A 52581-nucleotide genomic window follows, 5' to 3' on the forward strand; every position below is an offset into this window, starting at 1 on the left:
AATTTTTTCCAGCCAGGTGGGGGCCTTCGCAATTATGCGTGCACCGGGAATAGGGGTATCTCCCTTACCAATCCAGTCCAACAGGTCTCGGGCTGCTTCCCCACTGGCTCTCAGTCAAAAATGCCCATTATGCAGTGCCCCCTGTAGTTTAACTTTGCCCTTATGCATTGCCCCCTGGCTGAAGTAGTGCCCCCAGGCTGGCCCCTTATGCAGTGCCCCCAGGTTTAATAGTGTCCCTTATGCAGTGCCCCCAGGCTGGCCCCTTATGCAGTGCCCGCAGGTTTAATAGTGTCCCTTATGCAGTGCCCCCAGACTTAAATAGTGTCCCCAGACTGGCCCTGTCCCCAGCCCAGCACTTACCTTTACTTGCTGGCCGCTAACTCGCGCTGACTGACGTCACCCACGCAGTGCTCACTGGGAACGCTGGCCTCTGAAGCGATCGGATGCTTGTTTAGCCTCCGATCACTTCAGAGGCCAGCATTCGTCAGCGGGGAAAAGTGCTGGGCAGCAGGCTATTTCTGCCGGGCGATGCTCCCGCAGAAAACAGCCTGGGGAGAACACTGGAAATAGAGTACCGCCCCTTACCCTGCGCATGCGCGGTTGGCACCAACACAAGGCTTCAATTCTGAATGCACTGACTTCCAAAGGTCACTACAGTACAATTTATAGGTTCACATTCAAATAGTCCTTAGGGAATAAAATCATTGGGTACAAGCAGGGATCTATGTGTACTCGACGTTGGATAGGTCAGGATCCTCTCCTTTGTGTGTGCAGCCAGATCTTGAAAAAGCCTGAAGGCCCCGCCGATAACTATCCCATGATGGATTTTCTTTGTTTTACAGTATCATGGATGAGGGGAAATATTGAGTATCAGGGGCAGCACATTACATTGCTTAACTGCAAATAAATCGATCTAGAACATTACATCATTTATATTTATTTACAGCAGAGATGCAGTATTTATCTATAAAATAATACATATCAAATGCTGATTAAAATAAGACTAAACATCAATATAAAGTTCTACAAACTGAATAGAAAATAGGTAATTACACTTATAATGAAAATAATATTTATAATAACGTACAGAAAGTGTTGTATTTTATTGCACTTCATTCAGTTTCAATATTTTAGCTTTGACAACACTTAATAAAGGAAACTAGAATGATCTTTTATTAATTATATGAACTAAAGAACTTTTTTTTTCCAGTTCATTATAACACGCGGAGGAGGTTCTTCAGAAGCCCCCAGACAAATATATGATTTTTGGCTTGAATCCTCACCAATGAAATGCAGGACATGCAGCAAACTAGCAAATGCATTTCAAGTGTCTGGTATATGACGCTATGATACATGGGCTTCATGGCCAATTGGATGAGAACACTGGGCCTGATTCAGAGCCGGATGCAAGTGGCTGATCGCTCGTCCGCCGTACGAGCGGAAATATTTAAATCCAAGCGCTCGCTCGTATGTTCGCTCGTAGCTAACCTTCCGCCCCATATTCTCCCAACCACTCTAGCTAGCGAACGTACAAAATAGCGAGCGTCCGTCTCCTCTTTGGTTGCAGTGAGCGCTCGCACAAGTCAATTCCGGAAGTGGCCCTGTCAGTTTCGATTGCCTGCTATTTCATTCTGCAAACATACTTGAATCGATTACTGGCAATCACTATATTAATTACCTTAATTGTTTGTTTCACATGTTTGCAATCCTGTTTTTTTTTTCAATGTCAATAAACTTTATTCTTGTTAGTGTGTGTCATTTCTTCCGCAGAATACGTACGATTTTACCAAGGGGATGGTTTTTCTAATGTAAAAGTTTGTTTGAATGCTACTAATGTTTTGTTTTTTTTAAATGCAGATTTTCTTTTTTTGTTTTTTTAAATTAGCTTACGCATGTCACTGCATCAAGCCTATCATAACTCCCATTATATATGTGAGGGTGAAGGTCACATGACTCATACACTAACCGATAGAATTGTTCCTGTTAATTTACAAAGTACATTAGCCAATCAAAATTTTTCTAGGACCTTTATTAAAACTGGTTTGTGTAAAAATAATCATTGCCATAATGAGAGCCAACGCTTTCTGTAGGCGGGAGCTAATGGTGCTAGTTGAGGTCATGGACGAGCGCATTACTGACCATCCGCTCCCCATCACCAATCTTCAAAAGCGTAGGGCCTATGCGGAGGTGCGTTGCCGCCTGCGTTCCCTCAGCTATCGCCGTAATATCGGCCAGTTGGAACGCAGGTGGTCGGATCTGAGGCGCCGATCACCACGCCTGCTGGCCCTTTTGTGGCGCCGGATTGGCCAAAGTAAGTGTTTGTGTCTGCTTTTTTTTTTTTCTCATACCTGCGTGTGCTTGTTTACAGTATATCCCTGTTTTTATTATTTTATCCCAAAATTTTAAAAAAAATTTAATTAAAAATGTTTTTCTCCATCATTTAGGGGCAGAGCGGATAGTCAGACGGCGCCGACGTGTGGCTCGTCCCCTATCCCCCACTCCCACCCAAACATCCCCTGCCCACTCTTCCCCAAATTCCCCCTCCACCCCAGACCTTGCCATCCTTCAGTCCCCACCCTCTCCTCACCTGACCATCCCTCCAACTTCCCCCTCCCCTCAAAACCCACCTCACTTTTCCACACCCTCCACTCCCTCAGCCATAACCCCTCCTCCTTCACTTACCCACTGGCCCACCTCAGATGAGGAGGATTTCGTGGCTCCAGGCCTAGTCCGCAGTGTGGCTGGTATGTTTACATTGTAAACTATGGGTTTTTTTGTTTGTTTTTTTATTTATTGTGTAAATTAATTTGTTTGATGTTGTCCTTTTGCCTGTGCAGTTCAAAATAGTAAAGTAGTTCAAATGTTTTTTATATATATCTTTGTGAAACAATGTCAAGGATGTTTTCCCCTTACACATATGACACATGTCCAAACACTTCCACTTGTGTCTTTCTTGTTTAGGGTACCAACAAATGTCGTAGTTTTGTTTAGGTTTAAGACATATGTTTTTTTAGGTTATTTCTACTTTTTGGCCCCTTATTTTTTGAAAATCTTTTCGTTTGGCATTCCTTTTTTTTGGACATGTTTTTGTAACTGATGTTTTTTTTTGGTATAGCCTGAATTTTTTGTTGGTTTGAACATTCTAAATGAAGGTGTCATTTTAGTAACCCGCACATTTTTTTTCACCACAGAGGCGTAACGAGGCCATTGCAGGAGGATTGGTGGAACTCCGGGGCCATGTAATTGGCATGCTGGTGGCCTTGGACCACCTTTTGGCGATCCTGCGCCAATAATTTTTTGTATTTTGACAAAAAATAGCATTAAAAAAAAAGTTTATTTCTGTAAATCTTAGATTGTTGAACCTTACATAAATCTACTATTTGTCCCTGTGTTTTTAAGTAATGTCAATTTGTTTGTAGAAAGGTCAAGTAAGTATGTAAGCTTGCACATTAAACACATAACAATACCAATAGGTTTTTAGACTTAACGTCAAAAATAGATTAAATATTTTTGGTGGTAATGTAAAAATTAAAGCAACCTGCTTAGGCATAGAATTGTAAACATACTGATTCACCATAATTAGGGGTGAGCAGGTTCGGATTTCTGAAATCCGAACCCCCCCGATCCGAGTCCGATCCGAGTCAGGCTCGACTTTTCCCGCCTGACTCGGATTCTGAAATCGAGGCAAAACGTCATCATCCCGCCTTCCGAGTCTCGCGGGTTTTGGATCCTATATAAGGTACCCACGTCGGCGCCATTTTCTCACTCGGCTGTGGACAGTGAAGAGGGAGGGTGGGAGTTAGGGCTGGCTGGGCTGTGTAGTGTAGTGCAGAGTAGTGCTGCGCTGTGCTGCTGTTGTCCATAGGGGCTGTGTCCACTACTTCAAAGTCCATAGGGGCTGGCTGGACTGTGTTGTGCAGTCAGTTGTCCATAGGGGCTGTGTCCACTCCAAAGTCCTGTGCAGTGTCCCAGTCCTAAAGGGGTGCTGTAGTGTTGTCCAGGGGGTGCTCTGTCCATCAGGGGTGCTCCCCCCAAGTGCTAAAAAAAAATATTTTTTCTGTGTTTGTGAATTGTGTGCGCAGTAGCCACACGTGCATCAACAAAGTAGTGCCAAGCATGCGCCTGTGTCATAAGTAAAGGGCCGCCTGGCTTGACCGTTAAAGGGTGCTGTAACCCCCAAAGTACACTCCAAACCAAATAAAATTTTTTTTTCTGTGTTTGTGAATTGTGTGCGCAGTAGCCGCTCGTGCATCAACAAAGTAGTGCCAAGCGTGCGCCTGTGTCATAAGTAAAGGGCCGCCTGGCTTGACCATTAAAGGGTGCTGTAACCCCCAAAGTACACTCCAGTCCAAACCAAATAAAAAAATATTTTCTGTTTGTGAATTGTGTGCGCAGTAGCCGCACGTGCATCAACAAAGTAGTGCCAAGCGCGCGCCTGTGTCATAAGTAAAGGGCCGGCTGGCTTGACCATTAAAGGGTGCTGTAACCCCCAAAGTACACTCCAAACCAAATAAAAAAATATTTTTTGTGTTTGTGAATTGTGTGCACAGTATCCGCACGTGCATCAACAAAGTAGTGCCAAGCGTGCGCCTGTGTCATAAGTAAAGGGCCGGCTGGCTTGACCATTAAAGGGTGCTGTAACCCCCAAAGTACACTCCAAACCAAATAAAAAAAATGTTTCTGTGTTTGTGAATTGTGTGCGCAGTAGCCGCTCGTGCATCAACAAAGTAGTGCCAAGCGTGCGCCTGTGTCATAAGTAAAGGGCCGCCTGGCTTGACCATTAAAGGGTGCTGTAACCCCCAAAGTACACTCCAGTCCAAACCAAATAAAAAAATATTTTCTGTTTGTGAATTGTGTGCGCAGTAGCCGCACGTGCATCAACAAAGTAGTGCCAAGCGCGCGCCTGTGTCATAAGTAAAGGGCCGGCTGGCTTGACCATTAAAGGGTGCTGTAACCCCCAAAGTACACTCCAAACCAAATAAAAAAATATTTTCTGTGTTTGTGAATTGTGTGCACAGTATCCGCACGTGCATCAACAAAGTAGTGCCAAGCGTGCGCCTGTGTCCCATAAGTAAAGGGCCGGCTGGCTCATTTCTTAAAGGGTGGTGTAACCCACAAAGTGCACTAGTCTCCAACAAAAATAAAAAATTATTTTCTGTGTTTGTGTGCGCCTTAGCCGCACGTATATATCAATATAACATAAATGGAGGACCAAACTTTCTCCGATAAAAATAAAATAGGGAAAGATCAAGAACCACTTCCTCCTAGTGCTGAAGCTGCTGCCACTAGTCATGACATAGACGATAACATGCCATCAACGTCGTCTGCCAAGGCCGATGCCCAATGTCATAGTAGAGGGCACATACAATCCCAAATGACAAAGTTCAGGAAAATGACCTTGAAAAAAACATTTAAATCATCTGAAGAGAAACGTAAACTTGCCAATAAGCCATTTACGACACGGAGTGGCAAGGAACGGCTAAGGTCTTTCCCTATGTTCATGACTAGTGGTTCAGCTTCACATGACGATGGAAGCCCTCCTCCCGCTAAAAAAATCAAACGAGTTAAGCTGGCAAAAGCACAGCGAAGAACTGTGCGTTCTAAGAAGATATCACAAATCCCCAAGGAGAGTCCAAGTGTGGCGGTTGCGATGCCTGACCTTCCCAGCACTGGACGGGAGGAGGTGGCTCTTTCCACCATTTGCACGCCCCCTGCAAGTGCTGAAAGGAGCACCCACAGTCCACTTGCTGATATGCAAATTGAAGATGTCACTGTTGAAGTACAACAGGACGAGGATACTGGTGTAGCTGGCACTGAGGAGGAAGTTGGTGAGGAGGATTCTGATGGTGATGTGGTTTGTTTAAATCAGGCTCCGGGGGAGACAGTTGTTGTCCGTGGGATGAAAAAGCCCATCACGGTCATGCCTGGGCAGAAGACCAAACATTCCACCTCTTTGGTCTGGCAATATTTCTATCCAAATCCGGACAACAACTGTCTTGCCATATGTACCATAGGTAAAGGTGAAATAAGTAGGGGTAGGGACGTTAACCACCTAGGAACATCCTCCCTTATATGGCACCTGCAGCGCGTTCATAAAAAGTTACTGTCAAGTTCAGAAACTTTGGCTCAGACCGTAAGCAGTCCAGGGTCACCTAAATCCCTTTTTCCTGTTTTATCCAAGGAATCGGTGGATGAGGAGGATGAGGACGACATCTTGCCTCCGTAGAACCAGTTTGTGCAGGGACACATTAATTGCCAGCTTGTTTTGTGGTGGCCCAAACGAACCAATCATTTCAGCCACAGTCATGTGGCAGACCCTGGCGCTGAAATGATTGGTTTGTTAAGTGTGCATGTCCTATTTATACAACATAAGGGTGGGTGGGAGGGCCCAAGGACAATTCCATCTTGCACCTCTTTTTTTTCTTTGCAGTATGTACTGTTTGGGGCCTAGTTTTTCAAACTGCCATCCTGTCTGCCACTGCAGTGTCACTCCTAGATGGGCCACGTGTTTGTGCCGCCCACCCGTGTCGCTTAGCATAGTCATCCAGCTACCTCGGTGCAACCTTTTGGCCATAAAAACAATATTGTGAGGTGTTCAGAATAGACTGGAAATGAGTGGAAATGAAGGTTATTGAGGTTAATAATAGCATAGGAGCAGAAAAACCCACAAATTCTGTGATTTTAGCTGTTTTTATGCTTTTAAAAAAAAAAATACAGATACAAAACCCAAAACACGGAAGGGTGGTTTTGGCAAAACCAATCCAGATCCAAAACACGAAGAAAGATCCAAAACCAAAACACGAAAAGTGGCCGGTGCACACCCCTAACCATAATACCTTTGGTGTTTGTTTTTAGCCACAAAGCAGGGTACAAAAGTTTAGAAATTAAGAAATTACAGTATTAGGCATTAAGCATGTTTGCATTTTTTGGAGCAGGTTTCACTTGTTTGTAATTTACGAAGGAAATGGTTGTTTAATGAAAAAAATTAATTTATTGCACACAAATAATAAACACCAAGTGAATTGTCAAAACAAAATCATATAGCTAAAACACACACAAAAGACCAAAAAATTTCAAAATCCCCCCAAAAAATAAAACATCAAGAACTGTTTAAAGAAGTAGCATGCCAAAATGAATCCACAAATGAGAAGAAATCATTGTTCCCGAAGTTATATCCAATGTGTCCACATAAAGTCATTTGTGTTGATCAGGTAGTATGCATGGATTTTTATGGTCATTTTAGGGAATAAAACAAAAACAAAATTGAAAAAAAGTTAAGTGTACATTAAAATAATACATGTCTACATTGTGTCAATTAAATAACTGTGGAAATAATTACCTAAAAAATCTGGCAACAATTTGATCGCGTATGGCCCCCCACATACTGACCTCCAACCAACCTCAGGGGGGCCGTCCTCAGGCAAGGCATCCTCTGGCTGCATTGGGACACCACTCTTTATGGCAATGTTGTGAAATATCCCACACAGGACCACAATTTTGGAAACCATAGCCGGCAAATACATGAGGTCGCCACCAGAGCGGTGGAGGCATCTGAATCAGCCTTTTAAAAGGCCGATACAGCGCTCCACCACCTGCCTGGTGGCTGTAAGTGCGGAATTATACTGACTTTGTGGCCCTGGTGTGGGAACCAAATAAGGAGTGAGCAGCCAGGGCGTGCAAGGGTAACCACTGTCTCCTGTGAAAATATAAAAAACAACATCAGGACCATTGTGTACCAAGCTTTGCATTGGTTTCAACAGAAGGTGTCAACTTACCCAGAAGCCACGCATCACCAGCTTGTAGGTTGTTTAATTTGTGCCAAATCCCTGATTGCCGGATGACGAAGGAATCATGTGCACTGCCTGGGAATTTGGCATTCAGGGACAGGATCTGGAGGGAGGCATCACATACCACCATTACATTCATCGAATGAAAGTGTTTTCGGTTCCTAAATATTGCCTCCAGCATTGCCATCCACAACCCCTATGATGTGTGGGAAGCCAGCAATTTGGTAAAATTTATCCTGCACCACATTAAGGGAACCCATATCCAATGGCATTTTAATAAAATGATGGAGGTGTTTAAATAGTGCATCCATCACTGCCCTCAGAATCCTTGAAAAAGAGGATTGAGAGATTCCTGCGACTATTCCCACGGTGGTTTGAAAGGATCCTGAGGCACAAAAATGTAACACCGACATTAATTGCGTAAGTGGTGGTTTTGCTGTAGGACTGTCAATTTGCCGTTCAAGATCACTCTCTATTAATGAGAGAGTGTCTATGATGATTTTTGGAGGCAGACGGTAGCGCCTTAACACCTCATCATCTGGCATTCCAAAAAGGGTGACACGTGTTCTATATATCTGGGGCCTTGCACACCTACGAGGCCTTCACCTGGGACGAAGTTGAGGTTGGTCGGGTTCTGGAACCATGGCCAAGAGAATACGACCAACATCAATCTGAAATGTTAAGCAAGGTAGTTATTGTTTTAGATAAATGTGTTAAGAAAAATATACTTATCTTTTCAAAGAAAACCAAAGAATCTTACAGGCCTGGGTAGCGTCATGTGAAAATCCACCTACATTTCAAAAGGAGAAAATATTTTTAAGATTAATTTTATAAACTAGGAATTAAACCAAATATATTTTTCTAAAATTTAGAGAAGGGAGCACACATTAATTTGCAAAATAGTACGCTACATTTAGACTTAAGACATGATTTTACACAGAACAAGCACACATTAGTTCGCAAAATAGTACGCTACATTTAGACTTAAGACATGATTTTACACAGAACAAGCACACATTACTTAGCAAAACATATGCTAAGACCAACACATCTAATTTGTTAATTAATAAAACCAAAAACACTTACCAAAAACAGACAAATATCAAAAAGTTATAAAAGGTCACTTGGGTTCCAGCCAAAATAACTTTAAAAAAAACAATATAAAAATTTTGCCACAATTTATTAATAAATGTTTGTGGGAATTATTGAAATACTTACTCAAAAATATAAATAAAAATAGCAAAAAAAATACGCAAAAATGCTAACTTAAACAAAGAAAGTAATAAAAAAAAACGCTCCTTCAAAAAAAATATAAAAACTCCTTCATGTTCCTCCAACCAAACAACAAACCACTCTACACTGAAATACCTCCAACAATCAAAAAATGGCACCTCGAATGGAGTCACACCAAGCCATAAATAGTCTACATTTTCCCGTTCAAATTAAGGACGGACAATAGGAGCGCACAATGAATGATGCGGCCGAATAATGCTGACGCATGTATAAAAACGTCACTGAAGGCCCAAATTGGTCTGCTGCATTGAGAAAAAACACAATGAGTACAGAGCAGCAAAGTACTAGCCAAGAGGCGCCATGTAAGTATTTGGTTTTTTATGGGAAAATGCTTATGTTTAACATTACATTTTGAAACATTTTACATTAAAAAATTTTAAACCATTTAAAAAAAAGGTGTGGAGGATGCCATGGAAGAGGCTGCTGGGCCTAGTAGGCAAACTAGGGCCAAAAAAAAGAGGCAGCCACAATTCACAAGGATGGAGATGGAGGTTTTGGTGCAAATGTGCAATGACAACCTCGCACAGGCACCAAGGAATATGGGTGCAACCCAGAGATGGAAACTGTGGGACGACATAGCCAGTGCTGTCAATGGGGTGGGTGAGTTTGAACGTTCAACCCGGGAGGTCAAACGCCGATACGTAAAAACTACATTTGACTAAAAAGTGTTTACAGGTCCAAATACTGCAGTAATAATGCCAACTTTTTAACCAACAGATGGAGCGACTTCAAATATTGGCTTAAACAAAAACTGGCTGATAGGGCTAGGCATGCAGGGGGGACAGGTGGGGGTCCCACCCCTGTGTCACTTGAGCACGGATTTGGAGGAGCTGGCATAGGGGTGTGTGCAGGATGAGGAGGTGTTTGGCGTGTCGAACATGGATACCGACATGCCATACTTTGCGGCTTCTCATGTTGCCCCAGGTAAATGTTGTAATGTTAACAACTCAGAAATGTGTTTTGGAAAATATCTAGATTATAATTTTACTCTTTTTTCCTCACAGAGGCACAGGCAGATGAGTCTGCTCCAGAGGTGAGCTTTGGCCGCAGAATTTCTTCTGGCTCTGCAGGGGAGGAAGCAGTAGATCCGGCTGGGGACCCTGTGGCAAACAGTCCAGGGCATTCCCCCTCGCAGGCAGTGGCCCTCCTCACTGATCTCAATGTTAAAACGGATCAGCACACCGAGATTCTGCTGAGGATGGACGCCAATCTGCTACGGGTGGCGGACGCCCTGGAGGAAACTGCGGCCTACGTGAGAATTGCAAATGCCCTGGAGCAGCTCGTTTGCCAGCACATGTTGGAGCCGGCCTCCCTTCCTGCCAGAACATCAGGACCCTCCACCTCTGGCACAACAACAGCCATCCCTCCAAATGTGCCTAGCCCTATGCCTACCCAGAGGCCACAACATCTGCCTCTGGCCAGGCCAGCTGAAGGAGATCCCGGACCTGTTGAGGCTCCCTCCAACCCCCGGCCAAACGGCCTAAAAGGTGATGACAGCACTGGCTAATTTCCCCATAATCCATCTCTGTGTTTGCCCCATATTCCTTCATGCCAAAAACCTCTCTCTCATTTCTTGTGAATTGTTTTTATTTGTTTTTATTTTTTTAGTTCAAATGCCACTTATTTTGTTTGTGTGGGGCCAAAATCATTTGTAAATTTTTTTACCTTAAAATAAATGTTTATGAAAAAAAAAAAAAAATCCAAAAATGGACACAATCATTTAATAAAACTATGTTCAAAATCTGCAAAATTCTATTGTTGATTTATTCAAAAACTGGTTAAAAGGTAATCCCTCAAACAAACTTACAAACAATACAACAGAAATAGAAACATTAAATTTTTTTTAAAAAAAACAAGGGTTAAAAACAATTTATGAGTTTTAATTAACACTTAGCAAAAAACAAACATGCGTACAATATTGTTTCCCTAAAAAAGAAACATTTACAAATATTTTAAAAGCCCACAAAAAAAAAATCCATTTGTTAGCTAATTGATTGTATGACCCAGAAATTAGCAGCTGAGTAGTTCACCTGCGTTCGGTTTTTAGCTACTAAAAAAGGTCTATTTGCTAAACACCTTACAAGCAGTTTAGCAATTAAAAGATTATTGTTTTTGTGGCCTCAATTGATAAATCGTTACACCATCGATGAGCCCAGGGAAGTACAAAGAGACCATCGTCATTGCAGTAGACTATACCAGACCACAAGCTGAGCGAGCAGTCTTAATGAAAATTGGATCAGACAGTGACGTATTGTTCCGTTCACATTTGGCGCTTGCATAAGATAATTTATGTACGCCCAAAAAACGCATCGACGCGCCTGCGTTTTCCCATCTCCGCCCCAAAACGGACAGTTCTGTCAATCACATTTCACATGTCACTTCCTGCTCACTGTGAATCACCGCTGTGAAAAATCACCGCAATCAGACGTACGCACATGCGTACTGTTACACCGACGCATGCGTGGTTGGACAACATCGGCTGACTACAAACGAACGGCCACTTGCGAGCGCCTCTGAATCAGGACCACTGTCCTAATGTCAAATGCCAGCCAGCAGCCCACTCCACCGGCCTCCAGCATTTTCCCCATCCCACCCACCGTCGTATCCCGCAGTGCCAATTCCTCCACAACCACACCTATCCTGCGCCATGAAGCCCTATGCCACCACCTCTTAAATTGCATTCACAGTCCACACTCCATGGCGAGCCTCATTTTTATAATTTCATTTTTTTTACTTTCGGTTTTTAATGTGTTTCAAAAATTGGTCACAACTTTTTATAGGGCTCTTGCTCCAGGATGACCCAGAGTTGGTCAGAATACCATAACGATGGTTATTGGACTTCATTTGCCTCTCTTGCTGAATATTGTGACTCATTATGTTTCTTGTGCTCTTTCCTGAAGACAGTTTGAAAAATCTTGATCTTGTTCTTGGCCCTAGTGATGTCGGCATTACTATTTTGGTCTCTACTGTACATGACCAATTGTGGTAATGCCTGATTTAATTCACTTTGTTGGAGTAATCTTTGCTAGTATAAATCAATGTATCCAGTACAGAATTCTTTGTTCTTTGCTAATTTCTAGAGATAAAAGTGTTCTAAAAAAAAAAAACCTGTGTTGTGTTGTTACTTACACCGTGGGCAGTAACATATTACTGGACACCTATATGTGAAATAGGGTGGTATAAGGGGATAGGTATAGGGGGCACGTAAATGTAATGTCATTTTCATCATATAATGTAAATACATGTAAAGTGAACACAAACCACCAAGTATATGGCACATACGACTCCCGGGCTCCAATAATGCATGGCTCCCAGTCGTTTCATATACATTATATTATATTGACAAGATATAACTTTAAATTAATCAACTATTTTTTATTTTCTTTAAATAAAATGTAAAAAAAATGCACACAAAATTGGTAAATAGCGTGTGAAATGTGAAGGTTTATTCTTTTTTTAATGTGCAGTTTTTAAAAGAAAACATTTAGGGGTAAATTTACTAAGCTCGAATGAATTTGAATTCGGCTAAATCGCACGTTAATCAAAAATCAGTTGGGAAAACCTGAAACTCGGACGGTAACATATTTTTGAACAAATAGTCCATCGATCCAACTCACCAGCCTTTTGCCATATACATCAATAATAGGACCTGGGAATTTACTAAGGATTCTCATCGCAAATCGGCCGCAAAAGACGCTAAGACGAACCCATATAGAAATCTCAAATAGAACACCTTTTTCAATTCGAGTTTGACATCTGAATTCTGAACACACTTAACCATCACTGACAACTCAAATCTGTGGCCACTAAAAGGGGCTTAAGCATATGCATACACTCCTCTCCTGTTACACAGAGACACAAAGCATGGCAGAGTTTTCTGTGCTGGATGGAGATCTTGTGGGGGCTGTGAGATACCTGAGGCTCTGCCACCAGGCTGGAAGAAACCAAGGTCACGAAACTGAGCATGGTCTGCATTGGGCGATGGCGAAGTCATACATGCTATGACTCGGTAGCACCAATTGTCTTTTTGTGCAACTTTTTTACCTTCAAATGCATAATATGTAGAACAAGCAGCTTCTGCTGATTAAAATGATATGCATTATTATATCCTGTGAGCTACTGCAGGTGTATCTCCATGCGAATCGCTACATTACAGTGTTACAGCCGCTGACACTGTAACGTAGCATTTTGCATACAGATACCCCCACAGCAGCACACAGAATATAGGCATGCCGCATAGCATATCAATCAGCAGAAGCTGCTTGTGCGAATAAGACTCACCTGAAGGTAAAAAAAAGTCACACATAAAGACACTCGGAGCTACCGAGTCACACAGCCCTCACGCGATATGTGTAACGCGACTTGTAGCACACGGAGGATAGATATACAGTATGTGGACACATCTAAATGGCACTTTAAACCAATCACGCACGTTCTCTTTCGGAACTTGCGAAATTGGCCGAGATAGAGTGATTGCATACGCATTAGCACAATCCGAACGGATGCAAAAACCTACCCTGTTTGACCTAGATGATCAAAATGCGAATGAAAATGACGAATGGTTACGTATGAATACACCATCGATCGACACGAACGACAACAAATCAGCAGCTTAGAAAATTCGGCAACCCGTTAGGAAAAATGAAACACATGAATACGGATGATGTCATCCGAGATTGATCTCGGATGACATAGAATAGAAATCTGCACCTTAGTAAATGTACCCCTTAGTTTATGCATTCTTCCTTCCATGACACTGCCCGCTCTCCATTGAAATAGGCCCGGTACTCCTCCCTACCTGTTTAGCACGTCTAGAAGCCACTTCTGGAAACCGTGCTCTGGCCACAGAAGTCCTCTATTTTGGCCACACGACAGTTGATGGCTGTGTGGAATATCCTGAAGCGACTGCTGAGGACGACAAAGGCGTTTTCCACAGTATGCCATACCTCTCGGCCAACCCCCCTTGTGGAAACTGCTTCATAACGTTCTCATGGAATGCAATAGCCTCATCAGCAACATACACGAAATTCAGTTCATACTTGCATTTCATACATTGAGGCTTTTAGACATGAGCCTATCATAAAAGATAGTGTCCCAGAAGGACCCACCCACCGACGCATGGCCATTCTTTCCAACATCCACAAACAGGAATTCATATTTTGCGTTCATAATGGCCATCATGACTATGCTAAAGAATCCCTTATAATTAAAGTACGAAGTATCAAGGCATAGGCTGGGTTTGTAAAGCTGTGAGGACATCTTGTGGCAGAAAATAGGAACAGCAGGGGCTACTCCGTATAGTAGGCTCTTTTCTATCAGTAATAGAAGGGGAAGGCAGGCCTGCTCGGAGGGACAGGGCCTCAATGAGCAGGACAGTTTTGGGGGATAGGGGGTGGGGTTGTAAAAATATCCTCTGCCTGGGTCCTGCTGCGGAATATAAGGGTGAGTGAAAAGTCAACTCACATTATATAGACAGAGTAACCAAACCCACACCATGTCTCCTCCAGTCTCCAGCTTGCACATGATGCACGACATGTACAGATTATGAATAACGGCTAGTGGACCAGGTGACATTTAATTACAATCTAGCCAAGGTATTATTTACAGATTATAGAGGAGGGATTGTGGAGTAGATAATATTTCCTAATTGTGAAGGAATGCTCGTCGGCCATTTACCGACGGCTTGTGGCCAGGCACCAGTTGCTATTTTGCAGAAATTCTTGTGGGCCGGATAGTATGGCTGTATGGGGGTTATTATATTGCTGCTTTGAAAGCTCCTCTAGGTGTTAAGGGGGCCTAATAGATACTGGGACTGTTTGGCTTTTGAAGATCTTTATGCCACATTATGGGGGTTATTTAATTAGCTGCGAGAATAGCAAAAATTCTGCACCTGCGGGATTCAATTATGTGCCGGGTTTTTCATTTTTTGAGCGGCAGTTTTTTTTCGCAGCCTCAGAGCATGACCAATTTTTTCCTAAAATCCAGATTTTGTGGAAAAACAATCGGGAAATGCTCTGGGTCCCCCGGGGCCAAAACTTCCAATTGCTCAATTAGTTATTAGGAGGGGTGCCGCCGGAGTCCCAGAGCATTTCCCGACCATTTTTCCTAAAATTGTGGATTTTAGGAAAACTTGGTCGTGCTCTGGAGGTGCGCAAAAAATCCAAAACACTGGGCTCAAAAAATAAATAAAAGAATTAAAAACCCTGGTTCTAATTGAATAGCAAAAATCTCACACCTGCAGGAAAACCCCGCGGGTGCAGGATTTTTGCTATTCTCGCCCCCAATTGAATATGCCCCATAGTGTAGGATAGACATCAGGAAAGCCAATAAGAAAAGTTGCACTATTGAAGAACTAATTACACAGGCCTGGCCAACCTGTGGCTCTCCAGCTGTTATGAAGCTACAAGTCCCAGCATGCCCTGCCAGTTTTAGCATTGCCAATTAAAAAAACACTGTGGCAGGGCATGCTGGGACTTGTAGTTTCACAACAGCTGGCGAGCCACAGGTTGGCCAGGCCTGAACTAGTATTACAGACCCATCATTTGCTTGGTCGTACGCAGGTATGCCTGGCGTTGCCAGATTTTTTTACCCCATCACTCCTCCGGTTTCTTATCCTGTCCCTTCCTTCATCCTTTCCAGTCTCTTACCAGTCTTTTTGCGTAATTTTCCCAGCCATTCTCTCTCCCTCGCTTTCCTCCGTACTCCTCCTGGGACTGTAATGTGCATTAATCTTCCTAGGCAGTCATTTTGTCCCCTGCCGATTTAACAATCTACAGCGATTTGGTCCTCCTGAATGGACAGGGTACGGCACAGTACGTCAGCTCCTGCTTTTTCTCTCCGTGTACCAGAATGTTGCCCACTGGCTCTACCCATCATACCTATAGCCTGTCCATTCGCACAGACATCAGTCCCCCATTTGATCCATTCAAATGATGATCCCCATTCATATAACACTTCTATTTCCACCTGTGATGAGGTGGGTTCAGGGGATTTGTGGAGGTTAGATCTATAAGATGAAGCAGCTGAGTTGGTTATGAAGGGAGGGGAGATTGGTTTGCAGATAATATGCAGCAATAGTTATTTGTACCAGTGGGACCTGTAAGAGGGAATCAGGCAACGCCTCCCCCAGCTTTTATTGCACAGCTGCTATACTGAAAGTAGGGTTATATTTAACTTGGTTTGGCTTAATAGTTTATTTTATAGTGCAACTTATGCATGCACATAATCACAAGCATACAACTGTCTTGTATACATGTAGTTTGCTGAAACAATATCCATTAATACATTACCTCAGCATGTATCATAAAGGAGCTAAGGATTTATTGTGACAAGATGGTATCTGTCACCTTTCTGGCCTGGAATCCTACACAAGTCAGCCTGTGTAGGCCCCTATTATAGGGTAAAACAGATAGATTATAACATAGAACAAGGTAATTCACAAACGTTAAAAAATTCAAAACCAGAGCCTAATTTCCATTGTGTGTCCACCTATACTGCGGCCCGTTTATACGGCAAACACATTGGTTGTCAAAGTTATGGTGGCAAGGTTTTCTGGAGACAGCTGCCATGTCTAATTGCGTCTTTTGACGATCTGTGTGGATAGAGGTGACCCAGGAACAACGTGGGATAGGCGTACTCGTTCATTTACTAACTCACCAACATGCTAAGCTGCGTCTCATTACCACTACAGAGATGTGTACGGTATAGTAGGTGACCACAAAGGCTCATGTCCACAAGAAAAAGGGCAAAGTGTATTATAGTTTTCTCTATGCATTGTTGTATTCAATGACATGGCTTTACACCATCCAGGCTCATTTATACATGTATAAGAATATCCAAGTGATACATACTGTATATTAAAAGCCACAAATGTTCCACCACATAATAGCTCCAATGCCCCCCACCCCACTTGCATGATTTAAGACATAAAGGCGGCATTAATAGGCAGCATTGAAAGTAAAGGTACCAATAAATGAGAGCCCTATAAACTGGTATTAGGCAGAACGTTGACTCTGGTGAGTGAACCATGCCAGTTAAGGTGGGTACACACCCGACATATCTGCAGAGGTATGCACTCGGGAAGCCGGCAGACCTAATCCCGACAGCCGGCTTCCCGACTGTCATATCCCGGCGAGGGTTAAATGACAGGCTTCTAGACTAAGTAATGCCGGGCGTCAAGCACGGACACCCGCAGAGGGGGGGGGGGGGTTTGGGGTCCCGGGGGGGACTTAGGGTTAGGCACCCCCCCAGGAGGTTAGGGTTAGGCTAGGGGAAGAGAGGGTTAGGTACCCCCCCGGGGGTCTTGGGTTTAGGCAGCAGGGAAGGGGGGGTTAGGTTTAGGCACTGGGGGGAAGGTGTAGGGATTCCAACCACCGGACGCAAAGCATACCGATTCCTCTGCAGATGATGGTCGTTCATACACACTGAACGACCATCATCTGCTTGTGCCAGCGGGCATTTCGGGGGGCGTATCCCATCCCTCTCCTTGCGGCTGCCGGTGTACGAGCGGTCTGCAGACCGCCTGTACACACTTGCCGATGGACAGATATGTTTGCAGACATATCTGTCCATCGGCTGTTTAGCACAGCCAATGCGATATGTTGGTGAACACCGACGGTCACCAACATATCGCGGGAACACACTGTCTCCCATATCCAAAATACCGGTTTTTGGGTTTTTTTCAGCATGACTGAGATAGTGACACCTTTGCTTTTTGATGGTTCAATGTAAACAAACCCTGTTTAAGGCACAAAATTTAAAATATTAATAAAATTACCTTCAGGCACTGTGTATAAGGGGTATATTAAACAAATTAATTTTATGTACACACTTTGTTTGAGCGACAATATTATTGAAAATACTGTAGAAAATGACCTGCAGGCTGGGTATATAAGGTGTATATAAAACAAATGCAGTCTGTGTTTAGATTTGGGTCCCATTCCCAAGATATCATTATGGTATACAAAGTTTCCAAAATACAGAATATTCCAATATCCAAAATACCCCTGATCCCAAGCATTTTGGATATGGGAGACTCAACCTGTGCAAACTTCTGACCCATGTCTCCAGACTACAAATTACACTGTACAACAAATTAATACTTTTAATTTGTTTCCTTTCTAAAAATAATCATACATTACTAATTTGAGGTTAAGCTAGCTCTATTTATTTGAGCTACATGTACATTAGTAATATAGTCACAGTGAAAAGCTATTTTAAAATAATCTGATATTTTGTTGATTGAATTAAAACAACTTATTTATTTTCTATCACAAATAAGAACACAAAACAAAAACATACAGCATACGAAACAAACATACAGCATAGGAAAGTACTATATAATATAGTGGCCTATGCATGGGGGTGCTTTCTCTTTGCTTGTCGCTTGTCCTCCTCTTCTGGGGCCTCTCTTGTCACTGTCACCTACCCTGATATCTTTGTTCCATTGCTGAAATGTCTTGGTGGAATCGCTCACTATGCTCGTCACTCGTTATCTTGTGTGGGTAATCCCGTGAATCGCATATATTTGAATAGGGGAGGGGACAAATAACCGATTCATTTAATTGGTTCATTAGGCCCCGCCCCCTCTGCGCGGAACGCAGATTGCTGATAAGATTCTCTCCATTCTGCCCACGTCACTAGGAATACCCCTACATCGTCATAGATGGGCTATATCTCGGAACTCAGAGCTAACAGAGTTTTAAATGTCATATTCATTCTTTGCATGCTGAAATCAATTAGAAGTAACTATTTTCACATCGGAAACATTTTCATTGTCGTGCAGTGTTATCAATCGGACCTGAGCAAACTAGCTTCAAGCAAGAGGAAGGACAGGCGAGTTTCTAACATGTTTAGTGTCATCTATTACTTTTCTATGCGTTGTATACGCTGTAATCGTGGTGACACACAGGAAATTTTTATTTGACTTTGAAAGTATCCGAGGACATAAAAAAAATAAAAAGTCGCCTACCTCGTTTTTAGTGCCCACTGAAGGGCTGAACTGGAACTTGCTCATTGCCATTGTTGACTAAATGTATATTCTAGGGGTATATTTACTAAAGTGCGGGTTTATAGAAGTGGAGGCGTTGCCCATAGTACAATCAGATTTTGCTTATTTATCTAGCACCTTCTAGAATCTGATTGGTTGCTATGGGCAACAACTCTACTTCAAAAAACCTGCACTTTAGCAAATATAACCCCTGGTGTCCAAACCAATTCCTCAGAAAAAATACCCCCTCTGTGCCCTCCTCGGGACCACGGGGATTAACCCCCTCTGTGCCCTCCTCGGGACCACGGGGATATACCCCCTCTGTGCCCTCCTCGGGACCACGGGGATATACCCCCTCTGTGCCCTCCTCGGGACCACAGGGATATACCCCCTCTGTGCCCTCCTCGGGACCACAGGGATATACCCCCTCTGTGCCCTCCTCGGGACCACAGGGATATACCCCCTCTGTGCCCTCCTCGGGACCACAGGGATATACCCCCTCTGTGCCCTCCTCGGGACCACAGGGATATACCCCCTCTGTGCCCTCCTCGGGACCACAGGGATATACCCCCTCTGTGCCCTCCTCGGGACCACAGGGATATACCCCCTCTGTGCCCTCCTCGGGACCACAGGGATATACCCCCTCTGTGCCCTCCTCGGGACCACAGGGATATACCCCCTCTGTGCCCTCCTCGGGACCACAGGGATATACCCCCTCTGTGCCCTCCTCGGGACCACAGGGATATACCCCCTCTGTGCCCTCCTCGGGACCACAGGGATATACCCCCTCTGTGTCCTCCTCGGGACCACAGGGATATACCCCCTCTGTGCCCTCCCCGGGACCACAGGGATATACACCCTCTGTGCCCTCCCCGGGACCACAGGGATATAGCCCTTCTGTGCCCTCCCCAAATGTTTGGGTTTAAAGCAAATACCATTATTTTTTAATCTGTAGTACAAAAACTACAAGCACAATCTTATTGGCTGCTAGTGACACAGTATACTCCGGCTGAGCCACCTATTTACCACAAAACATTCAAACAAAATATAGCAACAACCAATCCTCAGCCGCACCAGGGGCTAGAAGATGAATGTTGTGCATTGTGGATGGACCTTACAACATGGAGACAGAAGGCGATATGAAACACATGAAATGGACTGTATATAGTACAGAGTGCCGAAGAGTGTAGTCACTCGTACATCATTTCACAGATTTACCAAAAAGAAATAAAGACAGTGTTTTATTATAATAAAGTTTATTAAAGGTTGCTGAACTGGAACAGTTAATGTTCTCGTGCCGCGTTCACCATGGTAATATCTAGGAATTGCAGCACCCCCTACGATAATAACCTATCTAAAGAAAAGCAATTTTATAACAGTTACAGTTGGAATTGTTCTTTAGTGTCAATGGGGTATATTTACTAAGGTGCGGGTTTTTAGAAGTGGTTTTGTTGCCCATAGCAACCAATCAGATTGTACTTAACATTTCTCTAGCACCTTCTAGAAGGTAATAGCTAGAATCTGATTGGTTGCTATGGGCAAACAAAACCACTTCTAAAAACCCGCTACTTAGTAAATATACCCCAATGTCTCAATGGTGTAAGGGTGGGGTGACAGTGGGTGTCACAAAAAAAAAAAAAGTAAATTTATGCAAAGTAAAATACTTGATTTTCAATCATCCAACTTCTAACTATCTATTTTTGATGGGATATAAGAGCAATAGCAAATGGAATTCACGCCATGTCAGATCCTTGACCTTCGGGCTCCGTAAGAACGTTCCAGACTACGTTTCTCCAACAGTAGCTCTGGAAGTGTAGTAATGAAAAGTTGGTTGTCTATTAACAGCAATAATTTACTCAGGAAAGCCTCCGACTTGGAGGCTATTTGTTCATCCAGATGGCGGTTTGGCTATGCCCAGCAGACAATAGAAGCAATCACTTGTTCATGTTGGTATCTCATCTCCCCAGTGATCCTCCAATGGTATTGCTTCCTTCAGGTCTGAGTCCAGGCAAATTAAAGTTTTGGAACTGCACAAATGCCATATTTACAGTGGTAGGCCCAGATAAGCAGCTGTTCCTATTACGGGAGTACTTTATCATACCATACGAACATTCATGTTTACCTGCTACAAGAGACGTCCCTCGAGCCTCGGTCTAATTTTTCCTTACCCAGCGCATGGATTAAATGTGGCAGGGCTAGTTCCCGGGGCATGGATTAAACATGGCGGGGCGAGTTCTATACAGTCATGCAGGAAGCTGCCCAGGCCACCTCTCCATTGCCATGTCATTTCTCATCATCTGCTGCCATATCTGACCAGATTGTTACCAAATTAGAGAAGACATTTAAAACATTTCTGTACTAGAAAATGTTAAACCAAGGGGTCTATGTACTAAGCCTTGGAGAGAGATAAAGTGGATGGAGACAGCCTGAAACATGACAATTAGGAGCTGATTGGTTGGTACTTTAAGTCTCTACAAGACTTAGTACATAAACCCATCGGTAACATACTTAAGACAAATCTACATTGTGCCTCGTTGTGGTTACTGGTTAGTACTAAACTGATAGGCCTCGTTTGAATGAAAATTGTGTTGAGCCCATGAGATAACCACCCTCCGTTATGCATAGAGAACAGGCTCAATATAAAAGAGTAACGTTCTAGTAGATCTTTAACACGATAAAAGACACAAAGATCTGTAGTTTCAGGCACTTTAAAGATCATAGTTTATTTACTGTATAATAAAAAGCTAGTATACAGAGGAAATCTGATAATTGCAACAATCTACGACCTCTTATTTTTTGCTCTCCGTTAATGCTTAATCATCTAAAAAGACCCCGGTGCCAATGCCCTCTTCCTAGGACTACATGTACAGGTCCCACTGGCAGCGGAGGGATGATTGATCATTAATGCATCACAAGGTGAAAAGTATGGAGGAGGAAATGTGACAGGCAACACCGATCTCAAACATTAGTGTTCAAAGCTGCAAAATTATATATATATATATATATATATATATATATATATATATATACACACATACATATACACACACACATATATATATATATATATATATATATATATTTTGCCAGGTTACAGAGAAGTCTGCGGTTGCGAAAAATGCGCATGCAACAGTTTATAGGAATAACTATTTGAGTGTGTTTAAGCCTATACAGAGGACAACTCTAAGAAAAGCACAATGACCTATATGAAATGCACGATAAGAAAAAAAAAAAAAAACACCCAAAAATTGCAATGGCCTCAAAATTTAAAGGGAAAAAAAAATTAGGGCAATGGCGCTTACTGTACACATGAACACGTAAAAATGACATGTGTAGTTCACAGATCACTGTATGTTTTCACTTGTAGCTCTGCATATCAGAGCCTGAAATGTGCTATAGACCGAGCTTAACATTGGGGTGTACGACCAAAAATACTTAGGACTTTTGTTTTCATTTTTCTCTATACAACAGCAACTATTTACACTATTCAATGGAATGTTTCCCCAGCCCAAAATGGCTTTAAAAAAAAAAAACCCATGAGCCCTTTTGCGTATACTACACAAAGGCTTAAAAGGCTTAAAATGTTTGCACTAAATGTACAAAAAAAAAAACCAAAAAAAAACAATGACTGGGTCAGCCGAGCAGCTTGAAGAAATAAAAAAATAATTAAAAAAAAACAAACAAAAAAAAGCTGTTAAAATGTTTTTTTTTAGCATAAAGTAACAAGTGTACAAAGTTAAGAAATGGGACAGAGCTAAACTTTGGTGACGGAAAGGCCTTTCTGTGACAACTCTGCAAAACTGTAAACCACCATGCAGAAATTAGAGGCAAAGCAAATTCCGGTGTGCATCCAGGTGTCCGGCTACAAACTAACTGAAAATAAGCCTACGTCTAACCACGTTCCTGAGATGCACAAGTTTAAAGGAGTAGTTGAATGCCAATATGGCAATAAGATCGTCACTCACTCAACAGGAAACGTGTCACGTACCAAGCCGCTCCTGCATAGACACAAATCGACGTCTTTCTGGAGGCGAGTCAAAATAAGTAAAAGGTACAAATTACTGAGAATGTTGAGTGGAAACAACTGGTTTTCGGTAGAGTGAACGCTCCCACGTTCTCTGTATTTACTTTGTAAAGGTGGCCACCACGGCCCATAGAATTTCATTAGCATTCGCCTTGGTGGCCTCAACTTCTGGGTCTAGATCGAGGAGCTGTCGGACTCTCTTCATGGCCAAGTCATACTGGTCATCAAGGAGTGGGGCGAATGCGTTCTCGATGACATCAGAAGAATGAGCTAGATAGATGAGGGCCAGCGAACGTTTGTCCATGCGATGAGGATCCTTTACCCATTTGTCAAGAACCGCTTCCTGCACCTTCTTGATGAGGCGCTGCTTGATGTTATTGTTGGTCAGTGGGTGCGTGGTCATGTCAAACAGGAGGAAGTTTTGCTTTTCGGTTGTCAGGACGCCTTTCTCGACAAGGTTCTTGGCTAAGCGTTCTCGAACATTTCGTAATTGGAAGTGGAGTTTCAGCGGGTTCCAGGTCTCACCTGAAATCAGGAATAAATATTTTTAATGCTGACATGCAACGAGAAGGTCTAGACATGTTTTACCATTTTTCATATTTTGGCCTCTATTCACCACCACAATGGCTTTGAAATGAAACAAACAAGATGTGCTTTAACTGCAGACTTTCAGATTTAATTTGAGGGTAATTACATCCAAATCAGGTGAACAGTGTAGGAATTACACCGGTTTATATATGTGCCTCCCACTTTTTAAGGGGCCAAAAGTAATGGGACAAACTAAACAATCCTAAATCTGACATTCACTTTTTAATACTTTGCTGCAAATCCTTTGCAGGCAATTACAGCCTGAAGTCTGGAACACATAGACATCACCAGACGCTGGGTTTCATCCCTGGTGATGCTCTGCCAGGCCTCTACTGCAAATGTCTTTAGTTCCTGCTTGTTCTTGAGGCATTTTCCCTTCAGTTTTGTCTTCATCAAGTGAAATGCATGCTCAATCGGATTCAGGTCAGAGGATTGACTTGGCCATTGCATAACATTCCACTTTTTAGCCTTAAAAAACTCTTTGGTTGCTTTTGCAGTATGCTTCGGGTCATTGTCCATCTGCACTGTGAAGTGCCGTCCAATAAGTTCTGAAGCATTTGAATGAATATGAGCATATAATATTGCCCAAAACACTTCAGAATTCATTCTGCTGCTTTTGTCAGCAGTCACATCATCAATAAATACAAGGGAACCAGTTCCATTGGCAGCCATACATCCCCACGCCATGACACTACCACCACCATGCTTCACTGATGAGGTGGTATGTTTTGGATCGTGAGCAGTTCCTTTCCTTCTCCATACTCTTCTCTTCCCATCACTCTGGTACAAGTTGATCTTTGTCTCATCTGTCCATAGGATGTTGTTCCAGAACTGTAATGGCTTTTTTAGATGTTGTTTGGCAAACTCTAATCTGGTCTTCCCGTTTTTGAGGCTCACCAATGGTTTACATCTTGTGGTGAACCCTCTATATTCACTCTTGTGAAGTCTTCTCTTGATTGTTGACTTTGACACATATACACCTACCTCCTGGAGAGGAGATTTGGCCAACTGTTGTGAAGGGGTTTTTCTTCACCAGGGAAATAATTCTTCTGTCATCCACCACAGTTGTTTTCCGTGGTCTTCCGGGTCTTTTGGTGTTGCTGAGCTCTCTGGTGCATTCTTTCTTTTTAAGAATGTTCCAAACAGTTGATTTGGCCACACCTAATGTTTTTGCTCTCTCTCTGATGGGTTTGTTTTGATTTTTCAGCCTACTGATGGCTTGCTTCACTGATAGTGACAGCTCTGATTCCAAATGCAAATGTCACACCTAGAACCAACTCCAGACCTTTTAGCTGCTTAATTGATAATGAAATAACGAGGGAATAGCCCACACCTGTCCATGAAATAGCTTTTGAGTTGATAGTCCCATTACTTTTGGCCCCTTAAAAAGTGGGAGGCACATATAGAAACCGTTGTAATTCCTACACCATTCACCTGATTTGGATGTAATTACCCTCAAATTAAATCTGAAAGTCTGCAGTTAAAGCACATCTTGTTTGTTTCATTTCAAAGCCATTGTGGTGGTGAATAGAGGCCAAAATATGAAAATTCTGACAATGTCCCAATATTTATGGACCTGACTGTATACAGTTTGTATACAGTTTACGCGTTTCTGCCAGGACAAAAACCCAGGTTACAGAATGTCTCCTGCAAGTCGTCTAAGCAGCCACAATTCTCACTGTTACCGTTAGAAGGGAAGTTACAATATAAACACTACACCGGCTGCAGACGTACCGCTGAGGAGTTCTATCCAGCTTTGCACAGTCTCTGGGGCAGGGGTTTCCTTAATATGTTTTAGTGCTTCATCAAGCATGACATCGCCCGTCGGAGCATCAGATTTGCAGATCACCTTAACAAAAAAGAAAATAAAATAACACAAAATAAATAAGATTGTCAGCATTGTATATAAATGTATTATCTGCAAGTTAAGATTCTTGGTTACCTCACATTTCATGCTCTAAAAGCTTATCTGAAACACACCTCATTAGACCGATTGAACGTATGATATGCAGTGGGAAGACTTCACCGCGTTTGAATGCTTATCTATAATTATCAATTTCACTTGTGGAAACAAACACTATGGATCTCTTTTTTTTTGTTTTGTTTTTTTAAGGGGGCAAAATCATTTAAATACGAGGCCGAACTGTTAGCCCACAACTAACCTAGTGCCACGATGCTAGTTTCGGGCTTAGCACATGCACTAACAGCATTGTGGCCGGCACTCAAGATAGAGAATGCCGGTTACCGTGGATAATCACCCAGCATTAGGCGCTGTAACCCGAATCTCCCAACGAATCTCCCAACTTAAGTGCAGGGCGCAATGGGGACAATTGAATGGCTCCGGAAACTCATTCCAGGCGCTATTCAACATTGCATTTGGTTGAATCGCCCCCATTATGTTTCAAATATTTAGGGGGAAGGGAAATTATCCCCCCCCCCACCTTTCATTCATATCACTCATACACCCTCTAGATCTCACACTAGTTATAATTTTCCAACATATGTACAGATCTAAATTACTTTGGTTTTCGGTTGGATCACAGATTTTAAAATGCTATATTGTCATATCTGCGTAAATAGTCTTGATTTCAATATTGTTATTCTAGTTCACATTAATGATCATTTATTATCGCAATGTTTACCTTTGTACCTTTTCCTATTTTCATACGTCTTTATTGCTTATTGGTACATATATTTCTGTATTATGCATAAAATCTGAAAACTCTTTATAAATTGATAAAGAAATAAAAAAAAAAAAGTTTTTTTTTTCTGAGCACCAGACAGAGCTATTCAATTGTTGTGCCCAACGGGTGTGAGTGCCACGTGCGCCCATTATTTCTGCTGGCTCCCTCCTGAGGTGGCGAGAAGACCAGCTTGGGGGCGCCCAAACTGCATTTGTGGTTTGGGCGCCAAGTAGTTTAGATGGGTTTAGCACCTTTACGTGACTAAACCCGACGCACTTGGGCGACATCTGCGAATAAAGTCATGGGAGCCCAAAACAATTGAATATCGCCCCTGATATATCGTCACTTTAGACGGGAGATCAGACGCGGAAAAAAAAAAAAATTGAATGCCCCCCCGTTAAAATTGCAACCCCATATAAAAAAAATATATATGTTTTTGTTATTTAAAAAAAAAATCACTGGCAGGCTATAAGAAGAATTACAGTATATAATACTTTTCTTGGTTTCTTCAGGCCACTATTAATCCTGCAGTGTCATAATCCACCAGACACACCAGGTGCATGATGTAGCGAGCAGTGAGCCTTTGAAAAACACCTCTGGGCTCTGTAATGTAAAAGCTTATCATTGACTTTGTGAGAGCAGAGCATTACCAAACTATATTTAACCTGCTATTACAGAAAACAATCATCCACATGGCATTGAATAAAAATTAAGTTTCCCTTAAAGTACATGTGAAAATCATCCTTTTCAAGCATTACCGTAACTGTAACTTGCCCGATATAGAAGTAACCATCTCATAAACAAGGGAATAAACAAAAATGGTTCACTAAAGGTGTACTGACGGATTCTTAAGAGCACCACCTTTGTTGGTATACTTGAAGACATATTGTAAATGGAAAACCAGTTTGTACAGAAAAATATTTACTTGTGTCACATGCAGTGATAGTAAATGAAAACAGAATATGTAATGTAACTCAATAGAGAACACAAAAGTATGGCTCCAGCTAAAATGCTGGAGAAAAAAAAAAAAGTGTTTATTAAATAGACCCCAAAATCTAGGTAACATTTTATAGAATGTGCCTGACAAATGGTAACTAGAAGCGGATTGGGTGCTCTCTAGAAGGGGAGATAACAAGAGATATGGTAAGAACTTACCTTTGTTATCTCTGTTTCTACGAAGTCCATAGGGTCCACAGGGTTGACCTTGGGGTATAGGTTGGGAACCAAATCCGGGCACCACGCAGTTAAAGCTTTTAGCTCCCAGGATGCACTGGGTCCACTCTCCCTATAACCCCACCCCCAAGCCAGAGGCACCTCAGTTTGTAAGTAGCCAAAGGCCGGAGGAGGAGAGAAAAAGAGAGAGAAAACTGGAACACTCAATAACCATACTCACCGAAATGGGAGACGGAAAACCGGTGACCAGCCACACAGCCCATATGAAGCCAGGTGCGTCAGGGCGGGCGCCCTGTGGACCCTATGGACTTCGTAGAAACAGAGATAACAAAGGTAAGTTCTTACCATATCTCTTGTTTTCTACTTCAGGGTCCATAGGGGGTCCACAGGGTTGACCTTGGGGATGTCCCAAAGCAGTTCAACCAAGGGTGGGGACGCTCCTGTGCTGAGAGGAGAATCCGTCGCCAAAAAGGAAGCATCCTGAGAGGCAAAGGAAACCAATGCCTAGAACCTTAAAAAGGTGTGGACAGAAGACCACGTGGCCACCTAGTAAGGCAAAACAGCCGAGGTGCCACAGCGAGCCGCACACGAGGGTCACATGGCCCGAGAAAAAACAAGCATCAACAACAGGAAGGCCTACCCATGGGTAGGCCCCTGAGGAAGACCTACGAGGCCATCCAAGTCAACATTTGGTTATAGGCCGGCCATCCTTTCCTGTGAAAACCAGAAATCTCAGACCACCAATAAGGAGTCCGATTTCCGTAAGGAACCTGAACGGATCACATAAATCCAAAGAGGCCAGACCACAGTCAATGAGGCCACACCAGCCGAGAGGACTGGGGACAGAATGGCCGTACCATAAGTTCCAGAATAATATGGAACCTGAAAACCACTAAGAAGAAACACAGGGCGAGAGCAACTCCCACCCTGACATGATGCCCTCCAGAAGAGGGAGCTACATGAGAACGCTCCCAATTCAGACACTCTCCTGGTTGATATAAACACCCTGAGAGAAAGAGAGAGCCTAAGCAATAGACCATGTAATGGCTATCACAACCAGCGGTTCCATTGACTGTCCCCGGAGGTAACGAAGAACCACTACTTACTCCCAAGGAGTCCCTAGGGAGGACAAATGGAGGCATAATCAAGAAAACACTCCAAAGGATGAACTGGATACCAGAGTGAAGCAATTCCATATCTTAACCATACTGACAGTGTAGAGATCCGCACTGTCAGGAAGACCAGGCCAAGTGTGAAACCCAAGCCAGCCGGAAGGAATGCCAGAATATCTGGAAATCCTGGACACCGGAGGATTGTATCGACAGGTACAATACCATAAGATTTATGGCTGCCACAGTTTGTGGTAGGTCCCAGCAAAAGCTGATCCATGTGCTCTAATCATTCCAACGATGACAAAGCCAGGGAAGCCGTAAGACCACTGTAAGGACACAGTCAAAGACAAACGACCCAGGTCCAAGGCAAAACCAAGGACCCTGAGACAACAGGTCCGGGCAGTGAAGCATCAGGGATGGAGTATCGATGTAGAGACTCCGAAGATCCAAGTACCCCTGACATCTGGGGCAAGCAGGAACCACCAGCAGGAAAGCATCTCCGTCTCGATTGAAAACACTTCCAAAGACCTCGAGGAAGAAGGGAGACCGGAGAACACAGGTACACAAAGTGGAAGGACCACTTCACCGACAAAGAGTCGCTGAAGTTTGCTTCAGAATCCCCAGAGCTGAACTGTAACACCCTAGTGTGATAAAGTCAGAAGGCCATGAGGGTCACCTCAGGGGGGCCCCCCCTGCTCACCAGGAGATGAAACCTCTCTTGGGGAAGAGACTAGTCCCCGGGATGCACGTCGTGACGGCTGAGGACTCCCGCTTCCCAATGGAGAGCTCCTGAAATGAACGCTGCCGAGATGGTCGGGAGGAGACCCTCGGACTATGTCCGAATATGTGACATACCTGTCATTGCCACCCAACGAACAGTGTTGCTAAAAAGGAAGCCACTGTCCTGACCCTGTCGGACTGAACCTTTTCAGGTTCACCGGGAAACAAGAGTTATGCCAGAGTAAGTTAATTGACAGGGTGGAATCGACAGACGTCCAACTGCACTGAAAAGGATTCGGTCCAGACACTGTCCCTAGCAAAGAAAACCCTGGACGAGATGGCCATAGCCACCCGGACAGGGACCGACTTGCCTCCGGAGAGAGCATCATCGTTTGAACAGTTATCCGACAGAAAAAACTCATTCCATCTGGAGATGAGCCAATTATGGAAAGGCCTGGAATGGAACTGAGCCCATTCCACCATGCATCCCAGAGTGTAAAGACATCTGTCGACTGCGCAGACAACCATGTACTCCTAATGGAAGAGAGGAGATTCCGTCTTACGCCAGAAGAATTCTCAGATTCTGAGAACCCAGCAGGGATCCTAGATGAAGAATACCCAGAGAGGGATGCAGGGAGGACTTTTTCCCCGTTGATTAAACGTCTGCACCCTGAAGAAGCCACAGTCATCCTGACCTGGCCGTAAAGTACCCCGGTGATCCCGCTAAGAGCAGGAGGCCGTCCAGGTACAGGAGCATTGGGATATACTGAACAGAAGAACTGTCAGAAAATCCAAAACGCTGGTAAACCCCTGTGGGGCTGAGGACAGTCCCAACAGGCAGAGCCCGAAAAATTGTAAGTGTTGCTGTGATACAGCAAACCTCAGCCCATGCTGAGGAAAGGTCTCTGTAAGTACCCGTAGGCACGCGTCCTGTATATCCAGTGATACCCTAAAGTCCCCAGGTTCCAAACATCGTATGATGGAGCATAGGGATTTCCTCCTGAGCCCAGGTAGCTTTAGGAACTGGTTCAGGGAATTGAGACAGAGAACAGGCCAAAGAGGACCATTCAGCCACCGCACCAGAAAGAAAACAGAACAACCAGTCCCTCACTGAGATAGTGGGGATGGCCCAATTAGCTCCGCTTACCGCAACAACTGCATAGCTTTCTGGATCTGTAAGGCCCTTGTAAAGAGGGCGTACCCTCCTACTCACGTAGCCGCGGCAACTTGACACTAATACCGGGCGAACTGAGAAAATCGGTATCTCCCAGTTGTAGGCCTGTCCCGTCAGACTGAAGAGATATCCGTAGGTTCAGAAGCAGGATCGGCTGGCAGTCCAGGCCTGCTCGGTACTGGATATGTCGGCCCTTGTAGATGCCGACAGTCTACGAAGAAACAGACCTTTAGGCTGACCGAGAGGACAAAAAAGACTTAACAGACTTAGTCTGAGGCCTTGTAGTGTGCATAGCTGAAAGCGGTAAACTTGTCGTTAGTAATACTGCCAATGTTACTACAATCTTGTCAAGGTCAGGACCAAACAATATCAACCCTAAAGATGGTATCTGCACCTCTGCATTCTCAGAGCGCAGCCATAGGGTATTACGGAGGATACAGTCGCAGCCGGAACTCTGAAAGTTAGGAGACTGGTATCCAATATAGGCATGTCCACCTATGACAACTGCATATATTACATGAGCGACCAAATACATTTGAACCCCCGACGTGTTGGAGGGGAAAAAACGTTACAAATGCATCAACCCAATATGCAATAGTATTAACCAACCATGCTATAGCCATGGTAGGATGGGTAACAACTCCCGAAAGCAAGTATACTGATTTCAGGCAGAGTTACCACCTACGGATCCGAAGAATCCGACCACGCAGGAATGGGAGGCGTAGTAACGTCTGTAATCAGACGAGTAACACGCCCATCCCCCCCAGGAGGGTCTCGTGATGCCCTCAGGGAATTTGGGACAGGAGGCCAAACACTGTTGTAACACCTCCTATCTGGCAACAGCCAGAGTCCCGCTATGCGATCCACCCGCTAGTCAGCAACAGGTAACCCGAAGGCACGCAATACTGAGGGTGTATGATACAGGTGCAGGTCAACATTCACTCTAACCAGAATGGACCTGCTACCAGCCCTAAAGCAGGGATAATAATACCTGAAATAGGCTTCCCCCCGTGTAAGAGGGAAAGAGCCCCGAACAGTACCCAGTTCACGGCAGAGCCAACTGGGAAGTAACCACAGGGCGTCAACCACGCCAATTAGCGTTTCGTAGAAAACGACATCCACCCAGGGTGGCTGTTGTGGTAATCCCTGCAAGGGGAATGACAGACTATTGTGGCACCAGGGGGAATTCATATACTGCAAAAAACCCCTGCAGGGAGCGGTAGTCTGTGTCACAGGGGAAGAGTGCAAGAAGCTGCGAGATACCCTGAGATGAAAAGGGCAGTATGGTGAAGTAACCCCAAGTGAGGTACAACAATGGGGCCCGCCCGGCGATCCGCAATTGAGAGGATCCCGAGAAAACAAACCGCCCAAGGGGGTCGTGAAAGAGGCCGGCACCAGATGACGCCACATACAGAACCCTTTATGAGTCAAATCCTCCGCACTAACACCTGCAGCACATGACTTGCAGGATAGTAAAAATGGGTGCAGTATAACGCTCTATCTCCTGGTCAGACATATCTGACCCATCTTGGCGGAAATATTAAGCAGCACTATACTGGTCCTGACTGATGCCAAAAACACACAGTTCCATCTAAAATATGGCAACGTGCAGCACGCAACAGTATGTGACAAACCACACAAATATTAACAAGTATATAAATGTGAGGTCTCAGAACCACCCTAAGTACAGCTGTCTTAGGGCAGATAAAGAAAAGGGATAGATATACACTGACAGGTGAGAGAATAAAGTACAGTCAGCACTAGCATAAGTCACATACAATGCAGATATATACATATATACATAAACATGTCATATAATATACTGCACTATTACACTGCATTCAACTGCCCAGATTCAGTGTCTGGGAAGGCTACAGCGCTGTGTACACTGACCTGATGGTGAGGTACGCAGGGGGACTGGACTCACTGCCATCTCCAGAGATTTCTGCTGCACCACAGAGATAAAATGGCCGCTGGAGACCTCAGAAGAAGCGTGGCCCGCGGAGGAAGCAGCTCAGCGACGCCAGACTATGGATACTGAAAGGCGCGCTGAGCTGAGGGGAGGAGCCGCTGTAACAGGGAAGGCTGCCTCCCCTGGCCGGCTATTAACCCCCGGGACGCCGGCTCCCTGCACCGATCGTTAAGTCCCTGGTGGTCTAGTGGACACACGGGGTATGGGGGGCCCGCCGCCACTGCCGGCGCCTCCGGTCTGTCCCCTGAGACCGGAGGCACAGGACTGCATTTGAAATGCGCGGATCACCGCAAGCGGTGATCCGCGACCTTACCTGCTCCCCGTGGATCCGGCAGCAGTCCTGGGCGCCCGCAGAGTCCGGCTAGTACAGACTCTGGGGTCCCGCTGAGATCCCCAGATCTGTACTGGCGTCTCAGCGCCAGCGGGGTGACGGAGCGGCAGCTTAGACGTCCTATGGACAGTCCGACGCTGCCGCTCTGAAGAGTCCAAAGTCTATGAAAAAACTTTGTCCCTAAAAAAATAAAATAAGCTTAGGGGCTGCTAATCAGCTCCCCCTGCGCTAACGGTGACCCGACTCCGGCCGGGCACCAACTTAAACTGAGGTGCCTCTGGCTTGGGGGTGGGGTTATAGGGAGAGTGGACCCAGTGCATCCTGGGAGCTAAAAGCTTTAACTGCGTGGTGCCCGGATTTGGTTCCCAACCTATACCCCAAGGTCAACCCTGTGGACCCCCTATGGACCCTGAAGTAGAAATGGGTAGTAAATGTGATATAACTTCCTCAGGATGATACCGGCACTATAAAACGTATCAGGGGGGAGCTCTGTCTCGATAATCATGTAGGAAACAAAGAAGGTGACATTCCAATACTGCTTTATGTAGAATATAATATTCCCAATTCTATTTAATAGTGGCTCAAATTACAAAATAAATATTAGATGTTCTTCTACGATCACCAAGTACAGGGAGCTGAAGATTTGTATGAGGTTTATGGCAGATATATTCTAATAATTGTAACCATAATAGATCATTTAAAATGATGTGTCACCTCCTGCCTCCCCTTACCATTAGTAATGTAACAAAGTATGGTCTACAAGATCGAGTTACTGTACTGCGAGAGAACGTGTTCTGCTGTGGAACCAGACACTCTGCAGTAAGTGGTATCTGTGCTATCCGGGCACTGACCTGTATGTAACAATGCCCCTAATTGTTATCAGTACAGTGTCACCACTTATCCCCGTAATAATAGCTCTGCATAGCATTGCTACAAATGAACGGCTCTGTACGGTGGGTGCACTAGTAAATGGTCCACACTTTAATCCCTGTGCACCCCTTTTTATGGGTGGCTGCAGAAGAGGACTATCTGGTATCAGTCCAGTGCTGACACTTATCCCCATACTGATAATAGCGCTGTATGGTGGAGACAGGAGTAAGTGCGTGCGATTTCTTTGCTCTCCTTTCATGGTATACGACATCAGAAAGACCTCACTGCTACAGAGGGGGTAATGTGTCCCATCAGGCGAAGGATCTAAGGGAGAGCTACACCATGTTCAACTGCGAGTGATCCATAATCTCCTCCTTGGGTGTTTGTGTTTTCTTGTTAAACTGATGAGAGACAAAGTGAAGCAATGTGCTACCATGCAGCTTCCACTGTGGGTGACGGACATTCCCGAGGGTCTGCGCTTCCTGTTTATACAATACACTTCCACTGCCAAACCCGTTTTACATTTACCCCTGACCACTTTCCCACCGCCTTGTTGACCTAAGTTGTGCCCCAATGGAGTCCCAAAGAAGTGCTAACTGTTACATTTAAGGATTTCGGTGTGGAATATACTATATACCCATATCTTTCTTTAGTAAGGAATCCGCAACCTGTGTTTAACTGTAAACATCCACTCGGATTCTACCTGTACTTGGCGAAAACAAAGCGATTGCATTTCCTCATAAATAGCGTTCTTCCAGGAGCCACTGAGCCCTGACTGTCCTGGAAGTGCAGTACCTAGCCAGCCACTAGCACTACATCGTCCAGCACATGCTGTTATTCCCCTGTACTACACTCTTCTTGGGATGAGTACTCAGAATTAGATCCTGCACAGGACCGGACCAAGAACATTTGCCAGGGAGTACTCTAGAATCCTCCTTTAGGATAACATTTAACAGACCATGAACCTTGGCATAGGTGGTGCCCCCCACTAGATGTACCTTAGCATGACACTTCATATAAGACCTCCCTTTATGTGATATGTTTATTTTAATTTATTTTTTTATTTATTAACAGTTTCTTATATAGCGCAGCAAATTCCGCTTCGCTTTACAATTGGAAGCATTAATAGAACATAACATAGTAGTAACAGACAAATATATAGGTAGGAAGACCCTGCCCGCAAGCTTACAATCTATAGGGAAATAGGTATTGACACACAAGGATAGGTGCTATATATTGCATTTTGGTCAAGCCAGAATGCAGAGTTTCTTGGTGGACTGCATGATCCAGCCACACATGAATTTTGTCCAATGTCAAGAGGATGTGAAAGAAAGACAATGTGTGAGGTTGTGTGTGGACTATGAAAGGGGATGCAAATAGATATGGAAGTTATGAAGGGTATGTGAGCAATTCTGGAAGCTGATGAGCTTGCCTAAAGAGAAGAGTTTTCAGGGAACGCTTGAAGGATTGGAGACTGGAGAAAAGTCTTATTGTGCGTGGTAAGGCACTACCGAAAGCAGATTGCTGTTTTCCCATTCTTTATCGGTACTGTTAAGGAGGTGGCATCTGCTTGATGACTTGTGTCGGCTGTGAAGGGGCCTATTGGGAAACATCCCATTTTGGCAGTGGTGTTGTGGGGGGGGGGGGGGTGGCACAAAGCATGGCACCTCCGCAGCCTGCACTGGATTGTAAACCGCTCAGCCAGGCTGCCTGCTCCATGTGTCCAGCTCTTACGTGTACTGTATATCATCTATAGTGTTCCTTCTAGGGGGGCCAGGGCAGCTCTCAAACAGGGGCACTTTGCTGTGCGCGGCGAAGGCGCATATGCGCCAGAATAAGGGTGTGTCCAATAGAAAAGGGGGCAGGTCTTCTCATCACTGTAGGGTGCGTGCCCATCACTCACAGAGATACAGGACTGGCCCCAAGCTCTCCCGCAGTGTGAAGAGATGATGTGCACTATTCACTCGCTGGGGAAGCCATGATTTCGGGAAGAGCCGACAGCCAGAGTGAGCTGAGATGGCTTTGAAACCTGTTAGTGCGGCAATCCCATCAGGGCGCTGGAAAAGGGGCAAGGAACATTTTAACTTTTATAAATGGGACAGGGTGTGGCGCCCTGCAAAAGCAACCTAGGCCAGTCACCTAACAACTAAGTAGATCTCTGAATGGACAACAACTGAACATATTCTAGAGTTACAGTGTGTTACAGGTTATACACTTCTAAATTCACCTTTTAACATATCTGCATGAAGCCAAACCTCTTCGGGGCAGCTATGAATATTCATGAGTATTAATGAGTGGGGGAACATCCCATGTACTGGCAGGAGCATGCTCACTATGCTCCTGAGATACTTTCTGCGACATCAAACGAGGTCTGCCAGCTTTCAGTCAGGCTCCTCATTGGCTCTGAATAATTACATGAGATTAGAGTCACATGTGCCCCAGCCCATACCAGCAGCTCATGTAAAGGAGCAGAGGCCAACTAGGCACAAGAGCACAATTTTGTAATTTTACATAATACCCTATACACAGACTAAGGGCCATATTCAATTTGATGGCGAAAAGTCCGAGGTCGGACATTAAAGCCATTATCGCAGGTTTTTCAGGGATAAAGTATCGGGCGCGTGCCCGCATTAACCCTGTATTCAATTAATATCCGGTGAAAACGGGGGTGGATTGAAAAGTATCGAAAAAATCCAGGAAATTTTCGGGAAATGTTCCCGGCACCCACCTAAAGATGTCCAGACATGGGGGATCACTATGGGTACTCCCGTTTTTGTCTGCTGAAGGTAATCAGGGTTTTAAAATAGCCGCGGCAGGTGCATGAATGTGCCTGTGATGAATAGCACTTAGCTTTTTTTTGCAAAAAAAAAAAAGCTAACTACTTCCATCAAATTTGGAAATTGGGTGCAAGCATATTTTTAAGTCCCTAAAGTGCATATTTAAAATTTTTCAAAAATGCACTTGCCGCTACTACCCGAAATGAAGAAAACACCTGTTGCATACATGGGGACCCCCCCCCCCCTTATTAAATCTCACTAGTTTGCAACTTTGTAACTTTGTTCCAGTTTTGTTTTTTTTCAACCCCAAAATGAAAGTACATTTTTTTGGGGTGTCCTGAGGATTATTTTTTTACACACAGCCTACTTTTAGGGGACCCCCCCTCCCAGGACTGCATGCTATTTACTTTAAGCCTGCACCCCTAAACCCCAATTCTGCACTTTTTTTCGCCATGTAATACATGGTGAAAACTTCTCCACGTTCTTTAACAAAGACTTTGAAAAATCTTTGAAATTGAATATGGGGATAATTGAAACAGGCGAAAATGACGTCATCGGTTTTCACGTCAAACTGAATATGGCCCTATGCCGTGCCATGCATCCGTATATTTCTTTACTAAATTTGCGTCTACTTCAGGCTGCTAATGCAATAAAAGCACAAAGTTTGTGTACCCTGTACACCACTAATTGACTAGCACGCTATAGTAGAGCTACATGGATGATAATCAAAGAAAAAAAGGCAAGAGACCAGGGGCCGACATGGATAATTCACCGTATGTCCACCACGCAACATTGTACGACTATGATTGCAAGAAAGGTACAAATTCTAAGGGGAGAATTCAATTGTTTTTGGCCACTACTTATGGCGCCCAAACGCACAGGGATTGGCCTTGCGAAGCGGGTAAACCCATGGAAACTACTGGGCATCTTGAGTTTGGGCATCCAAAATCCCAACTATGGGTGGATTTCTTCTCACGAAGGGTGCGAGCAGAAATAATGGGCCCATCGACACAAAATGTAATTGCTCCCGGTCACTGTACACGGCAGCGCTAAACAACCAAATTCCCCCCCTAAGCCCTTAGTACATTACAATCCTGTGAGGCTGCAATGTGAAAAAGATGCTAAAACACAAAAGTCTGAAACTATCTATGGTGGTGCTGCATCTAAGTTGCACCACGCGTTTCACATCATTCAGCACAAAAACGCTAGGTGAATAAGGGCACATTTGCAAGACAGCCCACAGAGGGAGCATCATAATACTAAAAACAATAACCTGTATCCCATCTCGGGAACAGACAAGTCATTCAAATAAAATGTGCCTCATAATATACAAATCATGGTCTCTCCCAGGCAAAGCCGTCTTGGAGGACTGTGTTGCCCCAGGCTAAGTGCTGGGCGCGATGCATTTGTCTGGCAGGTCACAACTAGCCCCAAAGCCCTACTTATTGCAGAGAAGGGTGTGTGCAGAAATAGGCGATAAATGCAGCCTCAGGGCTAGCTGCGGTATGTACGAGACTTAAATCGCCTCTTGCGGGAGCCCAGGAGCTATTCAATTACGTACCGCGACTATCCCTGAGGCTGCACTTATCGCCCATTTCTGCTCGCACCCTTCTCTTTAATAAGTAGGGCTTTGGGGCTAATTGCGACCTGACAGACAATTAATCACACCCAGCACTTGGGAGCTGCATCTTAATGCTGCTAATCCCGGGAATTAGTGGCCAGTGCGGGTAGTAACAATAGCCAGGAGTTATATTCCCGAGAAAGAATTGAATCGCCCCCTAAGTGTAAGGTGCTGAACCATAAATGCAGTCTTCGGCTCAACGGTATTAGATTTGTTAAAAAGCCCAACATGTGAACATTTACCTACTCTAGACAGGTTGGTTGTGGCAGATTATACTTTTGTAGCATCTACAAATATCTACATTCCAATAGCGGTAGTCATACCTTTCTCGCCAAGAGACTTTTACGTCTCATTCCACCAGCTTCCAAGGCGATCCGTCCTCTAAACGCCAGCTCGATTAACATGCACCCGCGTAGGCCGGCGGAAATACAGTCATTCCAGAAGGATGTATAGCCCTGGAAGAGAAGACAAAAATCCTCTGTAAGGGGCAGCTCTTAATGCATTGTTATGGTCCTGTTCTTTACAAAGCAGAATACACTAATAGAGAAAACCACTTAACTACTAAATAGGACTATGAATAATAAAATAAAATAGTCCTACACAGACTAGAGGGACTATATGCAGAATAGGCTTTAGTCCTCCGCTGTGAAGGACAAGATTTCAACACAGACAAAATACATTATAATGACCAAAGTATTGGACACTGGAATAAAGTATATATTTGTTCGGACAATTACGTACACAATAAAAGGGAAAAAATAAAATTTTCAATAATATGATTGCACTAACTAAAAATGTTGTTTTGCCATAAGGCTCTGGCACACGAGGTATGTATTGCTCAAAGCAGGCCTGGGCAAAATCACTGGGGCCAGGAAGCTAATTGATCTAAAAGGAAAATACTCCAAGTGCCTAACTTCTGGCACATGTTGCACCGGAACTCTGCCTAGTTAAAGGCAAAACTCACTAGCATGTATAGCCTTAAGGAAGAGTTTATGCTCGAAGTGCGTCAGAGGTCTAGAAATAGAAAATACTCTGTCATCTGTTCGCATACATTACCAGATTTTCCATTCCAACCAGCCAACTAGTTGGCTGGTTGGACCGATAATCTTAAAAGTGTATGGCCAGCTTTAGCAGGGATTACATTAAGTCATATAAACCCATGACACCTGTAAAACCTCAGCACTCCTCTAGATGAGTCACATTCATGTAATACAGGTAACCGAGCCGGAACCATGAGGCGGGGGTGTGATGCTGCAGAGCAAGCCGCTATACAGTAGGAGTATGCAGCACATCTTTTCTTAAGAGACTAGTGTCTTTAGCAGCTGCTGTTCTCTAGTTGCACCGTTCTCGGTAGAGTTATAAGCTGCAATGTCAGCCCTTCTGGTGTGGCTTATGGCAAGCATTTCATGTCTGCTCTGTTAGAATAGAAAAACATTTGTTACGATGCTGCTGTCCTGTTTGTAAAATGAGATTTGGTCATCACAATGCCAAACTACTCTTTGGATAAAAATGCTCCTTTAAAAACATTATGGGGATTGGTATATCCAAACACCTGATCACCTGTAGGCTCTCCATGGCACATTTGGTGGGATTGTCCTGCACTCAGGCCCTACTGGGACATAGTACTTAACTGACAACATTTTTCCAAAAACCACTCTTTTTTTTTTTTTTTTTTTTTATGATTGAATGAGGTCAGGAACATCTAGTTAAAACTTACTCAGTACAATTTAATTTAAAAAATATATATATTTTTCCGTATGTTCACTTCCCCTGCATCTGCGAGGAGCATTTCCGGGGTTACACAGGAGCAAGGGCTCCTTTCACAGTAATAACCCGGCGTCTGCAAGAGCAGTGCCGGGTCGATTCTAGGAAGGAAAGCGAGTGAGCAGGGGGGAGAAGACAGAAGCTGACACTTCACCTGGCAGCGCGGGGATTACACAGGAACACAGACTCCTTTCATAGTAATAACCCGGCGTCTGCAAGGAGCAGCGCCGGGTCTCATCTAGGAAGGAGGGCGAGTGACTGGGGGAAGCGGACGGAAGCTGCCTCTTCCCCGGCAGTGCGGGGATTACACAGGAGCACTGGCTCCTTTTAGTATAATAACCCGGGACCCCTGCTGCTTACCTGTTGTCCCCCTTAGATCCGGCCATGGTCCAAAACATCTGGGGTCCACCGCTAGCTGTGACCCCAGATGCTTACCAGCATCCCCGGATCGGTACCGGCGGGGTGTAGTGAAGACAACATGGATGTCAGTATTGACTGTCCATGCTGTACTTCCAGATGTGTAGCCACAGCTGCATGAAGAAAACTTCAGGGGCTCTTCTAAGCCCCCCTCTAGCAGGTGCATCCGACTCCATCCGGGCACCAAACGAAACTGAGATGCCTTGGCTCGGGGCGGGGTATAGGAGGGGGACCCTAGTGCATCCTGGGAGGCTGAAAGCTTAACTCTATGGTGTCCGATGACTGACGTCACACCTATACCCAAGGTATCCTGTGGAACCCTATGGACCCTGAAGTAGAAAGAAAGATGGCGATCAAGATTGAATCCAAAAAGCTTATTTGAGGCCAATAAAACACACCTTGATACAACTTTATTTACATTGTGTTGTATCCATTATCCAATATTCTAAAATGTTTGAAATAAAAATTCCCCAGCCCTAAACTCTGGTCACATTTGAAGATTTGGTCACATGGTGGGAGCAGCAGTTTCAACCAATGGGCCATGTATTTTCCTCATAATGACTTTTACAGTCAAGAGCAGTGTACTCCCCAAAAGACTTACCAGCCAGGTTGGCATTAAGAAGCAGCCAGGTGGAAGCAGTGTAATCTCTTATAGACTCCTGCAGATATTGCCTACTTGCTGGCTGGACACAGATACAATTGTGTCCAGCGATGCACCCTGAGACACAGCGAACGTCTGCACTATTCATCTATCCTCTCTGCAATGTTCCCGCCATCCAAGCCGTGCCCGGTCTCTTATAGACAGGGGAGGGCTCTCCATTACTGCGACTGTCACAGTAACCAAAGTGCAGCGCAACTCTGATCTTCGCCGTCAGTCCCCCCCCTGGAGCTGGACGGTGCTTTGCAGCATGTAAAAAAAGGGGTAGGGACGGAACACCCATGAACTTGATGCTGGGGAGGACACAGAATGGTGTCATTGTATTGTGATATACATTGGGCAGGTGTACTCCATAATGGTCCCTCTCAGCATGCCCTAATACCAAAACTATACATAAATGGGCATATATCAGGCACATGCTTTGTAGTGTGCCCAGCTTATACACAAGCTCACCACAAAATTGTGAATGAGACACTAACAACAAATGTATATAACGCTTTGCCAGATCCAGCAGCGTTTGGTAGTCGCCTCTTCCAGCTTAACAACAGGAACCTAAGCAGCCTGGGAGATCTAAAACCACCTTAAAAATAAATCACTGGGTGTGCAGATTGGAGACCATGAATACAAATTGGCACTATTTGCCGACGATCTCCTCGCTACCATCTCTGCGCCGTTGACCTCTCTCCCTGCCCTCGTGCATGAGTTTAATAGATTCAGTGAGGTCTCTAATTTTAAAATCAATTACTCCAAATCTGTTGCCATGAATATATCATTCCCCGGCAGTACTGTGATGGGTCTTAGGAGCGCATTTCCCTTTATTTGGACTTCTTCTAGTCTTAAACATTTGGGTGTTCTTCTATCCCCTTCGAATAATAATTTTTACCAGCTAAATTTTCCCCCTCTTATTACACAATTTAAGACAGACTTTCAAAGATGGTCTCTATTGAAGCTATCATGGTTGGGTAAGATTAATACGGTTAAGATGTCTATTTTACCTAAGGTCTTATATTTGATGCAAGTGTTGCCTATTACAATACCAGTCTCCTTTTTTAAGGGATTACAAAGTCTAGTGGGTCACTTTGTGTGGGGTTCAGATCGGCCCAGACTGTCACAAGCTGTATTAACTCAAAGTCGCTCAAAAGGTGGTCTTCAGCTACCTTATTTTCTTAATTATTACTATGCGATCCACCTGGCCATGATTGTTGAAATGTCTAGAATATCTGAAATTGAACAATGGACGCTTATAGTGGGTCATACAGTCGGTAAACCTTCCCATGTACTCCCTTGGATTGTCAAATTTCCTTCCCTATCTCACCCGACACTAGGTCCCACTCTTTGTTGTTGGAACAAATTTAGGAACTCCCCTTTGTTTAGCCCATGCGCTTCATTACCTACTCCGCTGGTAGGTAACCCAGATTTTCCCCCAGGTCTTACAGCCTCTAAATTATCTGGTTGGTCCACAGCGGGTATTACACGTCTATCCCACCTAGTTACAACTAGTGGAATGCGATCCTTTACGGATCTCCAACAACTGTATCAACTTCCATCCCGTTCATTTTGGGTTTATCTCCAATTAAGGCACTATATTACTTCTCTTAATACTGGTGGTCCTCGCTGGATCCAGACTAAGTTTGAAGCTCTATGTATGACAGAAGATTCACCAAGACACCTTATTTCTTTAATATATCAATTACGTCTTGAGTGTTCCAATCCATCTATACCTTCCTATGTTTCTACTTGGCATGGTGAATTGGGAAGGGAACTAACGGAAGACCAGTGGTCACAAATATTTAGTTTTACCTTTGCTAGTTCCTATTCACTCCAAGTTTTGGAAACTCAATACAAGATTTTGGCTAGGTGGTATAGGTGCCCTGTTCACATTCACCGGATGTTTCCAAATCTATCTAATTTATGCTGGCGTTGTAGTCAAGCAATAGGCATTCCTCTCATTTGGTGGCAATGCCCAATAATAGCTGACTTTTGGAGGAAGGTTCGACAGATATCGGAATTGATCACTGGTCTTCCTTTATCTGATAAACCTGAGTTTTGGTTACTAACTTTATCAGATATTCCTGTCGCCATATACAAAAAATCCTTGTTACGTCATCTGGTGAATGCTGCGAGGGCTACTGTACAGTGTTATTGGAGATCTTCGATTTGTCCTCCTATCTCTCGATGGTTTCAGAGAATAGATCAGTATATGTTTATGGAAGATCTCTCCTCTTTGAAATCATCTCCCTCAGATTTTACAATCACTTGGCATGGCTGGCTGAACTTTAAAGAGACTTCTGAGTACAAAATACATACAGAAGGACATAGCGACCTTCTTTTCTTCTTCCCCCATTACTTTTCCTTCTTTATGTATACTTTTTCTTTCTCAATTTTTATATATTTTACTCTATTATGTTTGTTTTTATTTAGCAATGTTCAAAAATACGATTAAATACTAGTCGATCTGGAACTCTTTTCTCTTTTTGTTTTGTGATTATATTTGTCCATTGAATTTGTATTGTTATTTGTACTTATTTGGTGCTTATGTAGGCCGTTGTATGCTATTTTTGATTTCAATAAAAACAGATTATACAAAAAATAAATAAATTACTGGTCGCCATTAAGGGAAGCGCGTGACTGTTACGTTTCAGGGGTTTCTACAGCCCTGAAGAACCCCTAGAAGAGAAGTAAATAAAACTGGACACAAACAGAAAAAACACTGTGGATAAGAAGTTGCTGTATATTGTTATACAGATGTAAGCTACAATTCCACACAAATGTCCTACACAGCTGTACATACTCATCTCAATGTGACATGCATGAGCTTGAAGTAGATCAGATGTAGTTTACATTCTTGCTTGACTGTATGTGAACAATTCTAAGCATTATTAAAAGCTTTAGAAGAGTCTGACAGGAAAATAAAGTTGACAGACGGTTCCTGCAACGCTGTGTGCCCGTAGGCTCCTTCACTCCATTCCCACCCTAGGCAGGACTTCTCAATACGGATGTTTTCTTCCACTGACTTCAGTGCAGGTCTCCAGCCTATTTCTGTTACTAAGGAGTTGCAGCCACGGCTGGTGTAGGCCTCTCTAATATTTGCTTAGACAAGAGACGTTGCCTTACAGAGAGAACTTAAACATGTATGTAAAACACATTGGCTGGTTGTGGGTCGGCTGCTTTTCGGTTACCTGCAGGCCAGGTTTCATTGACCTCTAAATAAATAACAGACGTGGCAGAAGAAGTGACACACGCATGGAGAATTGAGAGTGTGTGGTTAGTGACCAGCCTATTACTTTGTATAGGGATAGTCCTATGCCTCCATCTATATAGTCAGGGGGACCTGATGTATTCTTTACAATTGTACATAAGCGTCACAATCCATGTCACACAACTGACAGCAGGAACAGGAAGGATGTTACCACATGATCATATTTATTAACCAGTAGCATTTGGTATACTTTTCTAATGTAACGAATATAATACAATTGTGCACAGAGCCTGCTACTGAGCTGCAAAAGATAGGGCGATAATCACAATACGGACGGGGAAGCAATGAGAACTGGACAATATTGCCCCACAAGAGTATGCCCATGAAAATTAGAATGACCTATTCATCATGTATCCAAAGAGTTACTCCTCTCACACTTCATTCTGTCCCCGTATCCATCACTCACACCCCAGTGTGTACCTGACGACAGCCTGCGTGTACGATGAGGAGACCATTACCACACCCCAGTGTGTACCTGACGACAGCCTGCGTATACGATGAGGAGGCTGTTACCACAACACAGTGTGTACCTGACCTGACGACAGCCTGCGTGTACAATGAGGAGACTGTTACCACAACACAGTGTGTACCTGACCTGACGACAGCCTGCGTGTACAATGAGGAGGCTGTTACCACAACACAGTGTGTACCTGACGACAACCTGCGTGTACAATGAGGAGGCTGTTACCACAACACAGTGTGTACCTGACCTGACGACAGCCTGCGTGTACAATGAGGAGACCGTTACCACAACACAGTGTGCACCTGACCTGACGACAGCCTACGTGTACAATGAGGAGACCGTTACCACAACACAGTGTGTACCTGACCTGACGACAGCCTGCGTGTACAATGAGGAGACCGTTACCACAACACAGTGTGCACCTGACCTGACGACAGCCTACGTGTACAATGAGGAGACCGTTACCACAACACAGTGTGTACCTGACCTGACGACAGCCTACGTGTACAATGAGGAGACCGTTACCACAACACAGTGTGTACCTGACCTGACGACAGCCTACGTGTACAATGAGGAGACCGTTACCACAATACAGTGTGTACCTGACCTGATGACAGCCTGTGTGTACAATGAGGCCGTTACCACAACACATTGTGTACCTGACGACAGCCTACGTGTACAATGAGGAGACCGTTACCACAATACAGTGTGTACCTGACCTGATGACAGTCTGCGTGTACAATGAGGAGGCCGTTACCACAACACAGTGTGTACCTGACCTGACGACAGCCTGCGTGTACAATGAGGAGACCGTTACCACAACACAGTGTGTACCTGACCTGACGACAGCCTGCGTGTACAATGAGGAGACCGTTACCACAACACAGTGTGTACCTGACCTGACGACAGCCTGCGTGTACAATGAGGAGACCGTTACCACAACACAGTGTGTACCTGACCTGACGACAGCCTGCGTGTACAATGAGGAGACCGTTACCACAACACAGTGTGTACCTGACCTGACGACAGCCTGCGTGTACAATGAGGAGACCGTTACCACAACACAGTGTGTACCTGACGACAGCCTGCGTGTACAATGAGGAGGCTGTTACCACAACACAGTGTGCACCTGACCTGACGACAGCCTGCGTGTACAATGAGGAGACCGTTACCACAACACTGTGTACCTGACCTGACGACAGCCTGCGTGTACAATGAGGAGGCTGTTACCACAACACAGTGTGTACCTGACCTGACGATAGCCTGCGTGTACAATGAGGAGGCTGTTACCACAACACGCTGCATTCGCAGGTACCTCACCTTTACATGCCCAGCTGACAGCAACTCCATGCTAGGCCTTCCTACAGACACTGTGATAGTATAGGGATAGTACAGCCAAAGATGTATAGGAATTTAAACCATTTACATATTTATATTAAGGCCTCTATGCTTTATTAAATGAAATAAAGGAAATGTCAAATAGCACACATACACACAATTCAAACATAAGATTTGGTAAAATAAAATGATAGCAAATGAAAGATGAGCCAGTTATTATACATACAAAATGCAGTGATAAGTGCCAGCTGTGGAGACAGATGCTGAATGCTCCCTAGCACTATAAACAGGTACAGGATGGAGCATGGATGGTAATACACACAGCGTGGTAGCTGACAATGCCTTAAGGTGCACATACATCAGCGTCTGATTGCTGTGATCGGAAGTTTCCGATCGCCCACCATCGATGTTCTGCGATCCGTCGCCGGATCGCAGACATTTCACTAACTGCGCGCTGTTAGGTCGGTGAGTGCCCATACTCCCGCCCCCTAAACAGGGTGTTTAGTCGCGAGAACAGGCATCCGATTGAACTTCCCGGCGTGATGCAGTCTCGGCCGCGCTAAGGGAAGAATACAGCATCGCGCCTGTACTTTTGTTTGATTTCTGCTTGCATCCCGCGAGGGATGAGAGAAGAAATCCTTAGTCGGGCTTAGCAGTGCGCTGAATTGAATAGTTCCGTGAGCTCATTCCCTGCGCTATTCAATTCGCGTTGAATTGAAATCGAGCCCAATGGTACTGTGTTGTGCTATTAGTACTTCCCTGCTCCATCCACGGGCTAGCCAGGCTCATGTGTGTATACTGCAGGGCAGCAGTGAGCAGTAGGAAGAGCACCAGCAGGGTAGAATGAGATTAACACAGCACATGGGGGCAGAAGGCTGCATGGGACACCAGTTGCACCACAAACTGAAGGGTAACTGGCTGATCATCACCCCAAGCAGGGGCAGCTAATACTACCGCTAGCCAGACAGAGCTCACAATTGCATTATTTTATGTTTGTCCTCTCGCAGTTTAGGACCCATCTTTCGTTTAATTTTGGAGCAGAGGACTTGAATTACTCTAAGTTAAAAAGCACACTACAAAGCTATACAAATAACATTAGACAAATATTTACAGATAGAGATCAATAATGACAAACATACAAAGTGCCTATGACTCAACACTGTAGTTTATCCCATATTTTAGTATATTTCATAAACAACATACAGTCCCAGTAACAATATTATTAAACACAGGATTATACAGTATATAGGCTCCAGTATGTCCATGTCCTTAAGCCCCAGTAATGCTTCCACCATTATTAACAACATGGGTGGTATTCAAATGTTGGTGCAGGCGGCTGTCCTACCTTTGCACCCGGAGTTATTCAACTGTTGCTCCTGTCGGGTGCAGACAGCTGCCGGCGTTTCCGCTCACCCCCACCCGGTGGTGGTGAGCTAAAGTGCGCAAAAAGTGACCCATTTGGGCCTCCAAACGGCACTTCTTCGTGATCGCATCCAGCACTCTGGACGGGTTCAGTCGCTTTACCAGACCTCTAATCGGAATGAATTGAATAACGCTTCGTGATCTCCCGTCACTTTAGAGATTGGACGCGTTAAGACAATTGAATACCACCCATAGAATAATGGAGTATAACAGTACAGGGGTTCTCAACTCCAGCCTTAAGTATCTAACAGGCCATGTTTTCTGGATTTCTTAATGCTGAGTCATACCCCTTTTACACCGACCTGAAAATCCCAGGTTGATGCACGTGAACGCTCATCAACCCAGGATTTTAGTCAGTGTAAATGGATCCACCAGGGACCTAGAGATCCATCTCAGGTACTTTGCAGGGTTGGCCATGGGTCGTTCCCGCGTCACCCTGCAGTGTAAACGGCACGATCCGGGTCATGTGCCCTGGATTGTGCTGCATGCTGCCCGATTGGCCAGCTTCAGTGGCGCTTGGAGATTACATCAACCACAACCCCGGCTCCGGTGTGAACGGTGCCGACCCGTGCCGTGATGTAAAAGGGGTCTGATCCGGGTAAGAAACGTGTTCCAAATCCCAGGTCAGACCCGGGACTTTGGTGTAAAAGGGGTATCAGTAATTATCTCATGTTTCCATGGACAATGATCCTAAAAAAAACATGACCTGTTAGAGGTGAGAACCGCTGGTACAGAGTAACATCCAGTGCTCCCATCACCTCCCAGTCCTGAAGCCCCAGTCAGGACACTACTAACAGTATTTACATAATAACATACCATATGGAGCAGGGTTCCACTAGGATAACACCAATATCAACATAACAATAACAAGATATAATAATGGCCAGTACTCCCACACCTCCAGGTACTAGAGCCGCAGTAATGACACCACTAATACTAACATACAATAATACAAAGTATAATAATAACAACACTCACCTCCCTGTCCTTGAGCCCCAGCAGCAGCACCTCCTCCATGAGGGTGAGCCTGGCCTCCTTGTCCCCGGCCCTGTCCTCATCTTCCAGCTCCTCCCGGTCCCTGTCCCCGTCCGGTCCCTCGGCCGCCCTCTCCCGGTCGCTGCGGGAGGCCTCGGTGCGGCGCTGCACTAGGCCGGAGTTGCGCTGGGTGACGGAGCTCATCCTGTGCTGGACTTGGGGAGGGGAATCACACGATGAGCGGGCGGGGGAGGGCTATCTGCCGGCCCGGGCTAGGCTCATCAGGCCCCGCTCTCCCCCCGGTGCGGTCTCCGGTCCTACGCTGCGGAGGAGGCGGCGGCTGCTGGCTGCTCAGCCAAGATGGCGGCACCTGCTGACGTCACCCCTGAATGTGGCAGCCGGGGAGGCGGAGCCTGCGTGCGGAGGTGACTTGACTGCCAGTGGGCGGTGCTGGCGGGAAGCAGCGCCCCAGGCGGCCACTGACTGCCATAACAGTCTGGTGTTATACTTTGTACAATGTTGACTGACACATGTAGGTCTGTGTCCAGCACATCATGCCAGATTGCACCTCTCCAGCTGAGGTGGAACTACAAGGACCAGCATGCGCTGCCTGCCACAACATGTATTGTACCAGGAGTTGGCAACCTGTTCCACTCCAGCGCTGTGGAAGTACACATCTGAGCGTGCCCTGGCCTTTAAGACATGCTAAAACTGTGGCAAGGCATGTTGGGACGTGTTCTGCATTATACTGTATTATACCGTAATATACAGTACTCTATATGGTATCTCCCGACACTGGGGAGGACGAGGGTCGTGACTTTTGTGCGTATGCCAAAGGCGAGCATCTGAAAAATTAGCTGTGGCCTCATGGAAGGTCACATCCCCAGACCCTCCGACATGACCCCTTCCACCTGGTACAAAATGCTCTGCTCCTGGACTTCATTCTTATTTGATGATTGCAGACACCTGTCTCATCTATTAACTAGATGTCTGCAATCATTAATTAGGTGGGAAGTCCAGGAGCAGAGAGTTTTCTACCTGGTGGAAGGGGTCATGTTGGAGGGTAGGCATCCCCTGTTGTGCACATTTTGGGGGAGTGCTTGGGCATAATGTGTTTGCCTAACCACCCCCGTTACCTCCCCCTTAACGCTGACTACCTGTCACAACTTGCGAGTGAATCCTCTGGGCGCCAGTAATTGCAGAGCAATCGCTTCTCTTTGCAGAGTGAAGCTTTTGAGCATGTGCAATGGCTAACAATCGCTCGATCTGTGTAAATAGCCTCACGTCATCTATCTACTAACACAGGGCCTGATTCACTATCGCACGCAACTGCGATTACGCATGCAATCAACCGATTGTTGAATTATGCGCATGCATATGCAGTGCGCGAACTAGCTCTTGCGATCGGGACTGCGATATCAGTGACTACACAGACCCATCGCAGAGTGATTGAGAGGAAGAGCCGTTTGTGGGTGGTCGGGGAAATGCAGGCGTGCCAGGGCTTTCAACTCCGTTGCAGAGGCTTGCATAAATTATCCTCTGCGATGGTCTATACAGTCTGAGGTCTCATAGCGTGCGTGGTTGTTAGCAGTTTCTGAGTAAGGTCAGAGCTTGTGCAAGTGTGCGTGAGGCTGCAATAGTACTCGATTGTACCGATGGTTTTGCAGTCTTGCTAAACATTACGGATGTGTGCTAAGTAAAGTGGGCGTCCTTGTGTAGTGCTGCGAGGGGATAGCTATCGCAATGTATTAACATACTATCGCAGTTGAACTGCGTGCGTAATCGCTATTGCCTACGCAGTTGCGTATTGCGTATGGTAGTGAATCAGGCCCACAGTCTACTTTAATATACAATTTATCAACCCATTAAATCTCCGTTTTTACTCCTTATTATGCATACACATTTTCCAACACTGTACCTTGCTTCTCTGCTAATCTCCTACACTTTCTCTCACATTCATACTTTATTCCTACTTCCAGTTTTCCACCCCCTATTTACCTCAGCCACACCATGATCATGTTTTCTTCAACTTCCCCTCTCACTCAGGGGTATATTTACTACAATTAGAGTGTTTAGAATTGGAGTTGTTGCCCATAGCAACCAATCAGATTCTACTTAACATTTATCTAGCACCTTCTAGAAGATCATAGCTAGAATTTGATTGATTGCCATGGGCAACATCTCCACTTCTAAAAACTCTTACTTTAGTAAATATACCTCTCAGTGTCTACCTAATCCTCTGTCCTGTCCCCTGCTTCCACCTTTATCCTTTCCCATTTGTCTCCTTCACCTCCTCCTCCCCTTATCTCCCCTCCTCTGTCTGTCTGCCTTCCATCCCCCTCTCCCATTACTCCACTTTCTTCTACCCCACCAGGGTCCTACTACCCCACTGCAAATCCCTTCTCCCACTCTCCTCTCCCTGTCCCCTCACCCCACCTCCATCCACATCTCGTTAAACTCCCTCCCTGACCACCTCCTACAAGTTCCCTCCCTAGCACTGGTGCCCACACAATCTCTCCACTCTATTCGTCTAAGTCCCCCAAATTAATCTCACCTCCTCGTTACAGCAACACTTATAATCTCATTAACCTCTCTCCCACAAATGCTGTCCCTCTATCCTGTGCCCTCTGGAATGCCAGATCGGTCTGTAATAAACTGGTTTCCACCCATGACCTTTTCATCTCCAACTCTTGGAATCTCCTAGCCATTACTGAAACCTGGATTTCACCCTCTGACACCACTTCTCCTGCAGCTCTCTCCTGTGGGGGCCTCACCTTCTTTAACACCCCTCGGCCTGGAGGTCTCCATAGTGGTAGTGTTGGGGTCCTTCTATCCCCTGGTAACTCATACCCTCTGAACCATCCCTTACATTCTCTACATTCGAGGTTCATGCTATACGCCTCTTCCAACCAGTACACCTTCGAGTAGCTGTCATTTATCATTTCCCTGGCCCTCCCTCCAAATTCCTTGACAACTTTGCTTCCTGACTCCCTCACTTTCTCTCCTGAGATCTTGCCTCCATTATCCTAGGTAACTTAAATATTCCAAGTGATATCCCCACAGAATCCTCTGCCTCCAAACTCCTTACCCTCACATCTTCATGTGGTCTCTCCCAATGGACTTCCTCATCCTCCCATGTGAGTGGAGTCTACAACACATGATTGCGCTTTACCCAATGGTAGCATTGGTTGCTGTCAGCTGACACTATCCTCCAATGGATTCCTACCTTAGGGTATTTAGCCAGGCTCCAGACAACAGGAAGTTGCTTGTAACATCGTTACTTCCAGTGTATACTTACTATTGCAGCATTCCAGGCTCATTTCTTCCAATTATACAATCCTAGTGTTATCCACAGCGTGTGTACTCAGTACGTCATCCGAGTACTATCTCTGAAGTGTCATCATCCTGTGCCAGTTCTGCGTCTGAAGCCACAGTGTGTGTACTTAGTATGTCATCCAAGACCAAACTCCTAGTGCCATTCTCCTGTGCCAGTTCTGCGCCTGAAGCCACAGTGTGTGTATTTAATATATAATCCAAGTACAATCTCCTAGTGCCATTCTCCTGTGTCAGCCCTGCATCTGGATCAACATGGTCACTCTGTACCCAGTACATCACCCAAGTACAAAACTTCCAGTATCATTCTCCTGTGCTTTCCCTGTGATAGTGTTCTTCCATTTCCACCTGTGCTGGATACCTGACCAAAGGGCTGTGACCTGCTTGCTGGGTGTAGCTTAAGCCCAAATTCCGCTTGGAGGGGTCACTGGTGAACACCTCCCAGTAAGTTAGACTCCGCCCCTTTGGTCAGGTTTAGTCAACATCAAGTACTTGTGGATGAGGAAGGCATATATCCAGGAACCTTCGACTCAGATTCCTTTCTCAACCTGGGTCCTAGTCTTCTAATCCCTCTATAGGGGACGACCATAGCCCAAATGTGACAGCCTCCCTTACTTCTGCTCTTGCCTCTATTGCTCCGACGATCACTACTCACCCACGCAGATCCACACCTCAACCCTGGCATTCCAAGTGCACAAGATACCTGCAAAAGTGTTCACGAATCGCCGAGCGACAGTGGAGATGATCACATCCATTTCAAAATGATGCTCTCATCCTGCAATGAGAAAGTCATGGCCCTCATCCGGGCCTCCCCCCCTTCCGCCTCCCCCCTTAACCC

General features: G+C 44.8%; 1 protein-coding gene across 1 annotated transcript; it reads right to left on the bottom strand.

Moving 5' to 3' along the window:
• Nucleotides 1–21765: 21765 nt before the first annotated feature.
• On the bottom strand, nucleotides 21766–48802 carry GOLPH3 (golgi phosphoprotein 3). The gene is made up of 4 exons (XM_088465108.1): nucleotides 48414–48802; nucleotides 38438–38569; nucleotides 25415–25529; nucleotides 21766–23617 (listed from the first exon to the last, which is right to left on the bottom strand). The coding sequence occupies exons 1-4, from the start codon at nucleotides 48612–48614 to the stop codon at nucleotides 23193–23195; spliced, it is 873 nt and encodes a 290-aa protein (XP_088321234.1). The 5' UTR covers nucleotides 48615–48802; the 3' UTR covers nucleotides 21766–23192.
• Between the last annotated feature and the right edge of the window lie 3779 nt (nucleotides 48803–52581).

This window comes from Taudactylus pleione, unplaced genomic scaffold (genome assembly GCF_031769625.1).
Source record: "Taudactylus pleione unplaced genomic scaffold, aTauple2 ptg001846l, whole genome shotgun sequence".
In the NCBI taxonomy this organism is placed as follows: Eukaryota; Metazoa; Chordata; class Amphibia; order Anura; family Myobatrachidae; genus Taudactylus; species Taudactylus pleione.

Excerpts from the sequence above, each read along its gene's own strand:
- GOLPH3 (XM_088465108.1), bottom strand. The coding sequence starts at position 48,614 with ATGAGCTCCGTCACCCAGCGCAACTCCGGCCTAGTGCAGCGCCGCACC. Across the intron at positions 38,570-48,413 it reads TGGGGCTCAAGGACAGGGAG|GGCTATACATCCTTCTGGAA; the intron begins GTGAGTGTTGTT and ends CTTCTCTTCCAG. Across the intron at positions 25,530-38,437 it reads AAAGTCTCTTGGCGAGAAAG|GTGATCTGCAAATCTGATGC; the intron begins GTATGACTACCG and ends TTTTTTGTTAAG.